At 44.2% G+C, this 72089-nt stretch overlaps 3 protein-coding genes across 3 annotated transcripts in view; all 3 read left to right on the forward strand.

Annotated features, from left to right (window-relative positions):
* Positions 1–10121: 10121 nt before the first annotated feature.
* On the forward strand, positions 10122–26594 carry LOC141092448 (chymotrypsinogen A-like). Its single transcript, XM_073578611.1, has 7 exons — positions 10122–10187; positions 10298–10401; positions 18083–18162; positions 18643–18721; positions 18846–19026; positions 26111–26244; positions 26384–26594. Exons 1-7 carry the CDS (start codon positions 10136–10138, stop codon positions 26543–26545), a joined length of 792 nt encoding a protein of 263 aa, XP_073434712.1. The 5' UTR covers positions 10122–10135; the 3' UTR covers positions 26546–26594.
* Positions 26595–39542: 12948 nt separating this feature from the next.
* On the forward strand, positions 39543–48192 carry LOC141092449 (chymotrypsin B-like). The gene is made up of 7 exons (XM_073578612.1): positions 39543–39594; positions 39855–39958; positions 40607–40686; positions 41598–41676; positions 42910–43090; positions 44255–44388; positions 47976–48192. Exons 1-7 carry the CDS (start codon positions 39543–39545, stop codon positions 48135–48137), a joined length of 792 nt encoding a protein of 263 aa, XP_073434713.1. The 3' UTR covers positions 48138–48192.
* A 22497-nt stretch (positions 48193–70689) lies between these two features.
* Positions 70690–72089, forward strand: part of LOC141092450 (chymotrypsinogen A-like) — an 8149-nt gene continuing 6749 nt past the window's right edge. Inside the window, exons 1-2 of the mRNA XM_073578613.1 lie at positions 70690–70741; positions 70980–71083. Coding sequence (XP_073434714.1) covers positions 70690–70741; positions 70980–71083 — 156 coding nt within the window. The remainder of the gene's footprint in view (positions 70742–70979; positions 71084–72089) is intronic.

Raw genomic sequence — 72089 nt, forward strand, 5'->3', positions numbered from 1 at the left:
AATTACTGTTTGGGCACACTGCCGAGCTCTGAAAGGAAGGAACAACGTTTTTCGATGCAGACTTGATGGAATGGTCTGGGGGCGCCATGTTGCATTTGGAGAGCCTCTGATGTGCATAAAAAGTGTAAACCCCCAACAAGTTTCTCCATTTTGGAAACTACACCCCACAAGGAAATTATCTACAGCTGTGGTGAGCACCTTGAACCCTCAGGTGGGTCACAGAATTTTATGATGTTGAGAAGTGAAATTAAAAAAATTACATTTTTCCCACAAAAATGTTGCTTCAGATCCAAATTTTTCATTTTCAGAAGGAAAAACTGGAGAAAACAAATAGTACAATTTGTTACACAATTTCTCTTGTGTACGCCAATACCCTGTATATGGTAAGACACTACTTTTCAGGCACAGTACAAAGTTCAGAAGTTAAGGAGTGCCATATTAGAGTGCAGATTTTACTGTTATGGCTTGCGGGTGCCATGTCACATTAGCTGAGCCTCTGAGGTGAGAGAAACACAGAATCCTCCTGTGATAACACATAATTTCTTCTTAATTATGCCAGATGTAAATTTAGTAGGCCCAGAGACATAGGTTATTGTTTAAATGTTGACTAGTGAATTTATGTGTTTCATTCTTTGGTTGGTCAAGAAACATGGACTATTGTTATATTGTCTGAATATTGTCACTTGAGTTGATGTTTGTTGTAACTTGTTATCTGTTATCTCTGGAGGACAGGGATTCAGGGTCATGGAACAATAGATCTTTGTTAATATGTTGATTACACATTATACCAGGCTAACTAGTTTGTTGACCTGCAAAACAGAGTAGAATGTACTGTGCAGATTGTTTAAATACTCAAACAATGAGAGTTTAACTCAACCCTCCTGACCTGTGGATGATGACCTGAGCCACAGATGAGGGTATAAAAAGGGATTTCTATTGTTCTGCAAGGAGAATCAGAAAAACTTTACAAAACCAGACCCAGGAACATTCTACAGGATGTCAGCTTAGGGGACCACAGCTCCAACTGGAAGAACACAGATCTGCTCTATTGACCATCACTGAAACCTCAAAGACGTCTTGAAGAATCCACCCGCAGCTGTTAACCTGTTAAATGCCGCTGTCAATCTCTGACAGCGGCATTTAACTTGCACTTCCTGTAAGCGAGCCAGAAATCCCACCAATCGGTGACCCGTCACGTGATTGCGGGTCATTGATTGGTTGACAAGACAAGCACAGGTCTCCAGCAGACCTCTATGGTTGTCATAGCCGGATTGCTATGGTCCGGTGGTCGGCGCTCACAGTTTGTGAGCATTTCTGCTGCACACAGGCGATCTGATCATCACCTGTATGTAGGAAAGCTGATCAGAGAACTGCAGTTTCTAGTGTCCCATGGAGACTATTGAAGCATGCAAAAAGTAAAAAAATAATGTTTTTAAAAATATAAAAAATATAAAAGTTCAAATCACCCCCATTTCACCCCATTCAAAATAAAATAATAATAAAAAATACACATATTTGGCATCACTACATTCAGAATTGCCTAATCTATCAATATAAAAAAGATTAACCAGATCCGTAAACGGCATAACGACAAAAAAATTCAAAATGCCAGAATTACGTCTTTTTGGTCGCAGCTACATTGCAATAAAATGCAAAAGATCATATCTGCACGAAAATGGTATCATTAAAAATGTCAGATCGGCACGCAAAAAATAAGCCCTCACCCGACCCTAAATCACAAAAAGTGGAGATGCCACAGGGCTCGGAAAATGGCATCATTTTTTTTCTACCAAAGTTTGCATTTTTTTTCACCACTTTAATAAAAAAGAATCTAGACATGTTTGGTGTCTATGAATTCGAAATGACCCGGAGAATAATAATGGCAGGCAAGTTTTAGCATTTAGTGAACATGGTAAAAAAACAAAGGAAAACGACTGTGGAATTCACTTTTTTTGCAATTTGACAGCACTTGGAATTTTTTTCCCATTTTCCAGTACACAATATGTTAAAACCAATGGTGTAGTTCAAAAGCACAACTTGTCCCGCAAAAAAACAAGCTGTCACATGGCCATTTTGACTGAAAAATAAAAAAGTTATGACTCTGGGAAGAAGGGGAGAAAATAACGAAAATGCAAAAATGAAAATACCTCCGTCATGAAGGGGTTAAAGTGTTGAAGACTTCAAATTCATGTTTAGGAATTTTTATTGCACATCCTCTACATTTCACTAGGATTTCCCTGTTTTGTTCTGACAGTTAAGTACAAAAAGGTACACTTCTTTTGGTTAATTTAAAGAATTTGCACATATGTAGAACAACATCTGGTAATCTAGCACAGTGATTCAAGGTTATCCTACTATCTAAAAATATCAATAGGTGATTAAAAATTAACTGTTTTAGAGAGAAGTGGAGCATTTGTACTAAGAACATCTGCCCATATAGGTAATTTTCCAGCTTCAGTAAACAGTTTCTTCTGACAGACTTTATATATAGCTCAGTAGCAATCATGGTGAGATTAGCAGATAATCAGTTTATTAACATTACATTAATGTGAAAATAAAATGTAAAGAAACTAAAGTAACAGAATGTAAAGTAACCAACTAACAATTGCCCCCAGAAAATTACTCCATTAAACATATCCCTTCTGTGTAACTTGCTGACCACCGCCTGTTGTCAAGTGAAATCTGTCTTTTTCAGCAAAGATCCAAAAAAATGGATTACTAGAAGTGGGTGGATATTTATGTTTCTGTCTGCTCCTGCTCTCCTGTTTGTCAAGCTGCATACAAACATAAAAGAGAGCTGGGGTTTTACTTTAGGGCAGGGCGGCCATTGAACATTGATAGCAACAATACATGCTGGGTAGTGGAGGGAGAGATGTAAGGGAAGATCCAGCACCTATTGTATTTGCAGAATGTTGATGAAAAGGAAATGCCTACGGTATGTGAAAATGCACCCAAGCATAATGATAAATGGTGACTCTTAGTGAACTACTTTTTAGGGCTCATACTCACTTGCGAGAGACTCGCACGATTCCCGTGCGAGTCTCTCGCATGAAAACCTGGCACTGCCGCCGGCACTCGGACCGGAGCGTGCAGCTGCATAGAAATACATGTAGCCGCACACTCCGGTCTGAGTGCGGGTGGCAGTCCCAGGTTTTCATGCGAGAGACTCGCACGGGAATTGCGCGAGTCTCTCGCAAGTGAGTTTGAGCCCTCAGACATTCCAGTTTAACCTTTGAAATTGTTGAAAAGGTGATTTGAACCTCTGAACTCAGGTTATGGACCTCCAATAATAGGCATCTTATAGTTTCTTGTACTTAAAGTATTTCAGAATCCAAATAGATTATGAATATTGAAAAAAGTTGTAAATTGAATGTAGTGGTGAATATACTGTATATCCGTCATGGAGCACGTCAGGGACTTTAGAGAGCGCTCAGAAGCAGAACATGCCGCACACAGGGCAGATGTCAGTTCAGTTACTAACACTGGCATGTAAAGGGGTTATCTAGGACTAAATGATTTAGTTAATATGAGACAAAAAACTAACAGACAAGTAGTTTCTAGCTGGTTCGCAACTTCCTACCTTTTCAATCGGAGGATGGCTCAGAGTGGTCACTGACGGCTTTTGCTGGTGGTTCAGCTGCTCCACGTCAACAGAGCAGCTTTTCTTCCACTGGGCGCAACTGCCGACGTCTCTGTGATTGACAATCAAATTCCTACAGTTAAGCAATTAGCAGCAATGAGACGGCTGTCAATCAGCATGACATCAAAAGTCACGCTCCAACAACAACGCAGAGCGGAAGGGAAGCCGCTGCTTTGTTGATGTGACATCGGAAGCATCACCGGTAGAAGTCAGTGACCACTATGTTCTGGCAGAGATCTGCTGTAGGCAAAACAGGCAGGTAGTTAACTACCTGACTATCAGTTCTTAGGCCAACAGTAAATTAATACAGTTATGGATATCCCTTTTAAGTGCCGCAATCTGGCCTGGACGTTGGTTTGGGCGACCATCGTTTTCCCTACTATGTAATAACAGGGAACCAATGTGTTGCTACGACATAGGTATTCCATTTGAATGCCCCTATGCCTGTCTTGTGCTCACTTCTGTGATGGCTTCTGTATAGAGCACAAGCGATCAGATGTTCCCAGTTTCAAGCTCCCTAGGAGGACTAACAAATAAAGTTAAAAGTAAAGAAAAAACGATTTTAAAAATCTAAAAAAAGTATAACAATTAGAATTACCCCCCTTGTTTTGAGTCAACAATAAATAAATATAAAACAATTTAAAAAACATATGTGTTTGATATCAACATGTTCAGAAACGTTCAATCTATCAAAATATAAAATTAGTTATCCCAATCTGTAAAAACTAAAGAGAAGAAAAATCTGGTTGCTGCAACTCCACTAAAAAAATACATGAACAAGAAGCGATCAAAGCATCATATCAACCTCAAAATAGTATTAATGGCAACATCAGATGACCATGCAAAAAACAAGCCCTCACATAGCTCCATTACCAGAAAAATAAAAATGTTACAGGTTTTGGAAAATGACGACTTAAGCAAATTTTTTACTGAATTTCTGAAGTATTTTTTTCACCATTTGAATAAAAAAAAAAGTAAGTTTGGTATCACCATAATCATATTGACCAGTGCAATCTTATTTCCAGGTCGTTTTTACTGCCTATTGAATGCCGAAACAATAAATCCCAAAATTAGTTGGGGAAATGCTTTTTCATTTTTGCAATTCCACGTCACTTGGAATTTCTTTCCCCTTTTCAAGTAAATGGTATGGTAAAATGGATAGTGTCAGTCAAAAGTACAACTAGTCCCCCCAAAAAAGAGCCCTCAAATGGCTTTGTTAGCGGAGACATAAAAATGAAAGAAGGGGAGGGAAAAATGAATGCGCAAAAGTGAAAAATTGCTTGGTGGTTAAGGGTTTGTTTATTTTCCACGTTGGTGTTTCTTCCTTTGGGTAGGTGTCATGTGCCTTAGACAGGTTGGATAGAAATCCTTTTTGGGATAGTCATAGGACGATTGTATGCTGTGCCGTGTCATATGTAGGACAGAGCTATGTAAATCGGATTGCACTTGGCCATGCAAGTCAATGAGTTTGGTGAAAAAATCAGACTGCATTTGGATGACTTTGGTTTGATTTCCACAGACTGATAGAATGGAAAAGATCTGGATTTTTTTTCCATCTACATCTCATCCTAAAAAATTGGATTACACTCTGATCAAACTCTGATCAGAGTGTGATCAAACTGTGATTATCATAATTGGACCAATAATCTGGGGTGAGAGAAAATATGGTGTGACTCTACCCTATGGCCTAGAAGTCCCTAGAAATAAATGGGGCTGTATCGAGTGCACTACAGGTGTCGATTGAGGTTGCATCGCATCAGTGTTAATCTGTTCAGTTGGCATGATAATGCGCAAAAACTATTTATGAATAATCTTGTTATAAATAATGTGTAATTGATCAGGAAAGTGGGAACTTGATGGATCTGTGTCTTTTTGCAACCTGCTGTATGTGTCTATGAATTATTTCCTTATGGAGGTCTGAACATTATTAGGTGGCCTGCCTTTTACTTTGCATTGGAATCCTTAAAGGGAACCTGTCACCACTTTTTTTGCCTACCAGCCAAAAACATCAGTTAATTCAGTGTCAGCTATGTGGGTCGCCCTCCCAGGGCTGCGGGGTACTCGGTACCGGGCCGGTGTCAGGGGAATGTGTCACAGCAGTGGTGACCTGGTCCGTGGCCCTGGGCGCCGAATATCAATGGCGGTGGTGTTAAAGGTGTTAGAGTTTATTGGTATAGTTCGTGACGCCACCCGTGGTATTTGGCAAGTGAGGTGTTAGCCAACGCTGCGTACAGATCCTCTGGGACTGATGGTGTGGTGCAGCAGAGATGGTATAGCTCCCCACAGGTGGAGTTATAGTCCCAGGGCAGTGTAGGTGCAATGGATGAGGAGAGGCACAGGATGGTGTAGATGTTGTTACCCAGGTATAGCAATGCTGGAATAACTGGAGGACACCAGAGTATGCGGTTCCAAAGCTTTACTCACTGTTTGCAGTTCACACCACTGCCTGCCTCCGTACTGTGTTCTCCAGGTCAGGGCTCCAGCCAACCTCCAGGCAGGATAGGATTCTCCCTTCCACACTCCGCCAATATGTACCTTCACTGAACGACTCCTCAAATGCGCCTTTAGGTGCGAAGCACTCCAGTACTTAGTTACCCTGGAATGTCTCTCTCTAGATGTTCCTAGTCTTTACTTGTATGACAGACAGCTGTAGCCTGCTTCGGGGACTCCTCTCCTGAGTCCCGGCTCTCTATCCGTTTCACTGTTGTGTCCCAAGTCTATGGTGGGAGTAAGGCGTTAGCGGCTCACTACTCCTCCGGTGTCTGTTGTCTGATATAAAGATCCAATCAACCTCAGGGACTGGGCCCCGGCCTTTGCGCTGAGAACCTATAGGCAGGGTTCCTATTCAACCCACTCCTCCTCTCTGTTCTCCTTCTCCTTCGTTCTGATCTGTTCTATCTCTCTCTTATGGAATCTGTAGTCTTCAGTCTACTTCTCTTTCTCCTTCTCTTCCTTCCCTGAGAAGCTCATTCCACTAAGACCAGTCCTCAGACTCTCCTGTCTGACTGCCTTCCTCCACCTTGAGCTCCTCTCAGGCTGACCTGCTGTCAGCCTGCTCTCTTCTCTGGGTCTCTCCCCAGACCGACCCCTTCTGGGTCTCTCCAAGACTGAACCCCTGTCAGACTGACCTCTTCTGGGTCTCTCCCAGACTAACCTCAAATCCTACACTTTCCCTCTCTTATATATCATCTGACTCCACCCGCCTCCCAGCACATCTCGTGTTACGAAGCAGGTTTCCACGAGGGGTGCTCTGCTAACCCCCAGCCTGTAGCTGTTAGGTGGCCCCACTGAACTATCCTGTGTTTGGAATGCAGGTGTGGAGCGTGGTCAGGAGTTCCCACCTTACCTGGATGGTGGGGCACTACACCTTAGGAGAAGGTGCAGTACCTCTGTGGTGACTGAAGCCTCAGGGGCGCCACATATGCATTCCACAACTACTTCTGAAGCCCACTGACTTCCCATGTATCACCCATAAAAACCTTTTTTATTTGTCCCGTGCTGTATGGTAATCTGTTCGTCTGGTCCAATGTAGGATAGGAAAAAAAGTGGTCAGACAATCTGCACTGTGAATCACTATGAACAATTATTATTACAGTGGGCTTTATTCGACGCGTTTCAAAGTTTCACAGAACTCCTTTCTCAGCTGTTTTTTTCCTGAGGAAGGAGTTCTGTGAAACTTCGAAACGCTTTGAATAAAGACCACTGTAATAATAATTGTTCATAGTGATTCGCAGCGCGGATTGTCTGACCACTTTTTTTCCTATCCTGCATCTTCTACGTTGGTCCCTCGTGGATCTGTGATTTCTGCAGCAGCGAATCCTCCATGCTTATCACAAGCTCCATCTGGTGAGTGTATTATTTTTAAGTTGATATACTTACACTGGATAATGCACTATTGCGCTATTTCTCTTCAATAGTATCCCTAGTACGTCTGGTCCAATGGGCATTGCCTCTGCTCCCTCACTCCACCCCTCCTCAGCTTGCTGTACGCATTCTTTGCCGTGAATATTGGAGATCGGGTACAGGTTTTGCGCGTGCGTATTGAAATGGTATTTCAGCGCGTGCGCAGTATGCTTTGCCCAACTGCGGGCAAAGCCGAAAAGCAGTAGTGCACATGCGTCTCGGTTTTGTGTTCCAAGCCTCTCTCTGAATGCTTGCATGCTGCACGCGCCCGAACCCCAGTCACATAGGCATTTCTGCGCGTGCACCGCTATCCCAGCATCTCAAACCTCGTTTTGGCTGCTTTACTACACGCGGTCACTCTCGCTCCCCCTCATATCCGGCGCATAGCTTCATATGGTATTTAAAGCACACTGCCAGCAATGATTAGACATGGCACCACAGAAGACGTAGTACACGCATGCGCACTACTGCTTTTCGGCTTTGCCCGCAGTTTGGCAAAGCATACTGTGCACGCGCGAGAAACCATTTCAGTGTGCACGCTGACAGGGCTGTTTTGCCAACCCCAATTTCCCATCGTACAGTACCCCTTACACTCACTGTGTCTCTGAACCATCAGAAGATAATCTCTTTTCTGTTTATTTCGGAGGGTATGGATGAGGTACTTTTGGGGATACTGTGGCTGCGCCTCCATTCTCCCCAGATTGATTGAGCAACGGGCAGCATACAAAAATGGGGTAGCTTTTGTGAGAGCCTTTGTCTTAAATAAAGCCCAGGTACCCCCGGGCAAGCTCTATATACCACCTGGAGCTTCAGTTGACCAGCAAAATCACATCCATGCCTCCCAGCGTATGGGGGTTTTCAAGCGTGGCAAATATTGCCGGGGAGGGGATGTGATGTTAGGCGCCGGGATTCTCCCACTACTTGGGATGGATCTCAAGCTTTGTCTGGTGCAGTGGTCTCCCATTCAGGCTCAGACACTGGGATGTCTGCTCAGCACAGATTCCGGACCCAGCGCCATGCCCAAGCTCATGCTACCTGTGTAGTTGCTGCTGGTTCTCCAGCTAAGCCTATGGTGACTACTGGTATGCACATGCAGTGTTCTACTCTGGAGCCTAAGTCCAGATTTTACCCTTCTGAGCATGTCCATGATGTGGCGCCTTCTCATTGGTGCTCAGACATCAGCTGCTCTGGTGATGTGGCAGCTTCAGATTGGCCCACAGGCAAGGTCCTGTCTGTCTGGACTTGAAAAAGGTATAAAAAGCTCTCAATGGCGTACGCCTGTGTGCTAGTATCATGTGTGTTTGTTGTGTTGGTGGCTACTTTACCACCCTGTGTGCACGTGTCCCGCTAATAGCACTGCAAGTGTTTGTCTAGACAGGTAGTGTAGGGTGGGAACTCCCGCTTGAACTTAGCATCTGCACCGGGCATCCTCAGGTGCGCGTGCTAAAGCACAACCGTGTGTCAGAGCAGGGTCAACGACCAGCTTAGTCTTTCCTGGGGGGTTAAGTTATAGGGACCCCAATTAGCTTTTTTTCTATACACCTGTGCAGTCTAACAGGGTATAGTCCTTTGTGCGTTGCTTTTTAGTACCGCTCTGGGGTGTAACAGAGCTTGGTACTCTGCGCTCTGTGCACACTGAGTGACATTTAACTCAGTGTGCTTTAAGTGTTTTCTCACAGCCTTGCTCCGCCATTGTGCTAGCTGCAGTTTCTCCATCACCGCACAGTGGAGCCCGAGTTGTGAACGCACCTTATTAAAATTTTTTATCTGGTGTGTTCCGCCAATCCTAACATAAAATACGCAGTACAGTTACAGAGATGTGAGCCTTTTTTAGGGCTAATTTTTATGGTCTTTACAAAGGAGGTGTTGCTTACAGGGTATAAATGCAGAGCAGCCTAAAGATATGCCCCAGAGGATCCTGTGAACCACGCCCCTTTCATAAAGACAAACAAATATTAGCATGATAAACCTCTCCTTTTTATCGCTGGAACTGCATGATGGATTTTATAAAAGAAAAAAAATGGAATACTCAGGGGAGCAGCAGAATTAAAATAAGACCCCAAACTGCCCAATTTTGACCTGGCGACAGGTCTTCTTTAAAGAAGATAAAAGATTATTTCTTCAGAGCAAGGTTTTTGGTGAAACTATTATATGTCCAGATATTTTGATGAACCGGTTCAAGGAATTTCATGATGTGGCAACTACTAAAGTGTGAAACATACAAGGTTGTCAGATAAAGTACTGTTTTCATTATATTATTTTATTTGTGTATGTAGCACCTTTCTACCAACTATAAACTTTATGTTATTACTAGTTTTGATCCATTGTTACCTTACAGAAGCTGTAAACATAACTATAGTTTTCAATTCATATACTAGATTGATCATGATGTACTGTATAGCTTGCGCTTATCTCTACTCCTCTTGCAGGTGGTAGAGTTTTCTATATTAACCCAAGGTCTCTGATAGAGGGTTTAAAAAAATCTCTTAAACATAAACTTCTGATAACTTGAGCTTTAACTTGATTGGTCTGTTGAGAGTATAAAAACTTTACACATTTGCTCTAAAACCACTTGCCCAAAAGTGAACCACAATGGCATTCCTTTGGCTTCTTTCATGCCTTGCCCTCTTTGGGGGGTCTCTTGGTGAGTTGGAAAATTGCTTTAAACATTAGTTTAAAAATTTCTTGAAATTACTAACATTTATTTTCTTTAGTAATTCACAAAGGTACAAATAATACTTCTTTAATCTTTAGGCTGTGGTGTGCCAGCTATCAAGCCTATTATTTCCGGCTATGCCAGAATTGTAAATGGTGAGAATGCCGTTTCTGGTTCCTGGCCATGGCAAGTCTCCCTTCAGGTACAGTGAAAACTGTGAACATACTTTAATCTGTTTATTCATGATATATGTTATATTTAACATCTGATATTTTTTTGGATTGCAGTACAATAATTAAGCTCTGTTCAGAGTCATCATGGCATGTAATCATGAGAAAAATGAGGTCCCAACAAATCCGAACAGATGACTGGGACTTAGGGATCATTCAGATGTTAGTGACTTTTCTTGTATGCAAAAAAAATGATTTTCTTCAGCTTTTTTTTTTAATGAGATGTTCATCAGAGTTTGATCAATGGGTCAGTTTTCCCCATCAGTTTCCCATAGGCTTGCATTGGTAAATTTAATCTGTGACTGGGATTAAAATGGGACATGTCTCCATGTGTTGGTGTTGACCACACAGTCTGCAAAAATGCCTGGACAACTAAACACACCCTTATAAACTATAATGTGTACAAGTTCCAGCCATGAGGAACACTGAGAGAACTAGTTTATGAAAAACTGACGTCTAAGTGAACCTTTACAGTGGGGTCTTTCAGACTTTGAGCAAATTTTCAAACTTTCTTGAATAGTTCTGTATAGAGTTGAGCGACTTTTGGTTTTTTAGGGTCGCGTTTCGTTTCGTGAAACCCGACTTTTCCATAAGTCGGGTCGAGCAAGATCGTCCGATTACAGGGAAAAGTCGGGGTGGTCACGAAACACGAAACCCAATGTAAGTCAATGGGGAATAAAAGTCGGCAGTGAGAGGAGGACAGGAAACACACCTACAGTGCCCATTTGAATGCCAAAAGCATCAGTTCTTCTTACTTAAGCTTGTCAACCTTCATTAACTTCATAATACAAGTTACGCACTGAAAAATGGGGGTTATTTGGCTAAAGTTATGGGGGGGGAGGGCTGGCTCCAGGTTTTCATGTGCCCTGGGCGAAAGAGCGCCCCTTTAACACATACCACAACTCATCATGCTCCGATACGGCAGAGAAATAGTGGTATAGTACAATGAAAAATACTTCACTTTTTACATCTCATGACGAGGCCCATCTATTTCTCCATACAGAATCATTGGTCCCATATAATGTTTGAAACAGTATATGATGAGCTCCACATAATGATACAGTATATGTTGGTCCCCATGGATGAAGCTCCACTGTCTTATGGGCCCAAATAATGCTCCAAACATAATGGGCCCCATTTCTAATGCTCTAGTGTATAATGGGCCCTGTAAATGCTGCTCCAGTGTCTGATGTCCACCTTTGGAATGTTCCAGTGTATGGTGGGCCCCATCTATCATTCTCCAGAGTAACGTGCTCCCCAAAAATTGCTGTCCCAACATTGAAAACATATACAGTTCCATCTTACACGGTGACAAAGAGGAAGCTGCAGATGAAAGTGCAGGGACTACTATGAGGGACCCTGTGCCAGTGCCCGCGCCCAAGAGTCGGCCTACCCACCTGTCCAGGGCAACGGCACTCGCACGGTGTCGTGCGCTAGGTGGTGACCCCGGCCATGGGGGGGAGGCAGCACAGTTAGGGAGTTTTATAAAGTGGCATATGTTGATGTTGGACATTCAGGTGATGCAAAAGGCGAAATAGGTCAAGTCCCAGGAAGAGGTGGACCAAAGCAAGCCATTTTTCTGTCACCCTATGTGTCATCAGGGGAAGGTGGGACAAAATCCTTGGAAACCCATGCATGGTTCATTTTAATGAAGGTTAGATCATCCACATTTTGGGTTGACAGACGGGTCCTTTTTTCTGTCAGGATTGATCCAGCTGCACTGAAGACTCTTTCCGATAGCACACTTGCAGCTGGGCAAGCGAGCTCCTGTAAGGCATATTGTGCCAATTCAGGCCAGGTGTCCAGTTTAGCGGCCCAATAGTCAAAGGGGAATGACCTGTGTGGGAGAACATCGATATGGGAGGAAAAGTAGTTTGTAACCATGGTTGACAACTGCTGTCTCCTGTCACTTTCCATCGATGCAGTATTACCAGTTGTGTGAGCGGTATTTGAAAAATCAGTCCACAACATTGTCATGAAACCCCTGTCTCCAACGCCACTTCTGCTGTGTGCACCACGAACACCTCTGCCAAGCTGCCCCCGGCCCGTACGGCTCGTGTGAGAACCATCACCGCTGCTGTGTGCTGGGAATGCCTCAAGCAACCGATTTACCAGAATTGCTTGTTTATTAGCCAATATTAGGTCAAGGTTCTCCTGTGGCATGATGTTTTGTAATTTGCCTTTATAGCGTGGATCCAGGATGCTGGCCAACCAGTAGTCGTCATCGTTCATCATTTTGGCAATGCGGGGGTCCCTTTTTAGGATCCGCAAGGCATAATCTGACATGTGGGCCAATGTTCCCGGTGTCAATGATGCACTGCGAGTGCTGGTTGGAGGAGCACTTTCTGGCAAATCCACATCCCTCCAGTCACGCACAAACCCTGTACCAGACCTTGCCACGCCAACATTTTCACTTGCCCCACGAGATGCATCCTCCTCCCCTAAGTAATCATCCCCATCATCATCCTCCTCCTCTTCTTCCTCCACCTCGTCCAGGAGAGGTCCCTGAGCAGACAATGGCTGAATGTCATCAAGGATTCCCTCCTCCTCTTCCTCCTCATCAACATTGGCTGCAGACGCCTGCTCCTTAAGGTGCGTCAAAGTTTGCATGAGCAGACGCATAAGTGGGATGCTCATGCTTAGGATGGCGTCGTCTGCGCTTACCAGCCGTGTGCATTCCTCAAAACACTGAAGGACTTTACAGAGGTCTTTCAGCTTCGACCACTGCACACCTGTCAACTCCATGTCTGCTCTCAAAGTGCCTGGCCGTGTATCCTCCCACAAATGCATTATGGCCTGCCTCTGCTCGCACAGCCGCTCCACCATGTGCAGGGTGGAGTTCCACCTTGTTGCAATGTCGATAATGAGGCGGTGGTTGGGAAGGTGGAGCAATCGCTGCAGCTTCTGCATACGAACGGAGTGTACAGGCGACCGGCGGATGCGTGCGCACAGTCTTCGCACCTTCTGGAGCAGGGCTGTTAACTCCGGATAATTTTTGAGGAAGCACTGCACCACCAGGTTCAAGGTGTGAGCCAAGCAAGGTATGTGGCTGAGTTTTGAAATTGCTATGGCTGCCACAAAATTACGGCCGTTATCACTAACTACCTTGCCTGCCTCAAGATGTACACTGCCCAGCCATGACTCAGTTTGTCGCTTCAAGTACTCGGCCAGCACCTCGGCGGTATGTCTGTCGCCCAAACACATCATCTGCAACACAGCCTGCTGACGCTTTCCACTAGCTGCTCGATAGGGGGACACATCGTGTGCAACAGTGGCAGCTGCAGATGGAGTGCTCGTACGACTGCGCTCTGTGGACGAGCTTTCGCTTCTGGAGGAGGAGGAGGAGGGTGAAACGCCTACAGCCAACTGTTTCCTATACCGTGGGCTAGGCAGCACTGTCCCACCACCGCTGTCCCCTGTGGACCCTGCATCCACCACATTAACCCAGTGTGCTGTGATGGACACGTAACGGCCCTGGCCATGCCGACTGGACCATGCATCAGTTGTGAGGTGCACCTTTCCGCTCACTGACTGCTTGAGTGCATGGACAATGCGGTCTTTCACATGATGGTGGAGGGCTGGGATGGCTTTGCGAGAGAAGAAGTGGCGACTGGGTAGGTCATAGCGTGGTACTGCATAGGCCATGAGTTCGCGGAAAGCTGTGCTTTCCACCAACCGAAAGGGCATCATCTTAAACGAGATTAGTTTGGCAATGTGGGCGTTCAAACCCAGTGTACGCGGATGAGAGACTGAGTACTTTCTTGACCTACTCATAGTGTCTGGGAGGGTGAGCTGGACTTGAGAGCTGCATATGGTGGAAGTAGCTGTGGACAGGGCGGACTGAGAGAGGGTTGATGATGGTGATGGAGTTGGTGTTCTTTCTGATGGCCTAGAATCAGTTTTTCGTTGATATAACAGTGGGATTCCCTGACTGCTGTGGCCTTGCAACGACACCTCAACATTTGCTGCTGTGCTAACCGGTGGGCTTACAGTGGGGGAAACAATGTAGCGTTGATGACTACCTTCGTTGTGATCAGTTGCACATGTGGCACTTGAGGTTTGGTGTTGTGTCCACGCTTGCAAGTGCATGCTGGTTAAATGTCTAAGCATGCAACTGGTATTCAAATTTTTCAGATTTTTCCCTCGGCTAAAGGTCTTTGCGCACTTCTTACAGATAACCTTGGCCTGATCATGAGGATTTTGTTCAAAAAAGTGCCACACTGCACTCTTCCTACTTTGGCAGACATTTTGCGGCCTAGCACGCTGTGATCTTTTGACCCTCTGGACAAGCTGTCCAGCAACTCTTTTGTTGTTTGGAACCTGTCTTTGGAGTGCTCCGGGCCTGCCAGATAACAGCTGTTGCGATGTCGATGTCTGCTGTGGATGCTCCTCATCTGAGCTATTGGAAGCAGCACCCTCTTCCCCCAATGGATGCCAATCTGGGTCAACAACTGGGTCATCCATCACCTCCTCTTCTATGTCATGTGCACCTTCCTCTGTGTCACCGTGTATGGTGGTATAGTGTGCGGGAAGGGGCACCTGAGTCTCATCAGGGTCAGAATCTGGCTCTGTACACTGCGAGGACAATGTAGTGCTCTGAGTGAATGTACCAGCAGAATCATCCATCAGCGGCTGTGCATCAGTGCACTCCATGTCAGATTCATCTTGGCCTGGGTAATTCACCATTTCACTTGATAATCCAGGCATGGTATGTGAAAACAGCTCCATGGAGTAATCAGTAGTATGGCCTGCGTCATCCTTCAATCTTGGTTGGGGTGAAGGACACAAGGAAAGGTGTGGTTCATGAACATGAGCCTCCAATGACGACTCAGTGCTTTTACTTTTTACAACTGAAGAAGAGGAGGCGATAGAGCTGGAGGCTGAGTCAGCAATGTAAGACAAAACTTTTTCCTGATGCTCTGGCTTTAAAAGCGGTTTGCCAACTCCTAGAAAACTAAGCGTTCGAGGCCTTATGTAGCCAGACGATGACGCAGGCTCAACACCTCCTGCATTCGGTCCTATTTTGCTCTTGCCACTACCATCAGATCCACCACCAACATCATCATTACCAGCTGCCAACCCCCGCCCAATTCCACGGCCTCTTCCACCAGCCTTCCTCATTTTTGGTAGAAATGTAGACAAAATCCAACAAACTATATAGTATGTAAAACAAGGTACAAGGTGTCTATAGGACAGGGGAGATTTTGAATTTCTGCACACACTTTTGGACACTGGACACTTTTGGATTGTGTGAGGCCCAATGAATATCTGAGCGCTATGTGACAGGCTCGATGGCACAGCTGTGAACTAAGTGACTAGAGGATAAGTGAGATTTTGAATCTCTGCACACACTTTTGGACACTGGACACTTTTGGATTGTGTGAGGCCCACTGATATCTGAGCGCTATGTGACAGGCTCGATGGCACAGCTGTGACCTAAGTGACTAGAGGATAAGGGAGATTGGATTGCTTTTAAAAAAGCAGTTTGCGGAGCAGTGGGTAAACAGCAATGCCAGCCTGTCAGGAAGCCTTAAAAGGCAGCCCAACAACCAACACCACTGATACACCACAATATAGCCTCCCCTTGCACTGCACACACAGTGACTGGTGTGTTGTGCAGGCCAAATTGCTATCAGCAGCAGAAGCAGTTTTTTTTTCTTCTCAGCAGGACAAAAAAAAAAAATTGGGATTGCTTTTAAAAAAGCAGTTTGAGGCCCAATGAATATCTGAGCGCTATGTGACAGTCTCGATGGCACAGCTGTGACCAAAGTGACTAGAGGATAAGGGAGATTGGATTTCTTTTAAAAAAGCAGTTTGCGGAGCAGTGGGTAAACAGCAATGCCAGCCTGTCAGGAAGCCTTAGAAGGCAGCCCAACAACCAACACCACTGATACACCACTATATAGCCTCCCCTTGCACTGCACACACAGTGACTGGTGTGTTGTGCAGGCCAAATCGCTAGCAGCAGAAGCAGTTTTTTGGTCTTCTTCCCTGCCTAACGCTCTCCCTACAGAATCAGCAGCAACCTCTCCCTATACTGAGATCGGCAGAAGTAAGATGGCGGTTGGCGTGCACGCCCTTTTATACCCCCTGTGACGCCCACCAAAGCAAGCCAATCACTTGCATGCCCTTCTGAAAGATGGTGGTGACCCGTGCCTATGTCATCATGTTGCCCACAGTGTCCGTGGATCCTGATTGGCTGAAAAAGAGCGCAAAGCAAACTTTTGAAACGCGACTTTGGCGCGTAAGTCGCCGACCTCGTGGCCGACCTCATCCTAGGGTCGGGTTTCGTTTCATGAAACCCGACTTTGCCAAAAGTCGGCGACTTTTGAATTTTTTCGACCCGTTTCGCTCAACTCTAGTTCTGTATACTATGCTGTTGTCACCTAAGCACAGAATTAGTGATACACTTGTTAAATTCTCAAAACAGAAACTTTTTTTTTTTATTATGATAATAATAATGATTAAAATTTTATTACTATTATTATTATTATTATTAATACATGGAAAGTTTGCAAAAATTCTCAAAATAAAAGTTCACTATTTTACAAATACTAGAACGATTAGAAAGATTACCCATAACAGATGTTAATGTGCACATAACATGACTTCTATTTCCTCGCTACTTTTTTTCTTTCTTGCGTTTTGTATCCTTGAAGAGGTTTAATTAATTTTAGCAAATTAATTTTCATTATCATTACCTTGTAGAGTAAAAGTGGAGGCAAAACTCATACAATGAGTTTTTAGAATAATCATTTTTTTACACACCTGAAATTGTGTTTTATTAGAGTACATAAGTAGTATAACAAAAATATATATGACATATGGTAAAAATAAGTATGATAACCATGGCTAAATTAGTGAAAGACTAATACAGAGGTATGGGTATGGACGAGCCGCAAGGGCTTACATTCTACGAGGTAACAGGGAAGGTGATTGTAGGTGATGGTAGAAGCTGTTCATATGTAGTGACACCAGGGTTATTAACTCTCTTTAAAGAGATGGGTTTTCAGGTTGCTAAAAAATGGGGTTATCCAGGAACATTTTATTTTTTTGGTATGGGCTTAAAATCTACTGCCTATTCTACCTGGAGCCGGCTTAAAGTGGTCCCCGACCTCTCCTGCCGGCGATTAAGCTGCTCCTCATCAATAGAACAGCTCTTCTCCTTCCAGGCTGCTCTGTCGACAGGACAAGACTGCTGACATCATGTTAATTGACTGCTGGCTCCCCGCAGACAGGCAGCGGGGAGCCGGCTGTCAATTAGCATGACGTCGGCAGTCATGCCAAGTCAACAGAGCAGAGTAGAAGATAAGCCTGTGCTTTATTATTACTGAATCACTGGAAGAAATCAGCGCCGGGCACAATTGGAAGGTAGTTAGCAACTACCTGCTCTTGTTAGTTCTTCGACCCATAGTGAAAAAATGTAATAGTCCTGTACAATTCCTTTAAATTTTCAAAGGTTGGGTAATTGATAGAGTTGAAGCTCCAGATTACAGAGCAAGAACGGGAGAAATCTTGAAGATGATTGTGTAAAGAGTATTATACTCTAAACTTTACGACACGCCTGTGTCAATTCCCAATTGTTTGTATATCTATTATGGGGTCCTAGCAATGCGTGAACAAAGTAATGACTCATGTGGTTATACCTCACAGGACAGGACTGGCTTCCACTTCTGCGGTGGTTCCCTGATCAACAGCCTCTGGGTTGTCACAGCTGCTCACTGTGGTGTCACGTAAGTATTTTACAATTATTTTTTATTTTGCAATTTCACTAGCATAAAAAGATTTAGTGCATATTTTTTCTATCTGTTTATTTAAGGGGAATTGATCAGCACAATTTTATACATGGAAGTAGTGGTACGGCTGTTAATATTTTTTTGTACAGATCTGATTTGCCAGTCATGAGAAATTTAGTGTGGAAGCCACAAGTAACAGGCTGGAAGACCCTTGGGGGTGTGGCTATATATCTATGGACACTGACACGCCCCAGTGCACTTCCAGTCTAATTTCCATATTACTTCTGCACTAAAGTTTCTATGACAGGCATATGAGAAATGACTAGCGTATCTCTGCAATAAAACATCAGTTTTATTGGGGAACAGCCACCTATACAGAAAAACCACAGCTTCAGTGTTTAAAAATACGTTAATATGTTCCCAACAAGTGATTTCGTACAGCTCAGCGTCAATGTTTTTTTCTTCTCTTATGCACAGAACCTCTCACCGTGTAATTCTGGGTGAATTTGATCGTTCTTCCTCTGCTGAACCTATTCAGACCATGACCATCTCCAAAGTAAGAGATGCTAAAATAGTCTAATACTGATGGACATATATATGTTAATAGATCACATATAATACTTTATGGAAAAAATAGTAAACTCTATATAATAAAGAGAAATATTGACTTTTTTTAACAGGTCTTCAGACACCCCAGCTACAACTCAGTCTCCATTTCCAACGATATCACTCTCATCAAGCTCGCCAGCGCTGCTTCTTTGGACAGTCGTGTGTCCCCAGTGTGCGTTGCTGCTTCAGCTGATGTATTCAATGGAGGCGAGAGATGCGTCACCACCGGATGGGGCTACATCAGTGCTTCATGTAAGGATTTCTAAGTCCTGTAACTATATTATCAAGATATTTTTAATAGAACTTCACAAGAATGGCCAACCATGTAATATTAGGGTTCTTTAAAACCCCTTAATGACCTCCAATACGTCTTTTTACTGACCTAAGATATAAGAGAATATCACCCCCATACAGCTGACAATACAGCAGCTGTCAGCTATACACTATAGCTGACAACTTGCTGCATCAGTCACAATCAGTGTTAACACCATCTATCTGTCTAACCCCTTAGATGCTGCTGTCAGTAATGACTACATCATATAAATGGTTAACAGATTGTGGGGGCTTTTCTTTTATCCCCATTGGTGTCCACAGATCATGATTGTGTGGTCCTGATGTTTGCCATGGCAATTCATGACCAAATAGCGGCCTTAGAGTCTGAAGGATGTTGTAACCTTTTCAGAAGTTAGCGGCATTTAGGTGGTAAAAAATACACATTTTCATTCCTGTCATGTCACTTTGCATCAATTCCTGAAAATCACCTGAAGGGTTAATAAACTGTTAAGGACGGCGGAAGGCACCAAATATAAATAATAGGAGGTACGTTCGCCGCCCGGGGTCCACCGTGCGGTCGATGTAAAGACCGCTGCTGGGTAATGACAGACTCGCCAGGAGGTGGAGTACTGCGCTCGGGTTAGCGTCACCCGAGGTGCTAGGGCAGACTCTGTTTAAGGCACAGAGACGCCCTAGAGTAAAAAGGTGTAGATGCTGCGCCTATTAACTTCACAGTACCAGCCGGAATGTGGCGTCGCAGCCGCGAACGCCAATAGGTGCTGCTGACTGCAGTGCGGCAGTAACTACAGCCGCTAAACGACAGTGCCGGGGAACCGGACACCGTCGGACACTAGCATAAGGTACGGTGAGCACAGTGGCGCATAGTTTGCCACTACCTGGCACTGACTAATACCAACACTCTGTCACCATTCGTAATATCAGAGGGTAGGGGTTTCAAATAAGTCAGTCACCAGACACATGCATCAGTCACCATTCATACATAGCAGAAATAGTCTACACTAGCGTATGGCCGAGCCACCATGTGGGCTTTTTATAGCCATGCGCTTCCGGGACCTTCCAGTCCTCTGAGAAGGACCAATCAGATCTGAGACAGGACCTGAGCACGTGACCCCTGCTCTCCACTGAGAGGTCGTCTTGCGGACATGCCCAGTAGCACGGCAAGAGGACTTAACCTCTGGAGCGATTCCCTGCAAAGCAGGTTGCGGTACCATTGCTGGACCAGAGGTGGCAGCAACATCCAGACCCAGAGAGCGGGTCTGAGCAGGATGCCTGGATCGTCGAGATTGCTGTGCAGGTCCCTGAGGGGAATGGGAGACCGCTGGATGTACAGCTCTGGATTCCTGTTGTGCAGTCTCAGAAATCTGAAGCCTAACATTACCTGCCTCCTAGGGCACCCCCCTCTGAGCCTCACTATGCTCAAAGGCCGCAATCAGGAGCGGAGCATGGATATACTCCACCAGGTCCGAGCCTCCGGTCCATGACCCTTCCAATCCACCAAATAAAACTTTTTGCCACGGACAATCCTGCGTCCCACAATGGCGTTAACCTCGAACTCGTCAGACGACAAGTCTGATGACCCAGCAGATGACTCGGAGAACTGGGCCATATGAACTGGTTTGAGGAGGGACACATGGAAAACGTCCAAAATGGCTAAATGTGGAGGAAGAGCCAGGCGGTAGACCACCGAGCTGATACGCTCGAGAACCTTAAAAGGTCCAATGTATCGCGGCGCGAACTTGGGGGACTCGACTCGCAGCTTGATGTTTTGAGTAGAGAGCCACACCATGTCACCGGGGGAGAAGCTTGGAGCGGGTCGCTGATGCGTGTCGGCAGATGCCCTCATCCTTTCTTTAGAGGCACGGATAGCATCCTGAGTGCGATCCCAAATGTCACGAGCCTCCACTGCCCAATCTGCCACCCTGGAGTCAGCAGAGGACACTGGCATCAGGACAGGGATGTGTGGATGTTGGCCATAGTTTAGAAGAAAGGGCGTCTGTCCAGTGGAATCAGCCACTGCATTGTTCAGGGCAAACTCAGCCCATGGTAGCAAGGATGCCCAGTCATCCTGCCTGGCAGAGACAAAATGCCGCAGGTACGTGACCAAGGTTTGGTTGGCTCTCTCAACCAGGCCGTTCGTCTCGGGATGGTAAGCGGAGGACAGGTTTAGCTCAATGCTGAGTAGACTGCAGAGCTCCCTCCAAAACCGAGACGCGTACTGGGGACCTCGATCCCTGACAATTTTATCCGGCATACCATGTAAACGGAATACATGTTTTATGAACAGTGTGGCAACACCATGAGCGGAAGGCAACCGTGCGAGTGGCACCAAATGCACCATTTTAGAAAAATGGTCGGTGACCACCCAGATGACCGTACTGCCACCAGACTTGGGCAGGCCAACCACAAAGTCCATGCCAACCATCTCCCAAGGTCTATCCACCACTGGCAGAGGATACAATAACCCCGACGGCCTCTGTATGGAGGATCTGTTCCGTGCACACAAGACGCATGCTTGTATGTATTCCTTAATATCTCGAGCCATATACAGCCACCAATACGACCTTGCCAGGAGTTCTGTGGTCCGCTTATTGCCAAAGTGACCACCCACCCTGGAGGTGTGTGCCCAGGCGAGAACCTCCGGCCGTAGCTGAGGAGGCACCAAGGTCTTGCCCGGTGGCACTGACTCGAGAGCAACTGGAGCCACGGTCGTAAAGCTCTCTAGCGGGAGAATTAGCCGTGGCTCAGCCTCCCCTTCCTCCGCTGAGACCACTGAGCGCGAGAGAGCATCCGCACGGACATTCTTCTCTCCTGAGCGATAGTGCAAGGTGAAGCAGAAGCGGGAAAAGAAGAGCAACCACCTATCCTGACGAGAGTTCAAGCGCTGGGCCGTCTGTAAATAGACCAGATTTTTATGGTCTGTATACACCTGGAAGGGAAACCGAGCTCCTTCCAGGAAACATCTCCACTCGGAAAAGGCCAACTTCATTGCTAGCAGCTCCCTGTCGCTGATGGAGTAATTCTTCTCCGCCGGTGAAAAGGTCTTAGAGAAGAAAAAGCAGGGATGCTTCCGACCTTGAGCATCCTTCTGGAAAAGGACTGCTCCTGCACCGACGGAAGGGGCATCTACCTGCAGAATAAAAGGTTTATCCACATCGGGACGATGTAAGATGGGAGCGCCAGCAAAATGAGATTTTATACATGAGAAGGCCTTGGAGACCTGCTCAGACCAAGCGTTAGGATTAGCTCCTTTCTTAGTTAGAGCAACCAAAGGATCCACCAGTGTGGAAAAGTGAGGTATAAACTGGCGGTAATAATTCATGAACCCTAAGAAGCGCTGCACCGCTTTGAGTGAATGGGGTTCCTGCCAGTCCATTACCGCTTGTAGTTTGGCCGGATCCATAGCCAAACCCTGGGCCGAGATGATGTAGCCCAGTAACGGCAAGGACTCCTGCGCAAACTGGCACTTCTCCAACTTGGCGAAGAGAGAGTTCACCCGCAGACGGTCGAAGACCCTGCAGATGTCTCTCCGGTGGGTTGTCAAATCTGGCGAGAAGATGAGTATGTCATTCAGATAGACCACCACCGAGGTAGAAAGCATGTCGCGGAAGACGTCGTTGACGAAATCCTGGAAGACAGCAGGCGCATTACAAAGGCCGAAGGGCATGACCAGATATTCGTAGTGGCCATCCCTGGTATTAAAAGCTGTCTTCCACTCGTCTCCTTCGCGAATGCGGATCAGGTTGTATGCCCCCCATAGATCTAATTTTGTAAAGATCCGGGCCCCTCACAACCTGTCAAATAGCTCAGAGATCAACGGGAGAGGGTATTTGTTTTTGACCGTTATAGCGTTGAGACCTCTGTAGTCAATGCAGGGACGTAACTCTCCGCTCTTCTTCTGTACGAAGAAGAACCCTGCACCAGCCGGCGACACCGATTTTCTGATAAAACCTCTAGCCAGGTTCTCTCGGATATATTGAGACATAGCCTCTGTCTCAGGGAGTGATAGCGGATACACACAGCCTCTAGGAGGTTCTGTGCCTGGCAGGAGATCTATCGGGCAATCGTAAGGACGGTGCGGTGGGAGCGTCTCCGCAGACTTTTTAGAGAAGACGTCTGCGTACTGGTGGTAGGGCTTAGGGAGCGCGGAGAGATCCACAGGCACTTCAGTGGAAGCCACCTGAACACTGCCCCTCAGGCACCTTCCCTCACAGTCCTTGCTCCAACCCAGTATATTCCCCAAAGCCCAATCAATATGAGGGGAGAGGCAATGAAGCCAGGGAACCCCGAGAAGCACCTCGTCGATGCCATCTGGCAAAATGAGCAGGGACAGAATCTCACGATGAGAGGGTGAGAGAGAGAGCCCGAGTGGAGCTGTCTGATGGGTCACCTGAGAGGGTAAAGTTGCACCGTTAGCCACCCTGATGGTTAGAGGTTGGGGCAGTAACACCAGGGGGATAGCGTGTTTCTGGGCAAAGGTTGAGGACATAAAGTTCCCCTCGGCCCCAGAATCCATGGTAACCTCTGCCTCCCAGTTGGAGGCCCCACTGTCTAAGGTGCCCCGGAATACCGGTTTGGGTGAAAAGGGTTTCATATTGGACTGACCACCACCTACGGCCACTGGACGTGGACGTTTTTTTCCCGCAAAGGACAAGTGCTAGCCGAGTGACCAAACTGTCGGCACTGATAACAATGTACAGAGCTTCGCATCGGACGTGGCTTGGGGCCGGTGAGAGACACCTCCATAGGTTCGGAGGATGAGAGCTCCTGTGCGGGATATCTTAGCGGCTCAGTGAAGGTGGGAGCCAAGTTAACCCTACGTCTGGATTGCGCACGTTCCAGCCCGCGCTCCGTCAACCAGAGGTCAATGCGGGTGGAGACGGCAATCAGTTCCTCCAGACTTGTGGGAACCTCTCTGGTAGCTAGAGCATCTTTGACGTGCTCAGCTAACCCTCTCCAAAACACTGGGACTAACGCTTTGTCCGGCCACTCTAATTCGGAAGCCAATGTCCGGAACCGGACGGCATAATGGCTAACCGAGAGCGACCCCTGTGTTAGGGATAATAATTGGAGAGAGGTATCGTGCGTGATCCGTGGTCTCAAAAAGACCTGCTTCAGGGCCGTGAGGAACTGAGCAGGACCTTGAACCACGGGATCATCACGTTCCCACAATGGTGTAGCCCATTGTAAAGCTCTGCCAGACAAAAGTGAGACAATAAACCCCACCTTAGCCCACTCTGTAGGGAACCGTGCAGCCAGTAACTCAAGCTGAATAGAGCACTGGCTCACGAATCCCCTAAAGGTGGCGCTATCACCAGAAAACTTGTCGGGGAGCAGGAGGCGAGAAATTGTCGGCGTGGGCAAAAGTGCGGGCACACATGAGACAGCCTCTGCGACTATCTGAGCAGCAGCTAGCGCAGCATTCGCGGCTTAGTTGGTGCTCTCAATGGCCTCCAACCTGCTCTCCAGCTGCCGAATGTAGCGCTGCAACTGCTGCAGATCTGCCTTTACCAGCCAGACCCTCGCGCTAGTGTAATGTTAGGGACGGTGGAACGCACCAAATATAAATAATAGGAGGTACGTTTGGCGCCCGGGGTCCACCGTGCGGTAGATGTAAAGACCGCTGCTGGGTAATGACAGACTCGCCAGGAGGCAGAGTACTGCGCTCGGGTTAGTGTCACCCGAGGTGCTAGGGCAGACTCTGTTTAAGGCACAGAGATGCCCTAGAGTAAAAAGGTGTAGATGCTGGGCCTGTTAACTTCACAGGACCAGCCGGAATGTGGCGTCGCAGCCGTGAATGCCAATAGGTGCTGCTGACTGCAGCGCGGCGGTAACTACAGCCACTAAACGACAGTGCCGGGGAACCGGACACCGTTGGACACTAGCATAAGGTGCGGTGAGCACAGTGGTGCATAGTTTGCCACTACCTAGCGCTGACTAATACCAACACTCTGTCTCCATTCATAATATCAGAGGGTAGGGGTTTCAAATAAGTCTGTCACCAGACACATGCATCCGTCACCATTCATACATAGCAGAAATAGTCTACACTAGCGCATGGCCGAGCCGCCATGCAGGCTTTTTATAGCCACGTGCTTCCGGGACCTTCCAGTCCTCTGAAAAGGACCAATCAGATCCAAGACAGGACCTGAGCACGTGATCCTTGCTCTCCACTGAGTGGTCGTCTTGCGGACATGCCCAGTAGCACGACGAGAGGACTTAGCCTCTGGAGCCATTCCCTGCAAAGCAGGTTGCGGTACCATTGCTGGACCAGAGGTGGCAGCAACATCCAGACCCAGAGAGCGGGTCTAAGCAGGATGCCTGGATCGCCGAGATTGCTGTGCAGGTCCCTGAGGGGAATGGGAGACCGCTGGATGTACGGCTCTGGATTCCTGTTGTGCAGTCTCAGAAATCCGACGCCTAACATAAACTACCTGACAGCAGTTTTCAATAGGTCTGGGGGTGCATTTTTTAAAATGGTATAACTTTTGGGGGTTTCCCAATATATGGGACCCCTAAAGTCAATTCAAACATGGATAGGTCCTTAAAAAAATAAATTTTGTACATTTCCTTGAAAAAAAATGAAAAATGACTGCTACATTTTTAAACCTAAAATGCAAACAAAATAAAAGAGCATTTTACAAAATAGTGCTGATGTAAAGCAGACAGGTTGGAAATGTTATTTATTAAGATTTTTCTATGGTATGACTGTCTGAACTGAAGGGTTAAAATTTAAATTAAACTTAAAAAATTAGCAATTTTCAAACTTTGAATGATTATTCATTCAAAGTTTGAAAATTGTTAATTTTTTAACATTTTTTTTCCAAATTTCAGATATTTTTTGTAAATAAACACAAAACATAACGACCTAAATTTACTATTATCATAAATTATAATGTGCCTCGAAAAAACAATCTCAAAATCACTGGGATTTGTTGAAGCATTCCAGAGTTATTGCCACATAAAGTGATACTGGTCAGATTTTAAAAATTTGGTTCCGTCAGATTGAACTTTTCTAAACATTACACATCTTTATTTTGCTCAGCACAAGTCACACCAAGCAAATTGCAGCAGGTAGCTCTGCCTCTTCTGACCACAAGTGACTGCCAGAGATACTGGGGATCCAACATCCAGAGCACCATGATCTGTGCTGGAGCCGCTGGTGCCTCCTCCTGCATGGTATGACACTTTACTGATTTAAGGATACTTATTTCTAGTCGAATATAATTTTTTTTTGCGAAAGCTTCTGTTCTTGAATAAACAGAATGAAAGTATGAAAAATAGAATACTTTGCTCACCATTTTTCATTCTTTTGTAGGGTGACTCTGGTGGACCTCTTGTGTGCCAGAGAAGTGGAGCTTGGACCTTGGCTGGTATTGTTTCCTGGGGAAGCTCTTCTTGCTCCACATCTACTCCCGCCGTCTACGCTCGTGTGACAGTTCTTAGAGCCTGGATGGACCAGACTGTTGCTGCTAACTAAATGTTTCTTTATTAATATATTGATCACTAATAAAGCTACTACAGCAGCATTTTTTGTAGCATTTTATTAAAATAAGATCTTTTTTATGTGTTCCACATAATAGATATCGCCTCCCCCATTACAGCATCAAATTAATACATAAAGACAAATGTCTAGGCTATAGAAAGGTAAAAAAAAAAAAAAGAAACAGTAGCCATGTATAATGTAAAGTGTCAACATAAGATAAGAATCTACATTGCTGCAATACAAATGCATAGAATTCAATCCAGAATACCATTTTATAGTTATTCTATATTTCAAGGACATGTACAGCAATATGCATCAATGTTTTTAGGCATGGGTGCTGAAAAAGAATTATAACCTATGATTAAGTATCACCCAATGAGTTTCACTGCAAGTGCCTTGAGGGCAACCATACTGTTTCAAGTCTTGCACACCAGACATTTTCAAGTGTTCTTCTGGCCTTCTCCCTCTCTCTCTAACTTTATAACATCTAAGCTTTTTATTTCTAATAAAGCTTGAGAGGTCAACCTCAATCATTTAATTTCCTAGTTTGGTATAGATCTCAGCCAATACATCCACATTCTCCAAGCTGCCCAATCACATATGCCTTCTGACTACCATAGCAATTTTGTTGGAACAGGTACACCACCCCAATTATAGGCTAAACAATTGAACTGGGTGTTGGAAACATCAGACTCCACTTAGAGGACTAGGGATGTTTGTAAAGCAAACCTAATTTGTCATGTCAACGCAGAAAAATTACAAAACAATTTTAAATATATAGTTGACATTGAAACTGGATAATTTTTGGACAAATGCTCAGTGTTTTTCAATGATATTAGAAATGTCATGGCTCAACTTGTACGCTGTAATGAAGCATTTATTTGTGGAAACTACATTGCAGAAGATGAGCATGATCTATTATTTACATTACATCCTGTGTTTACGTTTGGATGTAAATGCATTAGGATATCCCCTATCATTAAACTTCTTGCTCAAGATATCATTGTTATGTTGTAGAGAATGTGGTTTACTACTAACTCATTTTACTCTCAAAACTGACTACACAGTAATGAAGGAATCATCTGTCTGGGATGACAAGTGACAAAAATTAATATGTTGTTCCTGTTATTAGGTCCATTTGAGACAAAGTTTTCATCCAATTGAGGAACACATCTTCCATTTTAACACATGGTCAAAGTGATGGGACACATAGACATGCTATTTTTTTGGTGCCCACAAAATTGTTAGCGTACATGGGCACTATGTTGGAACCCATTGTGGTTCCACATATCTGTGTGAAACACCTGTTATGAATTTAAAAAATTATTAAATATTAATATAATCTATAAAAGAATAAGAAGAAATTTACAACAGGTACGGAAGTAGCCAGGCCACAATTTTGGAATGCACCCAAGCTCACCATGTAAACTGAGGCTAACTATACCTCAACCTTGTCTAGTAAATTGATCTCCTTTTATTTCAATAAAACGCTTGTTGTGTCATAGAAATGAATTAAAGTATTAGGGGCAAAAGATCTTAAAGCTTTGTCAAAAAATATCCTGATTCCTATTAAATGAATTCTCATTTGTGTGTTGATTTGGTTGTTCCTGGATTTTCCTTTTTTTTTTCTTTTCTTACGTCTGCACATGGTTCTAGTATTTTACTATCAATCAGTATTTTATCTGTCCTAATTACCTAAAAGCTGTTTTCTATATTACCATTGTTCTTGACTCTCCTGGGTTGAATGGCTTGAAGGTATGACTCTTTCGCATTATCTCAGTCAATGATATATTGTGAAACACTAAAGGGCCTGTCACACTAAGCGATATCGCTAGCAATATCGCTATAACGTCACTGGTTTTGTGATGTAGCAGCGAAATTGCTAGCGATATCGCTATGTGTGATACTTAACTCCGACCGCTCCCCCCGCTGGTTATCGCTGATCGCGCGAGAAAGTCCTGGACCGTTTATCGTCGTCAGCTTCCTGTAGCGCCGACGAGCGATACGTGGACGCGGGCGGGAGGACGTCAGGATCGCCTCGCCTGACAGATAAGCAGCGACCGCCGACCGCTGCTATGTCACTGGTGAGATCTGCCTGTGTGGCAGCTCACTAGCGACCACTTAGCGATGCACCAGCGATCCTGACCACGTCATATCGCAGGTCAGGATCGCTGGTGCATCGCTAAGTGTGACAGTACCTTAAAGCTTCATACAATCTTATGGATGCCACAATAAGGCTCCATACAATTTGGAGTAACACACAAAGTCTTTCCCAAAGCTCGCTTATCTCACAAAATAGGATCTGATCCCACTCTCGTGTGCGACTACGCTGCCCCATATGGTGTAAGCATCGATGCACTGTGTGATCTAATGCTTTTTTTATCATAGCCATCTTTTCCATCAATTTGTCCTCTAATTAGTTAATAATACGACAGAATAGTGCCGCTGCAGGAGATGATTAGACACCGTTTTTATTTTAAATGGGACCCTGAATTGATTAGCGGACAACCCTTGTAAGATTAAATAAAAAGAGCATAGGCGATAGTGTCACGTCTGCTATCTAAAATATTAAACCCCTATTATTTGAGTCTGTTTTTTTAACATTTGCATCTCACTAAAGATAGATTTGTAACTGAAGACACCGCTCTCTTATAAAGTCGCACTATGATGCTACAGATTTGCAATATCTTCAGAACAGTGCAACAAAGTATAAAAGCATAATGTGAAGAAGACCATAAAAGCGGCAGGATATGTGAGGACTGTACGAATAAGAAATGGAATATTATTTCTGCTTTACGAAACATTATCATTTCATTTTGGATTTGACTTGACATCTGTATGTTTTTCCATCAGTGACTAATGTAACCTTGCCAGTGTTTACTTTTGTCACCTGCTAGTTGATCAACCATTCTCACCATTTTGCCACTGTGTGTGTTGGAGCACAGGAAACATGCTATTTTTGTAAGTTTCCAAATTAAACATGTTTTACAATTTTCCTAAGATTCAGGCTCATTTTAAACTATAAGGCAGGGGGAGTCACAACCTTTTTTGGTCCGAGGGCCACATTGTCGTACTGAAGCAACGTTGGGGGGGCCGCACTAAAAATTAAATTGGTATTACCGTCTGTGACATTTATGACTGATCGAAAGTAAATTCCAAAATTGTCTGAGTGATAGGTACAAATCCTACTTACAGGATTCTTACCTCCACCAATCTGTACTCTAATAATACATACATAGGTTTTCGACGAGGATTTAGAAATAGCTTCTGCTCCAAAATACAAGTAAAAAAACCACATTACTCTTCGAATAAGTTTCTGACTGATTTTAATGGTGAAAGCTCCTTTAGTGCACACAGTGTTTTTACTTTTTTACATTATTTTGAACATTTCCCTGTAAAACCAGCAGGAAGCTTATTCAAAGAGTGATTGACGCATTTTTTTAAAGGTGGTTTTGCAGTAAAATCTGCTTCGAAATCCTTAGAAAAAACAGTCTGAATAGCCTCTAAAAAGGAAGAGGTGTGAATGCACATTGCTCTTAGATAGAAAAAGAAACTTAAAAAAATATATACAGTGGGAAAAATAAGCGTGTGATACGCTGACGATTTTGCAAGTTTTTCCACCTACAAAGAATGAAGAGGTCTGATATTTTTTGTCATAGGTACACTTCACCTGTGAGAGGCAGAATCTTAAAAAAATCCAGAAAATAAAATTCTATGATTTTTACATAATTAATTTGCATTTTATTGCATGAGTTAAATTTTTGATACAGTTCAAAAACAGAACTTAATATTTTGTACAGAAACCTTTGTTTGTAGTTACAGAGGTCAGACTTTTCCTGTTGTCCTTGACCAAGTTTGCATACACTACAGCAGGGATTTTGACCTACTCCTCCATACAGATCTTCTGCAGATCTTTCAGGTTTCGGGGCTGTCACTGGGCAACATTGAGTTTCAGCTCTCTCCAAAGATTTTCTATTGAGTTCCGGTCTGGAGACTGGCTAGGTCACACAAGGACCTTGAAATGGTTCTTACGGAGCCACTCCTTAGTTGCCCTGGCTGTGTGTTTCGGGTCATTGTCATGCTGGACAACCCAGACATGACCCACCTTTAATACATGACCATACATGACCTCATCCATCCTCCCTTTAGTACGGTGAAGTTGTCCTGTTGCCTTTGCAGAAAAGCATCTCCAAAGTATGATGTTTTTCCCACATGCTTGATGGTTGGGACGGTGTTCTTGGGGTTGTACTCAGCCTTCTTCTTCCTCCAAACACGGTGAATGGAGTTGATACCAAAAAAGTTCTATTTTGGTCTCATCTGACCACATGACCTTCTTGCATGCCTCCTCTGGATCATCCAGATGGTCGCAGGTAAACTTCAAATGGACCTGGACATGTACTGGTGATAACAGAGGGACCTTGAATGCCCTGCAGTATTTTAAACCATGATGTAGTAGGTTGTTACTAATAGTAATGTTTCAGACTGTGGCCTCAGCTCTCTTCAGGTCATTGACCAGGTCCTCCTGTGTAGTTGTGGGCTGATACCTGACCTTCCTCAGAATCATTCTAAGCCCACAAGGCGAGATCTAGCATGGAGTCTCAGACTGAGGAAGATTGACAGTCAACTTGTGTTTCTTCCATTTTGTAATAATTGTGTCAACAGTTGATGCCTTCTCACCAATCTGCTTGCTTATTTTCCTGTAGCCCATCCCAGCCTTTTGCAGGTCTACAATTTTATCCCGAGTGTCCTTAGACAGCTCTTTGGTCTTGGCCATGGTGGAGAGGTTGGAGTGTGATTGAGTGTGTGGACTGGTGTCTTTTATACAGGTAATGAGTTCAAACAGGTGCAGTTAATACAGGTAATGAATGCAGAGTAGGAGGGCTTCTTAAAGAAAAACTAACTGGTCTGCGAGAGCGAGAATTCTTGCTGGTAGGTAGGTGATCAATTACTTCTTTCATGCAATAAAATGCAATTTAATTATGTAAAAATAATACAATGTGATTTTCTGGATTTTATTTTTAGATTCTGTTTCTCACAGTTGACGTCCTTAAAATAAAAATTGCAGACCTCTCCATTCATTAGGTGGGCAGAGTATCAAATACTTATTTTTTCCCACTATCTATATATTATATATATACAGTTCTGGCAAAAATTAAGAGACCACTGCGCAGTTTTATAAAAATCAGATTCTCTACATGTCTGACAGCCATTCCATTCCAGTGTCAGTTGAATTCCAACGAGAGTACACCTCATTCTACTGAATGTGCTTCTGATTAGGTGATCACCTGAACCAAATCTTATTTAACTAAGGAAAGTATAAAAAAACCCTGCTGTGGTGTTCACAATCCTCTTGCAATAGGACAAGCTGGATGGTAAAACAAGTAATATCTAGTATCTAGCTAGTAATATCCCAAAAGTAATAGGAATGAAAAAATAACTTTTAACCATGCCAAAGGAGTTGAAAAGAAAAGTCTTGAGTGAGGAAAAGAAGGGCTCAATTCTGGCTTTACTAGCAGAGGGATACAGTGAGCGTCATGTTGCCGCCATCCTTAAAATTTCTAAGATGGCAGTCCATTACAACAAGGTCAAGCAGCAGACATTGGGGACAACAAAGAGACCAGCAGAGGGCGAAAACGACTCTCCACTGACCAGGATGACCGCCATCTTATTCGAATGTCACTCAGCAACCGCAGGATGACATCAAGTGACCTACAAAAGGAATGACAGCTGGGGTGAAGTGCACGGCAAGAACAGTTCGTAACAGGCTTCTAGAGGCAGGGTTCAAGTCATGTAAAGCTAGAAAAAAGCCTTTCATCAATGAGAAGCAAAGGTGAGCCAGGCTGAAGTTTGCCAAAAACCATAAGGATTGGACCATAGAGGACTGGAGAAAGGTAATCTTCTCTGATGAGCCTAATTTTCAGCTTTGCACAACACCTGGTCATATAATGGTTAGACGGAGACCTGGAGAGGCATACAAGCCACAGTGTCTTGCACCCACTGTCAAATTTGGTGGAGGATCGGTGATGATCTGGCGATGCTTCAGCAAGGCTGGAATTGGGCAGGTTAATCTTTGCAAAGGTCATATGAATCAAGCCGCATACAAGGTTATCCTGGAAAAACAGTTGATTCCTTCTGCTCAGGCAATGTTCCCCAACTCTGAGGACTGTTTTTTTCAGCAGGACAATGCGCCATGCCACACAGCTAGGTCAATCAATGTGTGGATGAAGGACCACCACATCAAATCCCTGTCATGGGCAGCCCAATCTCCAGACCTGAAGCCCACTGAAAACCTCTGGAATGTAATCAAGAGGAAGATGGATAGTCACAAGTAGTGTTGAGCATTCCGATACCGCAAGTATCGGGTATCGGCCGATACTTGCTGTATCGGAATTCCGATACCGACTTCCGATATTTTTTCAATATCGGAATTCGGCATCGGAATCGGAAGTTCAGTTGATTGACGGCCTGACGTCATCATGATGCGCGGTGTGTGCGCATCATGATGCGCCGTCATTTCGGGCCTTCCGGGGGTCTCTGCCGGCCTGCCGGGGGGCTGTGCCGGCCTGCCGGGGGGCTGTGTGGACTGCCCGGGGTCTGTACCGGCCTGCCGGGGGGCTGTGCCGGCCTGCCGGTGGTCTGTGCACCCTGTGAGGGTCTGTACCGGCCTGCCGGGGGGCTGTGCCGGCCTGCCGGTGGTCTGTGCACCCTGTGGGGGTCTGTACCGGCCTGCCGGGGGGCTGTGCCGGCCTGCCGGTGGTCTGTGCACCCTGTGGGGGTCTGTACCGGCCTGCCGGGGGGCTGTGCCGGCCTGCCGGGGGGCTGTGCTGATGTCCGGGGGTCTGTGCAAGCATCGTCCGATGGGACTACAAGTCCCATCGGGCGATGCCTGCTACCATGACAGTGATTGACACATTAGCCAATGATGGGACAGTAGTAGTCCCATCATCCGGCTAATGTGTTAAATGTTAAAAAAAATAAATACTACATACATACTACATGCTACATACATACTACATGCTACATACATACTACATATATACTACATACATACTACATACATGCTACATACATGCTGCATGCTACATACATACTACATACATACTACATACATACTACATGCATGCTACATGCATGCTACATGCATACATGCATGCTACATACATACTACATGCATGCTACATACATACTACATGCATGCTGCATACATACTACATGCTACATACATACCACATACATACTACATACATACTACATACTACATATATACTACATGCATGCTACATACATACTACATGCTACATACATACCACATACATGCTACATACATACTACATATATACTACATACATACTACATGCATACTACATGCATACTACATACATACTACATGCATGCTACATACATACTACATGCATGCTACATACATACTACATGCTACATACATACCACATACATACTACATACATACTACATACTACATATATACTACATGCATGCTACATACATACTACATGCTACATACATACTACATGCTACATACATACCACATACATACTACATACATACTACATACATACTACATGCTACATACATACTACATATATACTACATGCATGCTACATACATACTACATGCTACATACATACCACATACATACCACATACATGCTACATACATACTACATGCATACTACATGCATACTACATGCATACTACATACATACTACATGCATACTACATACATACTACATGCTACATACATACCACATACATACTACATACATACTACATACATACTACATGCTACATACATACTACATATATACTACATGCATGCTACATACATACTACATGCTACATACATACCACATACATACCACATACATGCTACATACATACTACATGCATACTACATACATACTACATACATACTACATGCATGCTACATACATACTACATGCTACATACATACCACATACATACTACATACATACTACATGCTACATACATACTACATATATACTACATGCATGCTACATACATACTACATGCTACATACATACCACATACATACTACATACATGCTACATACATACTACATATATACTACATGCATGCTACATACATACTACATATATACTACATGCATGCTACATACATACTACATATATACTACATGCATGCTACATACATACTGCATGCTACATGCATGCTACATACATACTACATACATACTACATGCTACATACATACCACATATATACTACATACATACAATACATTCATACAATACATACATAGACATACAGTACATATAACATAGAGTAACATACTTACCAATACTTGTCACATTGTTCCCCGAAGCCATTGTCTTTTCCGGAATAAATATTAACATAACAAACCACAAAAATACTCACCCACGATCCGAAGCAGTCCACGAGTGTGTCCCACGACGAGGATACCTACCTTCCGTCATTGGATTCCTGCAGCCCGTAGAGAACGGCAGCATCAGCTGATGCTGCAGTTCTCTACCCAAGATCGTCGTGGGACACACTCGTGGACTGCTTCGGATCGTGGGTGAGTATTTTTGTGGTTTGTTATGTTAATATTTATTCCGGAAAAGACAATGGCTTCGGGGAACAATGTGACAAGTATTGGTAAGTATGTTACTCTATGTTATATGTACTGTATGTCTATGTATGTATTGTATGAATGTATTGTATGTATGTAGTATATATGTGGTATGTATGTAGCATGTAGTATGTATGTAGTATGTATGTAGCATGCATGTAGCATGCAGTATGTATGTAGCATGCATGTAGTATATATGTAGTATGTATGTAGCATGCATGTAGTATATATGTATGAATGTATGTAGCATGTAGTATGTATGTGGTATGTATGTAGCATGTAGTATGTATGTAGTATGTATGTAGCATGCATGTAGTATGTATGTAGTATATATGTAGTATGTATGTAGCATGTAGTATGTATGTAGCATGTATGTAGTATATATGTAGTATATATGTAGCATGTAGCATGTATGTAGTATGTATGTGGTATGTATGTAGCATGTAGTATGTATGTAGCATGCATGTAGTATATACGTAGTATGTATGTAGCATGTAGTATGTATGTAGCATGCATGTAGTATATATGTAGTATGTATGTAGCATGTAGTATGTATGTAGCATGCATGTAGTATATATGTAGTATGTATGTAGCATGTAGTATGTATGTAGCATGCATGTAGTATATATGTAGTATGTAGCATGTAGTATGTATGTAGCATGCATGTAGTATATATGTAGTATGTAGCATGTAGTATGTATGTAGCATGCATGTAGCATGTACTATGTATGTAGCATGCATGTAGTATATATGTGTTATGTATGTAGCATGTAGCATGCATGTAGCATGCATGTAGTATGTATGTAGTATGTATGTAGTATATATGTGGTATGTATGTAGCATGTAGTATGTATGTAGCATGTAGTATGTATGTAGCATGCAGTATGTATGTAGCATGCATGTAGTATATATGTAGTATGTATGTAGTATATATGTAGTATGTATGTTGCATGTAGTATTTATGTAGTATGAATGTAGCATGTATGTAGTATGTAGTATGAATGTAGCATGTATGTAGTATGCATGTTGTATGTATGTAGCATGTAATTTTTTTTTTTTTTTTTTTTTTACATTCAACACATTAGCCGGATGATAGGACTATTACTGTCCCATCATTGGCTAATGTGTCAATCACTGTCATGGTAGCAGGCATCGCCCGATGGGACTTGTAGTCCCATCGGACGATGCCTGCACAGGCCCCCGAAGCCTGCACAGACCACCGGCAGGCCGGCACAGCCCCCCGGAGCCTGCACAGACCACCGGCAGGCCGGCACAGCCCCCCGGCAGGCCGGCACAGCCCCCCGGAGCCTGCACAGCCCCCCGGCAGGCCGGCACAGCCCCCCGGCAGGCCGGCACAGCCCACCGGAGCCTGCACAGACCACCGGCAGGCCGGCACAGCCCCCCGGCAGGCCGGCACAGACCACCGGAGCCTGCACAGACCCCCTGGCAGGCCGGCACAGCCCCCCGAAAGGCCCGTACAGACCCCAGAGAGGCTGTACAAGAGCAGGAAAGGGTTTTTCTTATTCCGATACTGGAAGTCCCATAGACTTGAATGGGACTTCCGGTATCGGAATCGGCGATACCGATACTTTTTTTAAAGATCGGCCGATACCATCCGATACGATACTTTGAAGTATCGGACGGTATCGCTCAACTCTAGTCACAAGCCATCATACAAAGAAGAACTGCTTACATTTTTGCACCAGGAGAGGCATAAGGTCACCCAAAAGCAGTGTGAGAGACTGGTGGAAAGCAGCCAAGACGCAGGAAAGCAGTGATTAACAATCATGGTTATTCCACAAAATATTGATTTCTGAACTCTTCCTGAGTTAAAACTTTAGTATTGTTGTTTCTAAATGATTATGAACTTGTTTTCTTAGCATTATTTGAGGTCTGCAAGCACTCTGCATTTTTTTGTCATTTTGACCATTTCTCATTTTCTGAAAATGAATACAAAATTTATTGCTTGGAAATCCGGAGACATGTTGTCAGTAGTTTATAGAATAAAAGAGCAATTTACATTTTAATCAAAAATATACCTATAAAAAGAAAAATCAGACAAACTGAAAATTTTGCAGTTGTCTCTTCATGTTTTGCCAGCGCTGTAGATATTTTTCATTTTGAATAGTCGTTTTACTAGTCAAATTTCACAATCGTACACGCCACCACAATACAGCCGGGCTATTGCCGCATTTTGCTCTCGTGCCCAAGGTGAAGGCCGGCAGATTCATGCAAATACAGGAAAACAGGTCATAGTAAATTCAAGTAGCAGATGAAGTCCCATTTTATATATATATATATATATATATATATATATATATATATATATATACTAGCTGAAGAGCCCGGCGCTGCCCGGGCATAGTAACCAACTACGGTTAGTTATAACAAATTATAATGATTAGATCTATATATATAAAGCTGAGTGTATAGCCCCGCCCATGCCGCACAGCCACATTCACTATAATATCCCACATCATCCCGTCACAGCCGCTGGACTATTACCCCGTCAGCCAGAGATCAGAACCAGAGCGCTGAAGGATTTGCCCTAACTTCCATACAGGAGATCCCTTTAAGAGAGGCCTGGGGTTAGAACCAAAGCGCTGGATGGATTTGCCCTAACTTCCATACCAATGATCCCTTTAATAGGGGCCTGGGGTCAGAATCAGAGCGCTGAGGGATTTGCTCTGACTTCCATACCGGAGATCCCTTTAAGAGAGGCCTGGGGTTAGAACCAAAGTGCTGAATGGATTTGCCCTAACTTCCATACTGGTATATAAAGCACTAGACAGTTTCAAAGATAAACTGACATGAATCTCACCAAATAATATTATATGGAATATAAAGCAATAGGTGAAAAATATAAAATATAACTTTTAATCAATCATTTAAAAATACTAGTTATGTGTCACCCTGTGAAGGTAAAAAAGCAGCATACAGCTGCTTATCAGGCATTTGGGCCTATACTTGAAGAAGGAAAAACGGCCAAGCCTGAATATAGGGATATAGATGGTCACCCAAAACAAATCTCTATATGGGTGTACAAAAACATCTGTGGGTTACAGCAATTGAGAACACTTTCCAATAAATACCATGACCCCTTTTTTTGCATATACAGTATATATAATAACAATGCAAATTTTAGCCAGAAAGGTCAGCAAAGAACCAAAAAATGGCAGTCAGGTGAGAATAATATAAAAGGAACAATCTCACCCAATGGATGGACGGGCCAGGAGTCCGGGAGGATCCTCTATTCAATCCAACTGGAGAATGCAAAAGGGGAAGACAATACCCTGTCACATCCCTAACATCTGAATACGGCTCAAACCCCAGACTCCTGCCCTAACAAGGGCAGTCCAGAGCTGACCCTCACAACACATGCCCTGCACTTTCCCTAAGGCGATGTCCCGACGCGTTTCATCCAAGTACAATCATCTGGGGACTAAACTTGTAAAGTGCCATAGTGCTGATAATAAGATAAACTTCCACTCCCTATGCTGTCCACCATACCAATGATCCCTTTAATAGAAGCCTCTGGTCAGAATCAGAGCGCTGAGGGATTTGCTCTGACTTCCATACCGGAGATCCCTTTAAGAGAGGCCTGGGGTCAGTACCAAAGCGCTGGATGGATTTGCTCTGACTTCCATACCAAAGATCCCTTTAAGAGGGAAGATGTGTCTATTGGATGGAGGATGTGTGATGTGTATATGGGTACAGAAGGGGGGATTCATTTCTGTCTTGCTCTCTGCTCCTTTCTGGGGGGCAGACAATGGCTTGGAGCTTATGTTCCCGAGGATGCTAGATTTCTCTCACCATGTCAGTGTCTCCTGAGGTGTTTTCTGGAGTGGGAAAACTGTTGCTCAAAGCAACCAATCAGCTTCTTTTAAACAGCTCTGGTGAAATGAAAGATGCTTTGTGAATGGTTGGTGATACACACACACACATTCATTTATATATATATATATATATATATATATATGTATATACAGTGTGTATATATATATATAAATATATATATATTTCCTGATACAAACAGGATAACATCTAGACTAAATTTCATATATAAATCCAAGGTTCTAAATTTTGTTTTCCTTATGGCAACACTAGAACATTAAATTCCAGATAACAATTTTAGTCTTAGTAAATATTTACTACCTTTATACTACAAAAGGTAAAAAAAAAACCTTTTAAGATATGATACATGTCATTGCTGGAATGAGTAAGGTTGTAAATGAGCACCACAATATTTGTTCACCTTGCTTTGTACATTTTAACCAATCAGTAAGCCAATCCTTAACTCACATCTTGGAATCCTTTACTATAAAAGTTATTCATGTGAATAAAGAATGTGATCACTCACTATGGGTTTCCTTCTGATTGTCTCCTGTTTGGCTTTGGCCAGTGCGGCTTATGGTAAATTCAATTGTTGCATGTAATTTGTATAATTATATTTACAGCTAATTACAAAATCATTGCATTACTGTAATCAGCGAACAGGAACAGCAATGTATTATATGAGTCTAATAATTACATGGATGACAAGGAGCTAAACAAAGAGTTCAAATGACAATTCTAGATTAGAAAGAGTTTACATTTTACTAAATAAAAAATATTCTACATTTTATAATATTTTTAAAATATTTTAATAATATTAAAATCCTTGTTTTTACCAGGCTGTGGAGTTCCCGCTATCAACCCTGTTGTCACCGGCTATGCTAGGATAGTCAATGGTGAAGAGTCAGTTCCAGGATCTTGGCCCTGGCAAGTCTCTCTTCAGGTAACAATGCTTATTTTGGGTCTTTTTTCTTGATTTTTTTCATCACCATCTTCCAAAACGTTCCGATTCTCATCAATATTTTGACCTGATTTTTATCAGTCTATGGTCAATGCATCATTCTTTATTTATAGTAATTCATGAATTTTTCTAGTATGAAAAATTAATAAGAATGAAAGTTTCTCAAGTTTCTCTTGGCAAATTTTTAATAAAAAGTAGACCAATAGATTTGAACGAGCGACTTTGATTTGTGATCATCGCAAAAAATAGTCTTGGTTTTTTAAGGAAGACACTTGGTCCTCAAACCTCCCCCCCATGACATCTGAATAACCCATAGATCATAATGGGTGCATGTTCTATTTATGAAATACATGGATGGAACATATATGTGAAAATTGGATTTGTGCAGGGAGCAATACTAATTTTGCACAATGAAAAACCTAAACAAATATTGATTGAGAGAGGGAGCCTACCCCAACAATTCAGATGGCAAATGTCATGGGAAAGAGGTGTAGACATGTGGAATGTCTACAAGCCAATTCTTTGGTTTCACACCAGATAAGCTAACACTAAACATTATCTCGCAGGTCTTTTCTTCCCTCTTCACATGGAGAACAGATATTTCCTATATAATTCTTCAATATATTACAGGACAATACTGGATGGCATTATTGTGGTGGGTCCCTGATTAACAGCAACTGGGTGGTGACAGCGGCTCACTGCAGTTTTGCGTAAGTACAATTGTCCACATCAAACAAAAAATAATTCAATTTTTTTATACCAATGATATTGTCATGGTTAATGTCCTGGTTTCTCAGGGTTAATTTTGCCGGCCTCTCTTTGGATCTGGGAGGGGTATTTATACTCACTCCAGACTAGGATTCCCTGTCAGCTATACTGTTATTCTGGCTGTGTGACTGACCCCCCTGGTGTGCTGGTAAACTGCATTGCTTGTTTGATTCCCGTGTATGACCCGGTCTGTCCCCTCATGCTGTTCTCTGTCTCTCGTTTTGGTACTATTGTCTTCTCCGGTTCTGACCTCCTGGCTTGGCTATTGTTACCGTTTGCCCCTTTTCTACCGTCTATTGCCCGTTCTGGTTTTCTGATCTATTGCTACGTCCTGACTATCTGCTCTGGTTAACCCTTTGGTACTGTCCTGCTATCTCATGCTTTGACCCCGGCTTGATATGGTTTCTGTCCCTGTCTATGCCCCTTGGTAACTTGTCCCGTAGTTACCTTTCTAGGAGTTTCCCTGCAGCTCCTAGCTCTGTGGAGCTTAGGCCACGCCCCCAGCAGTCACGTGTTTCAGGTCCTGATAGTCTGAAGCACACATCGTCACCGCTGCTGCCCTGCTCCACAGGTATCTTTGAGCACTGTTTATGTACTCAGGACCCGCGCACTGGCTCAGTGAGCAAGTGCAGTGCGGTGTTCCTGACAGATATGTATTACGAAGATGACGAGTTCAGATGTCACTCCGTGGTCCTTCTAAAAGTTTTGACTTCAGATGAAAGTTTTGGACTAGCTAAGAAGAGATTTTGGTGCTTTATAAAAACTTACACATCTTGTGAATTTCTCTTATAAGAGTATCTTTTGGAATATGATGCAAGAGTTGGACATAATGGTGTTTTGGTGTTATCTGTAGTTTAACTGACCGTGTTGTTCTCGGAGAACATGACAGAAGTTCATCTGCAGAAGCAATCCAATCTCTGGCAGTTTCAAATGTGAGTTTATACCTCATTTTTTTTTGGTCTATAAGATAAAGTTTACAGACATGATAATTACTTAGGCTATGTTCACACCAGGTACCACAGGCACCTGTAGGACCCTACCAGAGTTTGTTGGTTTCAATTGTGGTGTCCACTATACATTCAGCTCAATATGAAGGTGCCTATTGCACACAAAGTGTGCACAGAGTCTCAAAGAGGCATCATTCACTGGATTTTTTTTTAACTTAAACAGATTACCTGCTCCATTTGGTGTTTTTCCACTGATTCTAGAATAGGTTTTCTTTTTCTTGTAGCTAAAAGTAGGAAAAATCAGCAACACCAAGCAACATAGAAAATACCTTGTGTAGCTCACAGCAAAAAACATCAGTTCTTCCAGCTTATTTGACTCCGTTGTTCTACTTGGAACAAAACAGTGTCATATAAGGTCCAGTCAAAGAAATGGCAAAAAGTGGCATTCAATGATCAGTTGAAGAAATTTGTCTTTTATTTGGAGGATTAACACATGGATCCATGGGAGGCGGGTGCAGTCGTGAACAACAGCCGTTTCGTATCGGTAAGGCACTTCAATGGGTCCATGAATTGCAGGAAGTGCATAGGCGGCCTGATTATCTATTCATTTCCTGCCATTCTTGGACCCATTAAAGCGTCTGACTGACGCAAAACTCCCGTCGTCCAAGACTGCACCCATTCCCCAGCATCCATGTGTTGATCCTCCAAATAAAAAGATGAATTTCTTCAAGTGACCACCAAGTGTCACTTTTTCCCATTTGTTTGACTGGATCTTTCTTTTTCTTGTGTGCCCCTCTGCTATAAAGTTTTGCGCCTCTGTAAAAATGGAGCAAATTTTGCCTTCAACCAATTGTGTGTATGCCACTTAACGTCACTGTGTTTTGACTGGCCAGCATTAGAAAAGAATAAGCAGACACCCATACAGAAGTTCTGTGGTATACTCCCAGGTACTTGAAAAGAAAATTTGCACCGATACCAAGGAGCATAACTTTGGAATGGAGCCCCTCCCCCCAAAAAAAAATAGAGAAAAACTGTTTCCGAATCAGTTGTGCAGCACCAATTGGTGGAAGTATTAAAATTATAGCTAAAAAAATCCAATGAAAAGTTTTCTTTAACTTTGAACTTTAATATTTTGTTTACAATTTTTTGAACCACTGTAAAATATAACTAATTAGTAAAACAAAATTATCAATTCTAAATGAATCTTCTTTTTTGAAGGTTTTTACTCATCCAAACTGGGATTCTAACACCATCAATAATGACATTTCCTTGCTAAAACTTGCCACTCCGGTGGTTATTGGCAACACTGTCTCCCCAGTGTGCTTAGCTAACCCCGGTGAAGTGTACGATGATGGCCGCCTCTGTGTGACAAGTGGATGGGGAAAGACAAAATGGTTTGGTAAGACAATGGGCTCACATAATTAGAATTAGTGATGATTGCTAACACTTAGACTGTGTTCACACATTATGGGCATGCTGCAGCTTTTAACTGAAACAGCCCTATGCTGCTACTGTCTTTCCTCTATTTCCTTGCACAATTACTTAATCTTTCAGGAAAACAGCTGTTCTGCTTGAAAGACCATGTTGACAATTATTGTGGCCAAGCGGCTCTCCCGGTGACAGAGCTGTTTTCTTGTGAAATTAAGCGAGTGTGCAGGGAAACCGTGAAAAGACCGCGGTGTCATGGACTGATTGCATGAAAAAAATTGCAGCATACACTATTCCCTTGCGCATTTTGATGAGACTCTATGGGTGCACAAAAAAATATCGGATCCCGTACAGAGAAGACTAGTGCATGCTATCATTTTTTTCACACAGACAACTCTATTCACAATCACCCACTATAGGTCCATTTAGAACGACCGCTTCTAGCCCATTTCACCCTCGATTATTGACCTGTTTAGGTTTAGAGTTCATAGTAGCGCTCATTTCAAATCATTTGCCCATGTAGAGATGGCGACCTGGACCTAACAAACTAGCAAAATTGTTGTTCATTGAATTGGTGGATCGTGTGTGCTAGCAAAAAAATATATATATATTTTTGACAGCACATCAATCCATGTAAAAAAAGGGCAGTGTGGAAATATAGCCCTTTTGAACTAACACCAGGGGCATACCTATAGTAGTTGCAGAGGTTGCAATCACACCTGGGCCCTGAGCATAAAAAGTCCCTTTGTCCCAAATTAAAAGACTATTACTATTAAGGAACTGTGTAATAGTTGAGGGCACTGTTGGAAATTTTTTGATTGGGGTCCACAAGTTTCGCGTTATGCCAGTGGCTAGAACATAGTCCAATACTGGGTAAATGTGCTGTTTATTTTTAACACATGTAGCACACGGACTGAAAGAAACATTCCAGTCAACGTGGCTTTTGCAAGTCAACTGGGCCAGATGGCTAGTGTTCTCCAAGGACATCGCCAACACTCAGGGAGGGATACGAAGCTCTCTTCTTGTGTAGGAATGAATGCAGAAGTGAAGTCTCCTGGATCAGCACTGAAATCAGGATGTTGGGGCAGAGTTCATATTTAATTGATGGATATTCAATACTTTATTTTCTGATCAGCTTTTAGCACTCCGAGCAAACTGCAGCAGACCGCCCTACCTGTGTTGTCCAATGAGCAATGTAAGACCTACTGGGGAAGCAACATCAGTGACGTCATGGTCTGCGCTGGAGCTGCTGGATCTTCTTCATGCATGGTTTGTGTTCAGCTATTTAAAATACAATTTTCGACTAGATTCCTCATGACTGACACATCGAATCTCTACAAAAAAATGAATCCTTTTTACAGAGCGGTACAACTATTTCAATATGTAAAAATGTGCTGACAAGTTTCTTCCACAGATCCTTGATCTAATGTTTTTCTTTCTCATTACCAAAAGCAGTGTTCCCCAACTCCGGTACTCAAGAGCCAACAACGGGTCATGTTTTCAGTATTTCATTTGTATTGTACAGGTGATGGAATTATTGTCTCTGCAGATGATGCAATGATCATCTGGGCAATACTAAGGAAATCCTGAAAACATGACCTGTTGGTGGCTCTTGAGGACTGGAGATGGGGAACACTGATCTAAGGGTCATTCAGACGTCAGTGATTTTTTTAGACGCAGGAAAAAAAAAATTTTCAGCAGTGTTTAGTCAATGTGTCAGTTTTTACCATCAGAATTTCATCACTTTTTCTCCTATGCAAAAAATAAAACTTATGTTGAATTCTCATGCTTTTCCTACCAGTCGGTGAAGATAAGATAGACGGCATTCGAGTGGTGTCCCATTTTTTCACAGACCCATAGACTTGCGTTGGCGACTTGGATCAAAATCAGACATGACTGTGATTTAGTGCGGACCACTCGGTCTGCGAAACTATGCGGACGTCTGAACAGGCCCATTGATTATAATGGGTTTGAGTTCTATCCGTGAAAACAAGGGATGGCGAATACTGATGTCTGAATGAGGCCTAACCTACCTACAGTGGGGAAAATAAGTAGTTGATACACTGCCAATTTTGCAAGTTTTCCCAGAGGTCTGTAATTTTTATTATAGATACACTTCAACTGTGAGAGACAAAATCTAAAAAAAATCCAGAAAATCGCAATGTATGATTTTTTCATAATTAATTTGCATTTACTTGCATGAAATACGTATTTGATACAATAGAAAACATAATATTTGGTACAGAAAACTTTGCGTCCTGTAGTTCTTGATAAAGTTTGCACACACTGCAGCAGGGATTTTGGCCCTCTCCTCCATACAGATCTCCTCCAGATCTTTCATATTTCAGGGCTGTCACTGGGCAACATTGAGTTTAGCTCCATACAAATATTTTCTATTGGATACAGGTCTGGAGACTAACTAGACCAGTCCAGGACATTGAAATGCTTCTCACGGAGCCACTCCTTAGTTGCTCTGGCTGTGTATTTTAGGTCATTGTAATGCAGGAAGACCCAGCCAAGACCCATCTTCAATGCTCTTACTGAGGAAAGGTGGCTTTTGGCCAAAATCTTGTGATACATAACCCCATCCATGCTACCTTCAATATGGTGCAGTCGTCCTGTGCCCTTTGCAGAAAAGCACTCTGAAAGTAAGATGTTTCCCCCACAATGCTTCACAGTTGGGACAGTGTCCTTCTTCAGTGTCCTTCTTCTTCCTCCAAACACAGCAAGTGGAGTTGATACTGAAAAGTTCTATTTTGGTCTCATCTGACCACAAAACCATCTCCCATGCCTCCTCTTGATCATCCAGATGGTCATTTGTGAACTTTAAATGGGTCTGTACATGGGTTGGCATGAGCAGGAGGACCTTGCATGCCCTGCAGGATTTTAATTCATGAATGCGAAGTGAGTTACTAATGGTAATGTTTGAGACTGTGGTCCCAGCTCTCTTTAGGTCATTGACCAGGTCCTCCCATGTAGTTCTGGTCTGATTCATGACCTTTCTCAGAATAATCCTATCCCCACGAGGCAAGATCCTGCTTGGAGCCCTAGACCGAGGAAGATTGACAGTCATCTTGTGTTTCTTCCATTTTCTAATTATGCGAACAGTTGTTGCCTTTTCACCATGCTGCTTGCCTATTGTCTTGTAGCTCATCCCAGCTTTATGCAGGTCTACAATTGTGCCCCTGGTGTCCTTAGACAGCTCTTTGGTCTTTGCCATGGTTGAGACATTGGAGTGTGATTGTTTGAGTTAGTAGTCAGGTGTCTTTTATACAGGTAACGAGTTCAAACAGGTGCAATTAATACAGGTAATGAATGCAGAGTAGGAGGACTTCTTAAAAGGAAACTAACAGGTTATACATACTCTTGATATCACACGTGCCTTATTACAAAACAGCAGTGACTCTCTTACTGCTGTCTCCAACATCATGTCCTCCCTCTATCTGAAACTGAACCTGTCTAAAACTCAACTTCTTGTGTTTCCTCTCCCTCTACTAACTTACCTATGGCCGATATTGCCATTTAGGTGTGTGTGACAACATGCCGGTTATCTTGGGATCATGCTTGATTCAGAGCTTTCATTCACCCCCCCACATCCGATCACTGGCTCGCTCTTGTTATCTGCACCTCAAAAACATTTCTGTAATTCGACCTTTTCTTACTTTTGACTCAGGAAAAACTCTTAATGTTGCTCTTATTCATTCTCGTCTGGACTTTTGTAACTCTCTATTAATCGGTCTCCCTCTTACCAATCTCTCTCCTCTCCAATTTATCTTGAATGCTGCATTCAGGATCAGATTCCTCACCAACCTTTACACCGATGCCTCTATCCTGTGCCAGTCATTGCACTGGTTACCCATCCACACCAGAGTTCAATATAAATTTATCACTCTCGCCAACAAAGCGCTCCACTGTTCAGCACCACCATACATTTCCTCCCTCGTCTCAGTCTACCACCCTACCCGTGCCCTCTGTCCTGCTAATGCCTTAAGGTTAATATTCTCAATAATAAGAACCTCCAACTACCGCCTCCAAGATTCTTGTGTGCTGCGCCAATTCTTTGGAATGCACTACCTAGGATAATTCGATTAATCCCCAATACGCAGTTTTAAGCGTGCCCTAAAACGCATTTCTTCAGTCTGGCCTATCGCCTCAACACATTTATCTAACTATCCCTGTGTTGCCCATTCAAAAATTTTTTCTTAACCAGGCTCCTCGTATCATGTTCCCACATGCTTTATGCATTTAATAGACCTCTGTGTCTGTACTGTTACACATTCTGGCTGATAACCGGTTCATGCATTAACAGGAAAACCCGATTTCTTACATTATGGCTAGTCAGAACAATGAAAGCAATTGTTTCATCCACCTTTCATGTCCCCCTATTTCCTCATAGACTGTAAGCTTGCGAGCAGGGCCCTCATTCCTCTTGGTATCTGTTGTTTATGTGATTCTTGTTATGCTGTAACGTCTTTTATTGTCTGTACAAGTCCCCTCTATAATGTAAAGTGCTACGGAATATGTTGGCGCTATAGAAATAAAATTATTATTATTATTAGGTCTGTGAGAGGCAGAATTCTTGCTGGTTGGTAGGTGATCAAATACTTATTTCATGCAATAAAATTCAATTTAATTACAATTGTGATTTTGTGGATTTTTTTAGATTCTGTCTCTCACAGGTGAAGTGTACCTACGATGAAAATTACAGACCTCTCCTTTTTTTGTAGGGTGGAAAATTGGCAGTGTATCAAATACTTATTTCCCCCACTGTATATATTAATATTCTTGTATCAATAATGTTTTCTCTTGTTTTGTAAGATTTTAAGAAAATTCTGAAAGAAATCTTTTCCTTTCAGGGTGATTCTGGCGGACCTCTCGTTTGTCAGAGAAATGGCGCCTGGACACTTATCGGTATTGTGTCCTGGGGAAGCAGCACATGCTCAACCTCAACCCCAGGTGTCTATGCCCGCGTCACCGAGCTTCGTAGTTGGGCGGACCAAATTATTGCTTCCAACTAATTATGAAATAAAATGTTAAATTATGATGACACAATAAAAAAAAACCACCTCTGAATATCGTTTATCTGTGGTAATCATTTCTCGCACTGAAGGATCATTCATATTTTTATATATTGAGGGTCCATTTCTAAAAGAATTTACATGTAAATATACATTAAAACACCAATTGCCTACACTATCAATACGGCTTTAAGTAAAAGCTATATCTGTTACCCATAACAACCAATCAGAGATCAGCTTTTATTTTTTAAACAGCTCTGGTGAAATGAAAGCTGGGCTGTGATTGGTTGCTATGTGTAACCCTCAGTTTTTACTCTTATCCAGTTTTGGTAAATCTGCCTCAAATTCTATAACAACAACATAAAATGGGTTTGATATCTTTTATTCTTTTTATACACAGCCTATTTTTTTTAATAAAATTGGCTAGGCTCACCGATCAGCTAATAAAAGGGGCCACTGATTGACATTGGCTTGCAGGCTACTTTATACTCGCACACGCCATGCATTAATGGCGGCACAAGTTATTACCAGATTGACGTTTAAATACTGAAGGCACCACGACTCCCTCTGAATAGTTAATAGATTGAATGATACTATTTGTGTCCCTACAGGAACATGGTCTGATCGTACCACATCTCCTGTGCAGGGAGGGAGCATGAGAGCGTACAGACATTACAGCACGGGATCGCAAATGATTCTTTTTGTGAGGTAAAACATTTTCCTGCCTGTGTTTTACCTCAAAGAAAGAATCATTTGTGACCCCCTGCTGTAATATCTGTATACTCTTTTACTCCCCTCCTGCCCTGGAGCTGTGGTATGATCCAACCATGTCCCTGTATGAAAACAAAAAGCAAAAAACACAAATATCCTGAACTAAAAAGTAAAAAATATACTGCAAATAATGCATAAAGGTAATAATAATAAGGCTATTTAGTAAACATAATTTTGATCAAAATAATGTACAAGCCATCCCGCCACTTCACGGCAACCCTTGTGGGACAGTCCCTACTCTAGTATTTAAAACCTTTTCACTTACCAAGTGACGTGGCACATTCACGTCATGTGACGTCACGTCATTATTTGCAGTATATATTTTTACTTTTTAGTTCAGGATATTTGTGTTTTTTGCTTTTTGTTTTCTCTGGTTAATGGTCATGTGTTGATATGCACTTACATTGTGCATACACATTAACTTACTTTCTCAGTTCAGATTTGTTTTTTATTCATTTCATTGTGCATTCAGTGCATATATGGGTGTGACCGCCCTCTTTCTGAGCTGGGAAAGCCATCCAGTCTGGCCTAAGCTGTTACTAGTGGTTCAGCCGCTCGATCCTTATTATTATTATTATTATTTATTGTTATAGTGCCATTTATTCCATGGCGCTTTACATATAAGGAGGGGTATACATAAAAACAAGTACAATAATGTTAAGCAATACAAGTCATGACTGGTACAGGAAGAGAGAGGACCCTGCCCACGAAGGCTCACAATCTACAAGGGATGGGTGAGAATACAGTAGGCGAGGGTAGAGCTGGTCGTGCAACGGTTTGGTGGATCGGTGGTTACTGCAGGTTGTAGGCTTGTCGGAAGAGGTGGGTCTCCAGGCTCTTTTTGAAGGTTTCGATGGTAGGTGAGAGTCTGATATGTTGTGGTAGAGAGTTCCAGAGTAGGGGTGATGCGCGAGAGAAATCTTGTATGCGATTGAAGGAAGAGGAGATAAGAGGGGAGTAGAGAAGGAGATCTTGTGAGGATCGGAGGTTGCATGCAGGAAAGTACCGGGAGACGAGGTCACAGATGTATGGAGGAGACAGGTTGTTGATGGCTTTGTATGTCATGGTTAGGGTTTTGTACTGGAGTCTCTGGGCAATGGGGAGCCAGTGAAGGGATTGACAGAGGGGAGAAGCTGGGGAATAGTGGGGGGACAGGTGGATTAGTCGGGCAGCAGAGTTTAGAATAGATTGGAGGGGTGCGAGAGTGTTTGAGGGGAGGCCACAGAGCAGGAGGTTGCAGTAGTCAAGGCGAGAGATGATGAGTGCATGGACTAGGGTTTTTGCAGATTTTTGGTTGAGGAATGAACGGATTCGTGAAATATTTTTGAGTTGAAGTCGGCAGGAAGTGGAAAGGGCTTGGATATGTGGTTTGAAGGAGAGATCAGAGTCAAGGATTACCCCGAGGCAGCGAGCTTGTGGGACTGGGGAGAGTGGGCAGCCATTTACTGTATTGGATAGGTTCGTTGGGGGGGTTACGTGAGATGGGGGAAAGATGATGAATTCTGTTTTGTCCATGTTAAGTTTCAGAAATCCAGCTGAGAAGAAGGATGAAATAGTGGACAGACATTGAGGGATTCTGGTTAGTAGGGAGGTGATATCTGGTCCAGAGATGTAGATCTGTGTGTCATCAGCATAGAGATGATACTGAAAGCCATGAGATTCTATGAGCTGTCCCAGGCCAAAGGTGTAAATGGAGAAGAGCAGGGGTCCTAGGACTGAGCCTTGTGGGACTCCAACAGATAGGGGGCGAGGTGAGGAGGTGGTGTGTGAGTGGGAGACGCTGAATGTCCGGTCTGTTAGGTATGATGAGATCCAGGATAGGGCCAAGTCTGTGATGCCAAGGGATAAGAGGGTCTGTAATAATAGGGAATGGTCCACTGTGTCAAAGGCAGCCGACAGGTCCAGGAGGAGGAGGACAGAGTAGTGTCGCTTGCTCTTGGCGGTTAAGAGGTCATTGGTGACCTTAGTAAGGGCAGTTTCAGTGGAGTGGTGTGACCAGAAGCCAAATTGTAAGCGGTCGAAGAGGGAGCAAGAAGAGAGATGGGAGGACAGTTCAAGGTAGACATGTTGTTCCAGTAGCTTGGAGACATAGGAGAGAAGTGATATAGGGCGATAGCTAGATACAGAGGATGGGTCAAGAGAGGACTTTTTGAGGATATTATATTATTATATTATATTATTATTCACATTCACATCACTAGGCAAGTGAAAAGGTTTTAAATACTAGAGTAGGGACTGTCCCACAAGGGTTGCCGTGACGTGGCGGGATGGCTTGTACATTATTTTGATCAAAATTATGTTTACTAAATACCCTTATTATTATTATTACCTTTATGCATTATTTGCAGTATATTTTTTACTTTTTAGTTCAGGATATTTGTGTTTTTTGCTTTTTGTTTTCTCTGGTTAATGGTCATGTGTTAATATGCACTTACATTGTGCCAACCTTTCCTTATCTCTTGCTCAGCCCTAAGCTTAACCCTCCACCATCCACCCAGTGAGGAGACAAACCACCAAAGCCCCACACAATAATGACAGACAGGGAGAACTTAAACTGCACCGCGCTGCATACACACAGGACCATACAGTAATGTGAACAGGGCATAACAAAACACAAATATGGGAAGGTGAAAAGGTAACAACATACGCCACCAGATACGAATCTCTCTCTCTCCAACACCTCCACTCCAGACCGGAACCACTTGGTATGAAACACAAGCTATAATCGGCGACGCCCATAGGCCAGCACGACTATTTAAAGACCGTGGGCGTGACCAAACATCCAACCTGATCTCCAGCTAGATTAACCCCCGATAGCCTGAGAAAATCAAGCCGGCGCCACTGAGGCTATAGTGGACGGAGGTGGAACTACCTCTGCCTGCCGGACGCTGTGGTGTGAATAGCGTCCGACATGACATAAGCTTACTGCCACAATATTGTAGTGTAACCACTTAGCTTATTGCACAATACTGTAGTGTAACCACCAATCCTGTTCACAATATTGTAATGTAACCACCAAGCTTAGTGCACAATATTGTAGAATAATGTCCAAGCTTTGTGCCACAAGTTTAGATTCACCATAATGTAGCGTACTTTCCACCAAGCATAATGCATAATATTGTAGCGTAACCACCAATCTTAGTGCACAATATTGTAGTGTAACTACCAAACTTGGTGCACGATTGTAGTGCAATTGCCTGCACCCCTGCATGGTTCCCTTTCCCCCTCCATACAGGTACGCTGGCATGCTCCCTGCTCCAGCCCCGTGGCATAGCCCCCTTGTGCTGGCATGTTTCCTGTGCAGTGTACAAGTGCGTTCCCATTTCTTAAAGGGGCAGAGTGCAGAGGGGGGAGTCGCCAAAGCAATAGTATTCATTATTGTGTAGTTTCTCCTGCTAGTGAGTTGAGAGGTCCCTTAGTCCTTTGGTGGCCAGTGTCCAGAAGCCAAACCCCTGGTCCTCGTATGGCCAGTGCCCTGAACTCTGGTCCGCATGCAGCCAATACCTGAACATAGTCACCTGGTCCTTGTGTCGCCAGTGCCGGAAGCTTGTTAACTGGTCCGTGTGAGGCCAGGTCTGAACCTTGGCTTCTGGTCCATGTGCGGCCAATGCCTAAATCTCATCACCTGGTCTATGTGCGACAAGTACCTGAACCTTGCCCCCTGGTCCGTATGTGGCAAGTGCCTGAAACCTCTTACCCCTGTCTGTGTGTATCCAGACTGTTAAAAACAGTCTCCGAATCAGCCCAGTCTGAATGTAGCCCAAGTCTGTGTCAGCAAACCTGACCCTTGGGATCAGCAGCTGCAGTGCCGGGAGTGGTGCCTGAGTAGTACCTGGCGGCTACCTGCAGCGCCAGCCTGTCTCCACCATCAGGAGCTCCACTGACCATCAGGTAGCCACTTAGCTATGCTCCTTCCTAGGCAAGTACGACCCTGTGGTACAATGGGTCCATGAACCATGTGCGCCACCGTTAGGCATGACAACAATCTAATATATAAAGCTCAAAGTGTGTATGTATGTGTGTATGTGTGTGTATGTCCGGGATAGGCATCCGCACCGTCGCAGCTACAGCCACAAAATTTGGCACAGTCACACATCTGGACCCCGAAAGCGTCCTAAGCTATGCTGTGAGGTGAAATTTTAACCCCCCGCATTCCAATTCACCAAACAATTTCCTACATACTGGGGAAAAAGTGTGTGCTCGTCAAGCCCCGCCCTTCATTATGATGTCATAATGCCCCTATCTACATAATGGGGAAACAGTGTGTGCGTATCAAGCCACGCCCCTCATTATGATGTCACAATGGTTGCCATGGCGACGATGACAGCCCCGCTGCTCATTATGATGTCATAATGGTTGACTATGGGATGGAGGATGTGTGATGGGTATATGGACACTGGACTGTGGGATGGAGGTAATTTATGATGGTTATATGGGCACAGGACTATGGGATGGCGGATATGTACGATGCGTATATGGGCATGGGACTATGAGATGAAGGATGTGTGATGGGTATATGGGCACTTGACTATGGGATGTCGAATATGTATGGTGGGTATATGGGCATGGGACTATGGGATGGAGAATATGTATGATGCGTATATGGGCATGGGACTATGGGATGGAGGATGTGTGATGGGTATATGGGCATGGGACTATGAGATGAAGGATGTGTGATGGGTATATGGGCACTCGACTATGGGATGGCGAATATGTATGATGGGTATATGGGCACGGGACTATGGGATGGAGGATATGTATGATGGGTATATGGGCATGGGACTATGGGATGGAGAATATGTATGATGGGTATATGGGCATGGGACTATGGGATGGAGGATATGTGTGATGGGTATATGGGCACGGGACTATGGGATGGAGGATATGTGTGATGGGTATATGGGCACGGGCCTATGGGATGGAGGATATGTGTGATGGGTATATGGGCACGGGCCTATGGGATGGTGGATATGTATGATGGGTATATGGGCACGGGACTATGGGATGGAGGATAATTATAATTTGTTATAACTAACCACAGTTAGTTACTATGCCCGGGCAGCGCCGGGCTCTTCAGCTAGTATTGTAGTATAACCACCAAGTTTAGAGCCACAATATTGTAGTGTAACCATGAAGCGAAGTGCCACAATATTGTAGTGAGTTATTGTAGGTTTGATTATTATTTCAGGTGCTCCCTTGCAGATGTGTGTCATTGTGGGCCTTATATAGGCCTAGGTGGATGATCACATGGGAGCATGCTGGGCCCCTTGCAAAGCACGGATGCGGTGCTCAATAGAGTTCAGTGGACTGAACTCCCAAAAAAGCGCTAAATAAGATGATTCAGGAAAAAAAATTGCCAGCATTTCCTGAAGCATCTTACTCTTGGAAAAAAAAAATCATGTGCACATACTTTTATTGGTTGGAAAAAAAATGGTACTAAAAGGAAACTTTAAAGAAGTTATAATTGTAGTATTTGCAGTCTTAGGCTAGTTTCACACTTGCTTTTTTTTGCAGCGCGTTTTTCCCGCAAAAAAACGCATTGAAAAAACGCATACATAAGCATACAACTGCTGCGTTTTTTTCAAGCATTTTTATGAGCATGCATGAAAAAAACGCAGTGTTTTTATGCGTTTGTATGCGTTTTTAGCGCGTTTTTACCGCGTTTGCGTTTTTTTCCAACATTTTTAGGTGGCCCCTCACACTACCCAAACCATGACTTTACTAACCCTAACCCTGACCCTAACCCTAACCCTAACCCTGACCCTAACCCTAACCCTAACCCTGACCCTAACCCTTAACCAAATCATACTTAACCCTAACCCAAACCCTAAACCCTAACTAACCCTAACCCTAACCCTAACCCTGACCTTAACCCTAACCCTAACCCTGACCCTAACCCTAACCCTAACCCTAACCCTAACCCTGACCCTAACCCTAACCCTAACCCTGACCCTAACCCTTAACAAAACCATACTTAACCCTAACCCTGACCCTAACCCTAACCCTAACCCTAACCCTGACCCTAACCCTTAACCAAACCATACTTAACCCTAATCCTGACCCTAACCCTGACCCTAACCCTAACCCTAACCCTAACCCTGACCCTAACCCTTAACAAAACCATACTTAACCCTAATCCTGACCCTAACCCTGACCCTAATCCTTAACAAAACCATACTTAACCCTAATCCTGACCCTAACCCTGACCCTAACCCTAACCCTAACCCTAACCCTGACCCTAACCCTAACCCTAACCCTAACCCTGACCCTAACCCTTAACAAAACCATACTTAACCCTAATCCTGACCCTAACCCTGACCCTAATCCTTAACAAAACCATACTTAACCCTAATCCTGACCCTAACCCTGACCCTAACCCTAACCCTAACCCTAACCCTGACCCTAACCCTAACCCTAACCCTAACCCTGACCCTAACCCTTAACAAAACCATACTTAACCCTAATCCTGACCCTAACCATGACCCTAATCCTTAACAAAACCATACTTAACCCTAACCCTGACCCTAACCCTAACCCTAACCCTGACCCTGACCATAACCCTAACCCTAAACCCCCTTAACTAACCCTAACTCTAACCCAAACCCCTAAATTCCATGGTTTAAAAAAAAAAACGCATATGCAAAAAAACGCATACATGAGCATGCCAGTGCGCACATATGCGCATCCATAGGCTATAATGGCCATTTTTAGCGCAAAACGTGCGCATATGTGCGCATGCGCTTTTTTGCAGGGCCAAAAAATGCAACATGCTGCGTCTGGAAAATACCAGCGCACACCCCAAAAAAACGCAGCGCATGAAAATCGCATACATGCGCTGACCAGTGCGCAGGTATGCGCACCCATGTTAAATATAGGGGAAAAAACGCATGCGCAGGTGTGCGTTTTTTTCCAGCGCTAAAAAACGCAAATGTGAAACCAGCCTTAGCTTGAATCACGGGAGTGTTTCATAGAAAAATCGAGCAGCCAGGCTCTGATTCATGCATTCATTTTTGTGAAGCGCTCTTCCAGTACCTCACTCCATGTGTTATAAAAGTCTGTTAGGCTGTTTCAGCGTTATTACTATTATCATTTTTTATGCTTTATTGCGTATAACAAATTGTACTTGATTTACTGGGGTTATTCCACCAATAACTATTAGGCTGGCGGAACGCACCAAATAATAAAGGTGTTAATGGGGTGCGCTCGCAGCCTGGGGTCCACCTTGCAGAGATGGAAACTGCAGCTAGACAATGATGGATACAATATAACAGGTGGAATCCGGGCACCGGCGGGTAACCACTGACCCGATGCTTGCAAGAGCGGACTCTGTTACCTCACGGAGTCCGCACTAGCCGGCATATATCCATGCCCTGTTAAGCTTCACAGGACACGACTGGGAGTAGTACACCGCACAGAGCGGATGCTACGACTACCCTGGCGGTCGCCACTAACCAGCGTGAGAACAGTGCTGGAAAGCGCTAGTAACTGCGCACGGCGCCGTACGGATAGCCGCTGCGGTAACTGCGGAGTTGTGGTGTCTACACTGTCTAGCGCCCACTGGCACAAATGGAACCAGAGCTAACTGCACTGTGGCGCTAAGCAGTACTAGTGCTAGATGCAGATACTAACTCTAAGGCCCTAACTCATACACAACCGAGAATGGGGATCTTAATGAGTCAGTCATCAGAATCATACATCCATCATCAGGCACACCACTAAAGCAAAAGACTCAATGTCTATCATTGCGCATGGCGGGGCGGCCATGCGAACCTTTTATAGCAGCGCCCTTCCGGGACCCTCCTGATCGTCCAATCCGAGCTGGAGAAGGACCTGAACATGTGACCTCAAACCTTCAATGAGAGATCGTCCCATGGGCATGCTAAGTGGTCCAAAAGGAGGACTTAGTCCCTGGAGTAGCTCGCTGCTGACCAGCATGCGTTGCTATAGCTGGACCAGAGGTGGCAGCAGCAACCAAACCTACAATGCTGGTGTGAGCAGAGCACTGGGATCGACAAGTCCGCTGATCAGACTCCACTTCGGCCGAAGAGGAGTGGGAGACCGCCGAAGGCAAAGCTCGGGATTCCTGCTGTGCAGCGACAGGAACCCGACGCCTAACAATAATGTTTATCACTGATATATAGTGTAGGTGATAAATGTATGATAGGTGAGGTCCCGACTACTGGAACATCCACCAATCATTAGAATGGAGGTCTCATACTCTGAATAGAGCAATACTGTCAATGTTTAAAGGAGGGGGGACAAAACTACATGTTATTTTCATCCTAAATCTCTATTTAATATCATGATCTGATCTTTTTTTCTAAAGCACAGTGACAATGCGCTCTCTCGCTGGTTCTGATCAGAAGAGATAAGCTAACAACAGAGCGCATTGTCATTGCATATTATAAAAAGATAAGGAGTGAGCAGAGACCAGTGTCACCCTCACAAGTGATGTCACTCACGGAGTGGGAAATGGTCTCTGCTCACTCGTTTTTATTTGCACTGTGTAATGATAGTGCGCTCTGTGGTCAGCTTGTCACTTCTGATCAGAGCTGGCGAGAGAGTGCATTGTCACTTTACACTGAGAAGAACAGTGCGCAGCGAAAAACAATCACCTGAGCATTATAAAATTGACAACCGATGCATGTTCAGTAGAACAGGGACTAGTCCAGTCCAGAAATAGAGGTCATTGATGACCCTTCTCTTCAAGAAGAGGGCAGAGGATACAGCTGTGACTAAAGCCTATGTCATCTGATGACGACTCATTTGAGTATCTAAGGGTGCTTTAGGATTCTCAAATGAACAGTCACAAAAGAGGAAGTAATAAAAAAATAAATAAATCAGCTATATAGTGTAATTAGGGAAATATAAAAAAGGAAGTAATAAAAAAAATCAGCTATATATAGTGTAGTTAGGGAAATGTAAGGTATTTTTAATTAAAGTATATTAAAAAAAATAGATTACAGGATTAAATAGATCGAGATTTAGGATGAAGATAAAGTTTAGCTTTGTACCACCTTTTTAACCTCTACTTTAATCACTTTCTATGTGCAATACCTTGCCTACAGAGCTAAAGCTTGGCTCCCAACATTACAGGACACCTTCACAGCTTTTGTGGAGTCCAAGCCTTAACAAGTCAGAGCTCCACGATATCTGAAATGGAAAATGAATGAGCAATGGAAAATGTGAACTGTTAAATCAGTAGCCGGTCTGACAGAATTATCTGTCTATATTCTATAAATAAGTAAAAGTCATAGAGTTCATATTGAAGAGATAGGCTTTATCCTGACACATGGTGTTTCACTCACTAAAACTCTGCTTCTGTGGTTGTTTGCTCTTAAATTACTGACGATAACTTTACTACCATATGAAGCAGGGTGGGCAGCACAGGGTTTTAGTGGGCTTTGGGCAAAAGAGTCTCAGTGGCCCCTGTAACACATACCACGATTCATGATGCACAGATACGGCAGAGAAATATAGGTATAGTACAATACCAAAGATTTCACTTACGTCTTAGATTACATGAGTGATATCTAATGTAAAATCTACGATAGCTTAGAAACCGGACAGTATAGTCCTCCATACAGTATAATGTGCACCACATAGTGCTCCGTACAGAATAATGGGTCCCATACATTGCTCCATACAGTTATTAGGGGCACCACAGTGCTCCATACAGAATACAGAGTGTCAGGGTTCGCGGATCGCGCTGAATATAAAATATGAGACAATGCAATCGGAACCCGGAGTCCACCATGCAGAGACGGGTAAATTGCTGCTTGGTAATAGCAGACAGTATATCGCAATGTACTGACTGACCACCGGCGGTAAAACCGCTGACCCGGTGTGTACATAAGTGAACTCTGTTACTCCACAGAGCTGCAGAAACAAATGCCGGAGCCTGTTAGCCTCACAGGACTTGGCAGGGTGAGCGCTAGTACAAGGTCACAGGACTCCGTCCCAGAGACAAAGAGTCACTCTAGACCACCAGCGCTCGGCGCCGCAGGCTGCGATGCCAGCAAGATGAAAACAGAAATATAGTGCACCGAGTGCCCACTGCACCGCTCTGACGAACGCCATTAACCACCCAGACTAGGGAGGAAAGTTCTAGGCTTGCACACGGCGTCGCACTGACAGATGCAGCTGCAAAGTGTGGTACTAATGTGCCTAGGACTAAATGGCACAAAATGGCGCTGGGTGAGGTGCTGTGACTGGATAGCACAGTGGCGCTAGATCATGCCACTAATAGATGCTGACTCTATACCCTAAACCCTGTAACAAGCACAACCAGAGGGAGGGAGTCATAAGGAGTCTGTCAGCAGTCTCATGCATCCATCATCACACATACCACTGAAAATATGAGTCTATATTAGAGCATGGCCGAGCGGCCATGCAAGACTTTTATAGTGCCAACCTTCCGGGACCTTCTCTGTGGTCCAATCCATGGGCGGACATACCGCCGGTTCAACCTGTGTGACTGCACAGGGGCCTAGAGCTTCCAGGGGGCCCTGCAAGGTGGCTAATGAGGTGGGCAATCTGGCTATTTTCTCCGGGCCCGAGGCTCCGGGGGCACCTGGCCAGATTGCCCTCATGTGCATGCTTGCAGCGGCGGCGGGCAGGGAGCGATCCAAGCAGCTACGCAGCCTGCAAGAGAAAATAGCAGGAGCAGAGCTGCGAGGGTCTGTCCTGCTTCCTGCCTACAGGCCGCGCTTCCTGTCTCTGCCACAGAGAGGAGCGCGCCGCTGAATGACGTCATCATTCAGCGGCCGCTGCTGTGTCAGAGCGAGGAAGCGCGGACGATGCTGCGGACTAGTGAGAGGAGAAAGCTTGTGTGTGTTAGTGTGTATGTCTGTGTGTGTAGGTGGAGCCTGGCCCTGGAGGAGAAGGTCAATGATATGATGGGTGCATGAATAGAAGGCCGTGATGGGAGAGAAGGCCATGATGGGGTGATGAGGAGAAGGCAATGATGGGGTGATGGAGAAGGCAATGATGGGATGATGGAGAAGGCAATGATGGGAGTGATGGGGAGAGGGGAATGATGGGAGTGATGGTGAGAAGGCAATGATGGAAGTGATAGAGAGAAGGTGTTAGGCGTCTGGTTTCTGCATCTGCTCTGCAGGAATCCAGAGCCTCACATTCTGCGGCCTCCTGCTGCCCATCTACTGCAGAGATGATTACTTTGCAGCAGACCGCTCCAGAGACTAAGTTCCTCTGTGCTCCTTCTGAGCATGCTCATGAGACGATCTCCCATTGGAGTTCGGGAGTCATGTGCTCAGGTCCTGCTCCAGATCTCATTAGTCCATCTCAGAGATCTGGATGCTGCCGGAAGGTCCCGGCTATTATAAAAAGCGCGCATGGCCATTCCACCATGCATTAGTATAGACTATTCTTGCTATGTGTGAATGGTGACGGATGTATGATTCTGGTGACTGACTCATTTGAAACCACTTCCCTTTGATAATACGCATGTAGATAGGGAATTACTTTAGCAGTCAGCGTCAGTCAGTGGCAAGCCTTAAGCCACTGTGCTCACAGCATTGCTACGCTAGTGTCCGACATCGCGCTTGCTTTCTTGCTTTGTTGTCGAGCGGCAGTGTCCTACGCCGCGCTGCAGTTGCAGCCCTCCTTGGCGTCCGCAGAAGCGACGCCGCACACACGGTAGGTCTAGAGGGACGCAGCTCCTCTGTCTTGGGTCCTGCTCCTGTGACCAGATACCATGTGTGCATCTACCTGAAGCCTGTGTCACTAACAGGTTCAGCGTTTTGTATGTTGTTTGTTGCGGCACCTCTGTGTGTGAACAGAGGCCGCTCTGCGCACTCCGGGTGAAGTTGAACCCGTGTGCATCATACCGCTATATTGCTTGTCTGCCACCACTTAGCAGCAGTTATACCACCTACTGCACGGTGGACCCCGAGCGGCGAACGCACTTTATTATTATTTTTATTTAGTGCGTTCCGCCGTTCCTAACATTATACTAGCGCCAGGGTCTGGATAGTGATGATGGCAGATCAGCAGCAACTCAGTGCATTCGCCAGCTAGAGGGCCGGTTGGCTACTCTTGAGAGTGTCATCGCGGAGGCAAAGTCTTCGGAGGCTGCTGTACAGGTGATCGCCCAGGCGGTTTCTCGTATGTCCACGTCCTCCCACGCGCCGACAGTTACCCGCCTCCCATTGCCCGATAAATTTTCTGGCAATAGCGCCTCCTGTAGGGGTTTCGTCAGCCAGTGCTCTATCCAGCTGGAGTTACTGGCTGCGCGATTCCCTACGGAACGGGCCAAGGTGGGGTTTATTGTTTCCCTTCTGTCGGGCAAGATGTTGGAGTGGGCTACGCCATTATGGGAGCGTGTTGACCCAGAGGTTCGGACTGCTGCTCACTTTCTAACAGCTATTAAGCAGGTCTTCCTAGGAACGCGGGTCACACACGACACCTCTCTGCAGCTACTTGCTTTGACTCAGGGATCCCTCTCGGTTAGTCAGTATGCCGTTCGTTTCCGGACACTGGCTTCTGAGCTGGAGTGGTCTGACAAAGCCCTCATCCCTGTGTTCTGGAGAGGTTTGGCGGAGCATGTTAAGGATGCTCTCTCTACCAGAGAGGTTCCTGTAAGTTTGGAAGAGCTGATTGCTATTTCCACCCGCATTGATCTCCGTTTTTCGGAGCGCGGCCTGGAGCGTGCTCAATCCAAACGGAAGGTTACCTCGGCTCCCAACTTTTTGAGCCTCTGGAACCACCCCAGCCAGAGACTTCACTCCCAGAGCCCATAGAGGTGTCTCGCGCCATTCTCGAGGCGCATCCGGCACAAAACTCCATCTGCGGTTGTCATTGTCAACACTCTGTCCCCCAGGGTCCCGCAATGGCCAAACTCTGTGCCGTCGGGCAAGACCTTTGTCCCCCCTCACCTTCGGCCGAAGGCTCTCGCGTGGGCGCACGCGTCCAGGGCGGGTAGTCACTCTGGCTACATGCAGACCACAAAACTCCTGGCAGGGTCGTATTGGTGGCCGCACAGTGCTAGGGACATTAAAAAATATATTCGGGCATGCGCCTCATGTGCTAGGGATAGCCTCCTTAAACAGAGAGTGGAAACATTCGCCGATACACCGCGGCATTCCACTTCAACCTATTCTCCGGGTGGTTTTGCCACTCCCATTGTCTCCCACGTGTCCCTTCTTAAACCTGGCGATCTTGCCGCCTCTGATACCTTCCACGTGTCCTGGTTTTCCGTGTCATCTACCGGGACATCAGACTTGCCTTCAGAAGAGTCTGAGACCAATGCCTCTGATGGGCACAAGGTGGTGGATTGGAAGGCTCAGAGGGGAGGGGGCCCTAGGAGGGGGGGGAATGTTAGGCGTCTGGTTTTTGCATCTGCTCTGCAGGAATCCAGAGCCTCACATTCTGCGGTCTCCTGCTGCCCATCTACTGCAGAGTAGAATACTTTGCAGCAGACCGCTCCAGAGACTAAGTTCATCTGTACTAATTCTGAGCATGCTCATGAGATGATCTCCCATTGGAGTTCGGGAGTCATGTGCTCAGGTCCTGCTCCAAATCTCATTAGTCCATCTCGGAGATCTGGAAGCTTCTGGAAGGTCCCGGCTACTATAAAAAGCGCGCATGGCCATTCCGCCAGGCGCTAGTATAGACTATTCTTGCTATGTGTGAATGGTGACGGATGCATGATTCTGGTGACTGACTCATTTGAAAACCCTTCCCTTTGATAATACGCATGTGGATAGGGAATTAGTTTAGCAGTCAAAGCTAGTCAGTGGCAAGCCTTAAGCCACTGTGCTCACCGCACCGCTATGCTAGCGTCCGACATCGCGCTTGCTTTCTGGCTTTGTCGTCGATCGGCAGTGTCCTACGCTGCACTGCAGTTGCAGCCCTCCTTGGCGTCCGCAGAAGCGCTGCCACACACACGGTAGGTCTAGAGGGACGCAGCTCCTCTGTCTTGGGTCCTGCTCCTGTGACCAGATACCATGTGTGCATCTACCTGAAGCCTGTGTCACTAACAGGTTCAGCGTTTTGTATGTTTTTTGCTGCGGCACCTCTGTGTGTGAACAGAGGCCGCTCTGTGCACTCCGGGTGAAGTTGAACCCGTGTGCATCATACCTCCATATTGATTGTCTGCCACCACTTAGCAGCAGTTATACCACCTACTGCACGGTGGACCCCGAGCGGCGAACGCAGTTTATTATTATTTTTATTTAGTGCGTTCCGCCGTTCCTAACAGAAGGCAGTGATGGGGTTATGAAGAAGGCAATGATTGGAATGATGGTGAAGGCCATGATGGGAGTGAAGGGGAGAAGGCCATGATGGGGTGCTGGGAGAAGGCCATGATGGGGTGATGGGAGAAGGCCATGATGGGGTGATGGGAGAAGGCCATGATTGGGTAATGGGGAGAAGGCCATGATCGGGTGTATTGGTGAGAAGGCCATGATGGGAGTGATGGGGAGAAGGCCATGATGGGAGTGATGGGGAGAAGGCCATGATGGGAGTGATGGGGAGAATGCAATGATGGGAGTGATGGGGAGAGGGGAATGATGGGAGTGATGGGGAGAATGCAATGATGGGAGTGATGGAGAAGGCAATGATGGGAGTGATGGGGAGAAGGTAATGATGGGGTGATGGAGAAGGCAATGATGGGAGTGATTTGGAGAATGCAATGATGGGAGTGATTTGGAGAATGCAATGATGGGAGTGATGGGGAGAAGGCAATGATGGGAGTGATGGGGAGAAGGCAGTGATGGTGAGAAGGAAATGATGGGGTGTTGGAGAAGGCAGTGTTGGGAGTGGTGGGGGAGAAAGCAAAGATAGTGGTGGGGAGAAGGCAATGATGGAGATGAGGAAGAGGGCAATGATGTGGGGGGAGAGGAGAATAATGGGATGCGGGGGGAGGAGGATATTGAGGGGTGTGGGGGATAGGGATGGGAGGAAGGGGGACTTATAATGGCTTTAGGAATAGGGGGAGGTGGAGAAAGACATTATCGCTTATTATGTCTAACACAGTCCCTTAGTATATAGTGTACTCACTTATTATGTCTAACACAGTCCCTTAGTATATAGTGTACTCACTTATGTATAACACAGTCCCTTAGCATATAGTGTGCTCACTAAATCTGTATAACACCATCCTTAGTTACATAGTTTCCTCTTTTATTATGTATAGCACTGTCCCTTATTATATACCATCCTCTCTAGTTATATATGGTGCCGTCCCTTATTATATAGCTTCCTCTGCTGTTATGTATAGTGCTGTCTCTTGCATAGTGTATTTTTTTTTAATTTTGTTATTCACAGTGCCCTCTTTTATTACATAGTCCCCTCTCTTTTTAGATATAAAATGACTGCTGATCGAGGAGCCGGTGACCAGATTACCAGTCCATTAGCTCCTCCATTAGAAAGGAAGCTTTCCCATGCTCCATCAGCCATCATTGCGTTATACAGCTAACAAGACAAGACGGTATGTAATAAAAAAACAGGGTTCTAAATAATCCAATATGTAAGTGATGGTACTGTACATAACAAGAGAGGGCACTGTATAATAGGGGACAGCAATATACATAATAAAGGAGACTGTTATATATATATATATGCATATGTGTGTGGCTATATATATACTAGCTGAAGAGCCCGGCGCTGCCCGGGCATAGTAACTAACTGTGGTTAGTTATAGAAAATTATAATTATCCTCCATCCCATAGTCCCGTGCCCATATACCCATCATACATATCCACGATCCCATAGGCCCGTGCCCATATACCCATCATACATATCCTCCATCTCAAAGTCGAGTGCCCATATACCCATCACACATCCTCCATCCCATAGTCCCATGCCCATATACCCATCATACATATTCTCCATCCCATAGTCCCATGCCCATATACCCATCATACATATTCTCCATCCCATAGTCCCATGCCCATATATCCATCATACATATTCGCCATCCCATAGTCGAGTGCCCATATACCCATCACACATCCTTCATCTCATAGTCGAGTGCCCATATACCCATCATAAATATCTGCCATCTCATAGTCCCGTGCCCATATACCCGTCATACATATCCTCCATCCTATAGTCCAGTGCCCGTATACCCATCACACATCCTCCATCCCATAATCCTGTGCCCATATACATATCCACCATCCCATAGTCCCGTGCCCATATACCTGTCAAACATATCCTCTATTCCATAGTCCAGTGCCCATATACCCATCACACATCTTCCATCCCATAGTCCCGTACCCATATACATATCCGCCATCCCATAGTCCCGTGCCCATATACCCATCATACATATCCTCAGTCCCATAGTCCAGTGCCCATATACCCATCACACATCCTCCATCCCATAGTCCCGTTCCCATATACCCATCATACATATCCTCCATCCCATAGTCCCGTGCCCATATACATATCCTCCATCCCATAGTGCCGTTCCCATATACCCATCATACATATCCTCCATCCCATAGTCCGGTGCCCATATTACTCATCACACATCCTCCATCTCATAGTCAACCATTATGACATCATAATGAGCGGTGGCGGGGCTTGCAACCTTTGATGACATCAGCGTCGCCATGGCAACCATTGTGACATCATAATGAGGGGCGGGGCTTGGCGCGCACACACTGCTTCCCCAGTATGCAAATAGGGGCATTGTGACATCACAATGAGGGGCGGGGCTTGACGCGCACACACTTTTTACCGCAGTATGTAGATAGGGGCAAAATTGTTTGGTGAATTGGAACACGCGGGGTTAAAATTTCGCCTCACAACATAGCTTAGGACGCTCTCGGGGTCCAGACGTGTGACTGTGCCAAATTTTGTGGCTGTAGCTGCGACGGTGCGGATGCCTATCCCGGACATACAAACAAACATACACACACACACACACATACACACATACATACACACTTTGAGCTTTATATATTAGATATACTAGCTGAAGAGCCCGGCGCTGCCCAGGCATAGTAACTAACTAGGGTTAGTTATAGCAAATTATAATTATCCTCCATCCCATAGTCCCATGCCCATATACTCATCATACATATCCACGATCCCATAGGCCCGTGCCCATATACCCATCATACATATCCTCCATCCCATAGTCGAGTGCCCATATACCCATCATACATCCTTCATCTCATAGTCCCGTGCCCATATACCCATCATACATATCCTCCATCCCATAGTCCCGTGCCCATATACCCATCATACATATCCTCCATCCCATAGTCCCATGCCCATATACTCATCATACATATCCACGATCCCATAGGCCCGTGCCCATATACCCATCATACATATCCTCCATCCCATAGTCGAGTGCCCATATACCCATCATACATCCTTCATCTCATAGTCCCGTGCCCATATACCCGTCATGCATATCCTCCATCCCATAGTCCCGTGCCCATATACCCGTCATGCATATCCTCCATCCCATAGTCCTGTGCCCATATACCCGTCATACATATCCTCCATCCCATAGTCCAATGCCCATATACCCATCACACATCCTCCATCCGATAGTCCCGTGCCCATATACCCATCATACATATCCTCCATCCCATAGTCCCGTGCCCATGTACCCGTCACACATCCTCCATCCCATAGTCAAGTGCCCATATACCCATCACACATCCTCCATCCCTTAGTCCTGTGCCCATATACATAACCGCCATCCCATAGTCCCGTGCCCATATACCCGTCATACATATCCTCCATCCCATAGTCCCGTGCCCATATACCAGTCATACATATCCTCCATCCCATAGTCCATTACCCATATACCCATCAGACATCCTCCATCCCATAGTCAACCATTATGACATCATAATGAGCGGCGGCGGGGCTTGCGACCTTTGATGACATCAGCGTCGCCATGGAAACCGTTGTGACATCATAATGAGGGGCGGGGCTTGATACGCACACACTGCTTCCCCAGTATGCAAATAGGGACATTGTGACATCACAATGAGGGGTGGGGCTTGACGCGCACACACTTTTTCCCCCAGTATGTAGATAGGGGCAAAATTGTTTGGTGAATTGGAACACGCGGGGTTAAAATTTCGCCTCACAACATAGCTTAGGACGCTCTCGGGGTCCAGACGTGTGACTGTGCCAAATTTTGTGGCTGTAGCTGCGACGGTGCGGATGCCTATCCCGGACATACAAACATACGCGCACACACACACACACATACACACTTTGAGCTTTATATATTATATATATATGTAGCTTTGTCACCATAAAAAGGAGGGGGGCCCAGACACATTTCTTGCACAGGGGCCCCAAGCTGTCAGTGTCCAATCGGAACAGGCACCGGACCTGAGCATGTGACCGCTGAGCTCAAATGAGAGGTTGAGCCATGGGCATGCTCAGTGGAGTGAAAGAGAGACAGTCGCCGCTGGCTACTGCAGGCTGCTATAGCTGAACCAGGGATGGCAACAGCAACCAACCCAACAGCACTAGCTTGAGCAAGGTGCCGGGACCGACGTCTTTGCTGAGCAGGCTCCTCTGCGGCCGGGACTAAATAGGAGACCGCAGAAGACAAAGAGCCTCATGTATTGTTCCATATAGAATAATTTACCCCATATGATGTTCCATACAGTATAATGATCCCTAAATATTGCTCCATACAGTGTAATAAGCCCCATATATTGCTCCATACAATATATAATAGGCTCCATATATTGCTCCATTCAGTATAATGAGCCACATATATTTCTCCATAAAGAATAATGAGCCTTATATATTGCTCCATACAGTATAATGAGCCCCATATAATGCTCCATACAGTAGAATGAGCTCCATATAGTATAATGAGCCCCATACATAATGGGTCCCATTTAATGTTCCATACAGAATGGACCCCGTATATGATGCTCCTGTGTCTGACAGGCCCCATATAATGCTTCATATATAATGGGTCCCATAAATGATGCTCCAGTGTATGATGGGCCCATATAATGCTCCATATATAATGGACCCCATATATGATGCTCTAGTGTATGATGGGCTCCATATATGATGCTCCAGTATATAATGGACCCATATAATGCTCCATATATAACGGGCTCCATATATGATGCTCCAGTGTATGACAGGCCCCATATAATGCTTCATATATAATGGGTCCCATAAATGATGCTCCAGTGTATGATGGGCCCATATAATGCTCCATATATAATGGACCCCATATATGATGCTCTAGTGTATGATGGGCTCCATATATGATGCTCCAGTATATAATGGGTCCCATTTAATGTTCCATACAGAATGGACCCCGTATATGATGCTCCAGTGTCTGACAGGCCCCATATAATGCTTCATATATAATGGGTCCCATAAATGATGCTCCAGTGTATGATGGGCCCATATAATGCTCCATATATAATGGACCCCATATATGATGCTCTAGTGTATGATGGGCTCCATATATGATGCTCCAGTATATAATGGACCCATATAATGCTCCATATATAACGGGCTCCATATATGATGCTCCAGTGTATGACAGGCCCCATATAATGCTTCATATATAATGGGTCCCATAAATGATGCTCCAGTGTATGATGGGCCCATATAATGCTCCATATATAATGGACCCCATATATGATGCTCTAGTGTATGATGGGCTCCATATATGATGCTCCAGTATATAATGGACCCATATAATGCTCCATATATAACGGGCTCCATATATGATGCTCCAGTGTATGACAGGCCTAATATAATGCTTCATATATAATGGGTCCCATAAATGATGCTCCAGTGTATGATGGGCACATATAATTCTCCATATATAATGGACCCCATATATAATGCTCTAGTGTATGATGGGCCCCATATATTGCTCCATATATGATGCTCCAGTACATAATGGACCCATATAATGCTCCATATATAACGGACTCCATATATGATGCTCCAGTGTATGATGGGCCCCATATATTGCTTCAAGCATAATATAAAAAAATGAAATACTCATCTCTCGTCACTGGTCGCTGCTCTGCTCCATACTCCTCAGCGTCGCCGTCTTCCAGCTCTGCGCTGTGACTAGTCCGTCAGAGGGCACACAGACATGACATCATAGCGCCCTCTGACCTAATCGTTACAGTTAGTAGGTACTGAAGAAGCCGCAGCGGAGGACTGGGGAGAGGTAAGTATCGCAAGTGCTGGGACCCTGAGCAAGTGGTGAGATGGACCATTAATGGGCGCCAGAATTAGCCCAGGCACAGGGCCCACATAGCGCGCCAGTGTCCCCGACGGCGAGTGGGCACCCCGCCTGCTCAGGGTCCTGGCTCTTGCCCGGGTGTGCCGGATGCTGACACCCGCCCTGATAATTATAACTTTGAATCAACCCTTTATGCCCACAAGTCTAATGCAAGTGTTGCATAGTTACAATACATTATCTTTAATATCACCAAAAGGTATGTCACTGTCAATACACTAAGCATCCTGACTGACCCCAGGTATGACTATGACCAAAGAGGCCACACTCAATCTCCACGAGGTTTGAATATGTACATCCATTATAGCATTGATCATATAGAAGTCTTGACACAAAGCTATTTTAAAAATCTGACATCCAGAATCTGATTATCTCACCACTCCAGTGAGTTTATATATTGTTAAAGAGCTGAAAAATAAATTATCTGAATATGCATCCATACAGAAGGGCACCTATGTTATAGCAGTGATCCAGAATGTTATTACTAATATTTTATATTTTGTTTTATCACTTAAACAATTTATATCTATATTCAGTATCTAACTTTGTGTTTTTGTGTGTTCAGTACAAGAAACTTTTGTTTTATATTCTTTCTCCACTTATGAGCCCTTCTTCCCACCTCCTGAACTTTTCCATTACTTTGAAAAACAGCAAAAATTCAGCGTGCTCAAGACGAGACTAACTGCCAGGTCAACGAGGGATCAGATGATACAGTAGTATCCATTCTTAAAATGACAAAAATATCTCCATGCAGAAAGATATCCAGATGTAAAAGAGTGAAATTCGACACCTTACAAATTCAGCGTAATTTGTTTCTGTTAACTTTCTGTGCCATGATCTCTTTCTTGTGTGTTAGTAAAAGAATGGCTACATCTGTAGATGCCTACCAAAGTCTATGTAGATAAATACAGACACACGCATCTGTGCTGCTGCTTTCTGGTAAGTGTTTTATCTTACCACAGCGTTGGTTTCACAGCTACATTGCTCAGTACTTGTGTATAATGTCCTCTATCATACTGCTGCTTTTGAACATGTGTTACCTAGAGACAGAAGAGTAGAAATCCCTCTTGTGTCTGTCTGTGCTGTGTGCTAGTCTCCACTAACTAGCTCAGAGACAACTGAAAATCAGACATAGCGCCTGCAGAAGGGCAAACTTATTTTAAATGCAGTATACGAGTCATACATTGGTCTGAAATAGTGTTATTCTTTTGTAAATGATTAGCTTCCAAAACATTATTTTATTCTTGAAACCAAAAAAAAAAACTATGGGGGCGATTTTTAAATACTAGAACATAGGGTCCAATGGAACAGCAAATGCTAGGTAGCAGTCCTGTGGTCCCAATAGATAGCCACTATTTTAAATATTTGCAGATGTCAAATTTAGGAAGCAAAAGGTCACAACATTGAAGGTTCTAAATTAGAACCGCAGTATTTGTTCACCTTGCATTGTACATTTTAGCCAATCATTAAGCAAATCCATATCTTACAGCTCGGTTCCCTTTCCTATAAAAGTTGCCCAAGTGACTAAGGAAAGTATTCGCTATGGGTTTCCTACTGCTCGTCTCCTGTTTGGCTTTGGCCAGCGCAGCTTATGGTAAATTTAACTGTCGCATGACATTTTATTTTTTAGATTTACATCTAATTATAAAAATTTATTTTGCATCGTCATCTTTGTCACACAAAAAAATCAATGTATTTTATGCGTCTTATTACATAAGCCAGAAGCTAAGATGAAATTTCTAGATATGAAATATTTTACGTTTCGCTGAATAAACATATTTTCACATCTTCTAATAATAAAATCCTTTTTTTTTTCTTTTTTTTTTTACCAGGCTGCGGTGTTCCCGCCATCAACCCTGTGGTCTCCGGCTATGCCAGGATAGTCAATGGTGAGGAGGCAGTTTCAGGATCTTGGCCCTGGCAAGTCTCTCTTCAGGTAACAATAGATATTAATTAAAAAAAAGAAAAGGCTAAAATTTAATCTGCAAAGAAGTGTTTTGTTTTTTTTTAAAGTATTTCACTTCTTTGCAAACTGTCTTCTCAATCATCTTTGAGTACAAGGACTGTAATTCTTACATATAAATCCCCTAAAAAAAAAAAAAAAAAAATTGATCACATATACTGTCCATTAAAAACCTATACCCTATAAACAAAAAAAGCAACAAAGACAGACAAGAAATAATAAAAGCCCTGTAGAGGGCATAGAAAAGGGCACTTAAATAATAAGCCCTATCTAATACTACACAAAGAAATGGACACTGACAATACCCTACAAACAAACCCTATTATTGGTACTACCTGACTGCGTAGGTTGGCACACTAAATGATAGACAAATATGCTGCCTCCACTCACTGACGGCTCACACTAGACCACCCCAAAGGTCCTTGTCTCTATAAATCATTTTTTTGGGGATCTATATGTATGAAATATTTTGATGGTCCTCACATTTCCGAATTTAATGTTAGACAGGACCAGGTTTGTAAAAATAAATGAATGTGTGTTGACAAGGGGCTAAAAGTCTCAAGCCGAAGAAGAAAACTTTGTAGCACTTACCAAATCGACGCTACTACATACAACTATCGGGAATATGTCAGCAGCTTTTTGCTATGTAATCTGTGAGCAGCATGATGTAGGAACAGGAACCCCGATTCCAGCTGTGTTTAGGTAATCAGTGTTTAATCTTCAGGAGATTATCACTACAGGACTAGGTGCCTGGTGCTTCCTGGTCCAACCCCGCCCCCATGACTGATTAGCAGCTTTCTGTCTATATACAGTGCACAGATCTGCATCAGAGAAAACTCTGATTGTATCACAGATTCTGTACCCAGTAAACTAAGTGATACATCGCTGGAATCAGGGTTTCTGCCCCTACATCATGCTGCTTTCGAATTATTTAGCAAAAAAAAATCTGCTAATGGTCGTGGTCCCGGCCAGCCAATAC

This window comes from Dendrobates tinctorius, unplaced genomic scaffold (assembly GCF_039654945.1).
Source record: "Dendrobates tinctorius isolate UK_male_01 unplaced genomic scaffold, ASM3965494v1 ptg000059l, whole genome shotgun sequence".
Classification (NCBI taxonomy): Eukaryota; Metazoa; Chordata; class Amphibia; order Anura; family Dendrobatidae; genus Dendrobates; species Dendrobates tinctorius.

What these genes read in the sequence shown, in the direction of transcription:
- LOC141092448 (XM_073578611.1), top strand. Translation starts at nt 10,136, where the DNA reads ATGGCATTCCTTTGGCTTCTTTCATGCCTTGCCCTCTTTGGGGGGTCT. An exon ending in GGGCTACATCAGTGCTTCAT is followed by an intron (nt 19,027 to 26,110) that starts GTAAGGATTTCT and finishes TATTTTGCTCAG; the next exon opens with CACAAGTCACACCAAGCAAA. An exon ending in CTGGTGCCTCCTCCTGCATG is followed by an intron (nt 26,245 to 26,383) that starts GTATGACACTTT and finishes ATTCTTTTGTAG; the next exon opens with GGTGACTCTGGTGGACCTCT.
- LOC141092449 (XM_073578612.1), top strand. Translation starts at nt 39,543, where the DNA reads ATGGGTTTCCTTCTGATTGTCTCCTGTTTGGCTTTGGCCAGTGCGGCT. An exon ending in CCTGGCAAGTCTCTCTTCAG is followed by an intron (nt 39,959 to 40,606) that starts GTAACAATGCTT and finishes AATATATTACAG; the next exon opens with GACAATACTGGATGGCATTA. An exon ending in GCGGCTCACTGCAGTTTTGC is followed by an intron (nt 40,687 to 41,597) that starts GTAAGTACAATT and finishes TGTTATCTGTAG; the next exon opens with TTTAACTGACCGTGTTGTTC.